General features: G+C 34.8%; 2 protein-coding genes across 3 annotated transcripts; both read left to right on the top strand.

The window, feature by feature from the left end:
* Nucleotides 1-36707: 36707 nt before the first annotated feature.
* LOC106647059 (uncharacterized) lies at nt 36708-38313 on the top strand. Its single transcript, XM_014363313.2, has 6 exons — nt 36708-36901; nt 36970-37130; nt 37200-37398; nt 37467-37622; nt 37692-37881; nt 37983-38313. Exons 1-6 carry the CDS (start codon nt 36878-36880, stop codon nt 38258-38260), a joined length of 1008 nt encoding a protein of 335 aa, XP_014218799.2. The 5' UTR covers nt 36708-36877; the 3' UTR covers nt 38261-38313.
* Nucleotides 38314-47355: 9042 nt separating this feature from the next.
* Nucleotides 47356-60671, top strand: LOC111643776 (uncharacterized). 2 transcript variants are annotated; one of them, XM_089591527.1, is made up of 3 exons: nt 47356-47672; nt 50382-50617; nt 60388-60671. In XM_089591527.1, exons 2-3 carry the CDS (start codon nt 50388-50390, stop codon nt 60584-60586), a joined length of 429 nt encoding a protein of 142 aa, XP_089447653.1. In that variant the 5' UTR covers nt 47356-47672; nt 50382-50387; the 3' UTR covers nt 60587-60671. The 2 variants fall into 2 exon arrangements, with proteins under 2 accessions (XP_089447653.1, XP_089447654.1); XM_089591528.1 differs by having other exon boundaries at nt 47670-47682.
* The last annotated feature ends 11418 nt before the right edge of the window (nt 60672-72089 follow it).

The raw sequence follows: 72089 nt of genomic DNA, 5'->3' as shown, positions 1-72089 counted from the left end.
GCAAGTGGGATCAGCGATTGTAGATATTTTGAGAATAGTTGAGACTCACCCTTTTCTTAACCTGTCCATGCTGTAGTTTGGCAATTAATGGTGGAACCTAGTGTGTGATGTAGCAATATACGCCTGCTGGTATACGTATGAAAGTGTGAAGTTTACGAACAAAGACTAAAGTTAGAAAAAAAGTTTTTTGAAATTGCCTTAAAACCACGATTTCATTGGTACAGGTATAGGTGGTCACAAGATTGAAGATAAATAAAAAGTTCTAATCAGAGTTGAATTTGCTTTGACCAAAGGCATTGACCCTAAAATTGAAGATGTGCATGTAGAGTCAATTGCATATGGGTAGCGATAGAGTGAAAAATCCTTCAAGAAAGACAAAAAAAAGAAAACTAGTTATAACTATTGTAGAAAATGAAAACAGCCATTGAAAAAGAATCATTAACATAGATTGAGACTTTAAGCCACAGTAGCAACATGTCAGATATTTATATTTACGAATAAAACTATAATAAAAAAAACAGCAAGTAAAAGATACTGAAACTTGGATGCGTCGATGAAGAAACTAGAGAGTGAAATAGACAAAACAGAGTTGAAGAAGTTAAGTAAATGAAAAATAAAAAAAAGACACACAATGGAGTAATTTAAAAAAGTGTAATTTTTATGTTTTTGTTGCAGAGACACATAAGAATGTAAAGTAATAGAGTCACGTACGGAAAAATACATAAAAATTTATAAAATTAATGATCTAAAATTAGAAATACACAGAAGTAGTCAAGAAAACTTTAAAACCATATATTTTACATACACAAAAAATTAATATAGAATGATAGATATTCAGAGATGAAAAAAAAGCATACATAAATTCTATAAAAATAATCATGTCACTTTCATTTTAAAAAAAAACGTCACAAATCAATTTTATCGTACTAATAATGTGATACAAAAAGAAAATGGCTCGAAATAACCGATCATTCACTAAGCCAACAATGTCAAATTTTTAGTTAAAATTCGTTAATAATTAAAACACTATTCTCACTAAAGTAGTATTTATTAGCAGCTATATCAGTAAATTTGAAAAAATTGTTGTTAAAAATTCTAATATAATCGATTTCAATCCAACAGTAATTTCAATTTCAACAACATACAACGTTATAAACACTTTTGAAATATCTAAACATATTTTTATATTACTGAAATGGATCGACAGATTGAATGTCTTGGCTATGGTCAATTAACGAAGAGTGGAAATTGAGCAAGAACAAGCTGACGAGAGTCAACGACATAAATCATATCTTCGTTCCGCACGTGAATTTTTTACTTCTACAGCTTCGAATAGTCAAGTTAAACCTGCTGCCCTGAGCTTTAGATGTCCCGAATTCTATGAAAAGAGTCACTCAAGAATAGACTTTCAAAATAGATTTTTATACTTTTGTATTAAAGTGTGCCACCAAGAAACATAAATGGAAAGGTATGCATGTATATTATATCAGAGAGACGCTCATAGATTATTCAAACTAAGATGTTATGGCATGCACAGGTCACATAGAGTACGGAGGTACGCATTATCGTTGCTTGATTCTCATAAAAATTAAGTACGATGGCAGCGTGTGTAAAAAATTTACTTGCATCGATTGCACGACCCGACATTCGAGCTTCTTTTTTAATGTTGAACTTCTAGATTCGTTGCACAATGCGAGAAAATTCTTATGATGTATGTATTGATTCGAAATTTACGCAAAATTACGGGAATGTGAAGAAAACAGCCAATTTGGTTAATGTATTGTTAAAAAATAGCTTGCATCCACAATCTAGAAATTTGTTTCAATTTAAAATTAATTTTCACGTAATTGCGTGGGCTTTTGGTGATCAATAAACTGGCGTATAATCAAGAAAAGAGGTATTGAATGAAATACAAAATAAAAAGTGTGTAATAGCCCCTGTCTATAAAATATGCGAGAGAAAAAAAGCCTATATGTTTGAGACATCGATCAACAATAAGTACTTCTATAAATAGAACAAAAACTCAAGTTTGCGTACTTATTTTTCTCTTATTGAAAGCAGCACGCTTTCAATGATTTCCATACGTACAGCGAAATTATCTAGAAATCGTTTGAATTTTTTAAAATCCTCTGTGTCTTCTCTGCTTCAAAAATTTAGAGTTGAAAATGATCAGTTGTACTCATCTCAATCCAGTAGACCTCAAACCATATCTTTACTTTAAAAATCAACCCCAAATACACGAAACACCCCTACGCACAATCCAGAGCCTCGAGACTCATCTTCGAAGATCTCGTAACTTCTCGGACAGCAGTACCAGCTGCTTGTTCGCATACCTCCAAACTCTCTCATAAAAGTTTCACGAGACCTAAGCGGAAGGAAGAAAAAAAGGTATACGCGCAGAAGTGGAGTGAAGTTGCAGCAGCACAGTCTTTGGGATATTTCGGTGTAGAACGAGAGAAAGAGAGAGAGAAAGAGGCCCGGGCACGTGTCGACCGGCTGAAAAACTTCCGGCTGGCTACAGTAGCCTTGAGATCGCGTCCGCGTACATTTCTACCACCGGCAAATAATTATTATATATATATACCATCAGCGGTACAAATGGCAGCAGGTGCGTGGGTTGCACCTGCGCGCCCACGAGCGTATATTAGCCAGCGGGGCTCTTTCGCGGTTTAATTTCGCCGAAATTCTCTTTAGCGCCCGGTACATTGCCGATACTCGCTTCGGAGAGCGAGGCGCCCCCATTAAATCGCACCCGGTCGCGCTTCTAGTTAATACATCCTTACACATGTGTGTGCTTCCGATGCGTGATCTAGTTTTTTGTTGGCTACTTCCTCCTTCCACCTATATTTCTAACCCCGTTTTCGGAGCTCACGTGTTTCGCTCTAACTTTCCTCTCTCGGGCCTTTGTCCTTATTTTATTATTATTATTTTTTTTTTCTAACTAAATTTACGGCTCACCCTCTTCCCCAAAGTTTTAAGCTTCCGTTTTCAATGGGCGATCGATCGGTGACCCCCGAGTGCCTTTATACTCGTTTACGCATCAATTTCAGGAACGCGTGCACTGACCAAAAGTAAATGATGATTAATTCGGTGCTCTCACTTGCTTACCTCCAATTTTAATCCATCGTGCTAATGTATAAGTGCACGAGGTGAGGCTTTTCGTTATTTCCCATTTCTTTGTTACCATCAATTTTACATGAAGATTTGATGGCTCGTGTTGATAAAGTAAGTAAGGTACGTTCTCATGCATACGAGCACATGATATTAATAGTAGATCGTAAACATGACTCGGGGCTGATTGTAAAGACTGTAGGGAAAATTGAGGCGTAAGGTCGGTAGTTATGCGATATCAAATTAAATGCCTCGAACAAAATAATGACTGTATCAAAGGGTGGAAGTATCAATTTTGTTTTCAATGAATAATCGTAAAATTTAACCGTCGCCCTGAAACCTCGAAATAAAGAAGTCAGTGGCAATATCAAAGCGAAAAGTGACGGAATTGGGCGACAATGGTATCCACACGTACAAAGCCAAGTAACTAAAATGACAAGACAAAGCTCAAACCCTCTCTAAACATTGCGGTCGAAAATCTCCGCAGCTCCACCACGGTTATATACATGTAGTTAAATCGCATCAGCTTGCAATATCCCGGCGAACCTCGTTGTGGGGGCTTATTTACGAAAATTAAAGTGTACTTACAAGCGCAACGACTCGCCAGACGACACGGCAAACTTTGTATCGGGTCCCCCGCTCTCTCTGTATATACATATCCCTTATTAAAGCGCATATACGCTGGACTTCATTACCTCGGCGAAGCTTTCGATGGCAAACTGGATAATGGCACGCTGTTAAACTGTTAATTACGTAACTCAAGGGAAAGAGAGAGAGAGAGAGAGGATGTCACGCGTAGCTTACGCGTGCAGGTGATTAAGTCGTCCGCGGTGTATACATGCAAAGTGCATCGATATGCAAGGATAAGGGAGGGCCGATAAGTCGTCCTTTGTTTCGTAGATGAATGGGACAGTTCTTTTCGAGGTGAGCAGGGGGCTGGGGAAAATTATTATTATTATATGCAGCTGCGCGAACTCATTGTCTGGGCTTTCAATAGCTGTGTATGTGCTGCTTGAGGTGATACGCCGTACTTTTCTAGCACGCCTGGGCAGTTATCAATAATTAAGATCAGGGCTGTGCGATATGTATACGCTGGGTTTTCTCAGTGACGTCGAAGAGCTCAAGGGAAATGAAATAAAGGAAGTAACAATATTCGTGTTAAAAAGAAAGGGAAAAGTAAAAAAAAAAAACTCAACAAAATTTTATGATAAAAATTAACGAGGTGCATATGAAGAAAAACATGATCAGAATCAAGTGTTTTTGAAATCTGATGTTTTCTGGGACTAGCACCGTTGGCTCTGAGGCAGACTCAGGGTTAAAGTTGCAGAACATCTGGCATTATAAATATTTCTTAGCCCCATCATAGGCATGTATTCAGGATTACAGTAAGTTAATAAAATCGCATCTTTGAGATACATTGAGGCAATCTAATGATTGGGCAAAGTGTTGATAAAATGACCTCCTTAGATAATTAGTGCCATCCGTGCACTATTTATTCTTTGAGCGTTGATGTATCGAAACTAAGACAATGGACGTCAACTATGTATCGAAAACCATGTTATTTCACGTGGAGAATAATCTTTTGGTATAAAATCTTTAGTAGATCTTAGACCGATCCAATAATCCTTTGGCAGAATTGCATTATAAAGGCTCTGCAAACTATTTGTACATACTAGTGAACCCCCGGATAATGCATTTTCCAACATCTACAGAATATATTTATTTATAAGTTTGGAATGTGGGATTGGATTTCAACTCGATGGCGTCACATCTTACCATACAAAAATTCTTAAAGATCATTTAAATCAACCCTTTGCTCAATGTTTGATTGGTCAAGGTGGTGTAATCTGCTAGGCATGGCCTACGAGTTTACCTATTTTAATAACATCAAATTTATAGTCATATCTCAAGAATGCACTTTATCGAAAATAATCTTTGTGGAGACATTGTTAACAGGATCAGAAACATCTCTGATACCACTACATGAGATGTTTTGTTACGCACTGTCAAACACTTTCAGCTATATTGGATCTACACTTAACACTATTGTAGATCCAAATAAACTAAGTACATCATCTCACTTTTTCAATCTTTCTTATGGACTCTTAATCGTTAATTGTGATTTTATAGTCTCTCGGTCTTACCCATAGCATTTTTATCCTTTTTTTTAAGTTTAACGATTTTTCTAAGCTCACCATTTTTTCACCCCCTGTGATCTCATAATAACATTATCTTTAATAAACTCATTTCTTAAAACTGAATTGGAAAAATTAATTATTCGATCAGAAGCGACAACCGCAGTAAATCAAAAGGGTAACATTATTTTGTTTTTTTATTTTTTCATCCTCAATGGATTTGTATGATCTTAAAAAATATTTACTCAATGAGTCGAAACCATTAAAAGCAGCGGATGTAACATTTTTAAGGCCCGATACGAAGAAAGAAAGGAAGAAAAAAGAGCATAGCCAAAAGACCTTGGACTAATTTGCGTTCCACCCTTCATGACGATACATCGCAATCACCAAGTATAGTGTTGTGTACGCGCGAGTGTGTATTATACGGGAAAAAAAAGAGGGGAGAGAGAGAGAGAAAAAAAGGAAATAAGGAACCGAAAGGCAGAGAGTATATATTATGGGCTAGTTCAGCCGCGATTACCTGACGAAGAGTAATAAAAACGTCAATCGACGAACACACACGCGTCCAAGGATGAAAGCCAACGCCTAAAATGCACGCATGCCCAATGCCGAAGATTCGGCGGATAGAGGGTCAAGGGAGAAGGAGAAGAGAATTCCCGCAAGCTACGCCCGCGCGTGGGATAATTAATGGCCATTCGTATATAGGTACACGCGCGCGTCCCCTAAATTGCGCGAGGAGTTGTGCACGCCATACCCATGTGGTATATATATATGCACACACGTCTTTTCCAGAGGCAGGTTTTACAACCTCCAGGAGAACGCCCTCCCGTGAGGCTTTCCTCGATCCCTCCCCGCCCCGATCGGACTCGGCGACACTTTTTGTATACACGCGCAACCCCTCGCTAATACTCTCTTCCGTATACCTTTGTACAACTTTACGCTTTTCCTAGCGCCCCACTCTTATTCTCTTGCGCTATCCAGCACGTATACGGCTTTTTCTTTTACGCTGATCTACGACCTCGTTCAACATTTATTGTTGTAAGAATCACCAATAGGTGACTATCTTGGTGCGCGGGCGTGTCAGCGTTGAGATGTTTGGGCTGCTTAACTACAAATTGATACGTTTCTTCGGGGATTGACGGTCCTGATTTACGGTGGGCCCCATACGTGTGCCTATTCGTATCAATAAACGTGCGGCACTTTTTTTTTCTTTCTTTTTTTTTTTTTTTTTTTACTGCTCCGGTAATAAATGGCCCACGTAAATCGTACTAATGTGTTTGAAAAATTAAGATTAGAGTATGGACGTGCCGAAGGCTTAGCAAAGTGTGGTGTAGTTTGATGCCAGAAAAATTGTAGATTAGGAGAATATATATACATTGTGAGTCACTTCCTGATGTATGAATTTACTCATGTCTACGGTGATCGATCAGAGTCACGATTCCTCGCACAACCGTAAGACAGTAGTTTTAATACGATCTCATCATAATTTACTTAAGATGTCATACTTTTTTTTTCAGCCCAAAACTGATGACATGCTTTAGTTAGACCCAAATTTGCTCAATTGGTTACTTCTCATCAAAAGTTACAGTGATTTAAATAAAACATTATAATTTAGGTTCTATAACATTAATTAGTGGCTTTTAAGTATCTATGACTGTAATTATACGTATCCAAATCATTTTTACTAGATACTTTATTTTATATTTCTGTACTTACTTGTCTTTATGTACATTTTCGTATTTTTTATAAATGTATGCCTTTATACCTTTGCAACAAAAATACAATGTTAAACACCTTCCTCCCTTTCTCTCAATTTTTTTTTTTTGCATTCTTTTCCTTTTTATTATAACTTTTTGTTTTTACTTCGCAGTATATGATTGGTCCCGTTTCTATTCAATTATTTGCAACAAAACTTAGCACAAGGCTCAAGGTTATTGGGGGCTGCTTAAAGATTGGGATGTTTTTTTACCAAGTTGAAATAAGGGAACAATCAAAGGATTTCATGTTTTTTTGTGAGAAGAGGGTATTGGTATTATTATTACTATTATTATTTATTGTAAAGATTTGTAATGCAGTGGACTGTCGATGACCGAATTTTGTAGTTACAACTATATAATTATACAGTGGCTTTATGTGAATGGAAATACGATTGAAAAAAATTTAGAGATGCTAATAGAAACCGATCAACTACTGGGATATCTCTAGTACATGTAGATGAGGATATTTAATTAAGTGGAATATTGTTAGCTAATTTTATTGTTAATGAAACGCTTCAAAAAATTATATACGTCTGATGCTAGTGTGCATTACGAGTATGATATTCTATCACTGAAATTTATTTATTTACGTACTATTCCGATTTTAAATATAATCTTAAAATATTGCCATGTCTTTGTTATACTATGTTGTTCTCCTACATGTAAGTAACGAGGGTCTCTGATTATCTTTATCACATCTAACATACGTACACTTACAATAACTACATACTTATAGGTAATCGATAAGGTATAGCGGACATTGTTAAATAATAAAATAAAATTCAAAAATAGACCCATTCAGATTGTTCAATAGCCATCCCATAGTCAATTGACTATAAGTACACACATGTTTTATTACTAAAGAAGTTGAAGCTATCGATATTTCGTCTTGCGACATCAGCTACCCTAGCGAATGCGGTAGAAATTTACATATGCCTTTCGACTAGAGGGTAAATGATGTAAGCTTTACCTCGAGCTTTACCTCCTCAGGGTCCACATGCAATAGCATTAATCTGCACAAAAAATGCTGCACACCATTGGACTGTTAATTCAGCCTGTGTTGCTACATTCATAAAAGAATATCTTTATGACCCCCGTAGTTGATAAGGCTCCACTTTTTCCCATTTATTTCGATGAACAAGCTTCGAAATATGAAGTTTATAATACTTCTCTTTTTCTTTGCTTACTACGCGATAAAAGTGTCGGCGTGGACTTTAACGTTTGTACGCTGCACTGCGCCAGAGTAAGAAAAAAGGAGAGAGAGCTGCCACTACGTTATCGTTCACCTTTTCTGTGCCATGTGCTTTTCCTCTGTATCCCTGCCGTTGCGGCTTTTCCTTTCCATTTTTTATTACCCTTCAATAAATTCTATCGCTTGCAACCCACAGCAGAGTCGAGCCGTGTGAGGGAATTTTATTTGTAAATTGAAAAATATTTGACTTAAAAATTATCTCCGGCACTCGTGCTGTCTTTTATTTTACGGAGGTTTTCCTCTTTATGTACTTATCAAAATATGATGACAAATTCTACTATTTCTATACGCATAAGGTGAAAAGTTGTGAGCCATGTTTGTGATTAGATCGAAGGAGAGAAGGCTTCAAAAGCTACAGATGTAGGGATTTCCCCAAATTTTATTTTTTTTTCCTTTTTCTTACTGTGGTATTGTACATGACACTTACACATTGAAAAAGTACGAAAATTTGTCAGTCTTCAAGGTAGGCACGGTAATGATTAGGGGAGTATTTTTGTCCATTTAACCCAATTTTGTAAAATTTAATTTGATTACACTTCGAGTAATCGAGCATGAATGAAATCAATAACTTTATATTAAAATTCAACGTATATATATCCAGGCACAACATAATACATTAAAGGATCCCAACGATTTTTTTTCCAAAACGATTCTTCATAAAAATAATTAATCTGAAAATCCCAACAATTGAAATCAACCCCCCGAAGTTATATTCAATTACAAAAAAAAAAAGAAAAAAAAGGCTTTAACTCCCCACGAGAGTTCCGGGCACCAATAATTTACAATCTTAACCAGAAATCCCTTTTTCGAGCGCAACGAGATAGGGCGAGCAAGTATTTTGAAAGCGCGTGCAAAATTTATTCGAAAGATACAGTTGCCGGGGGGCGCCAAGCGCTCACATTGTGCGCCAAAAATATTTACACGCACAATGCCGATTTATGCAACGACACCCATACATACACATATATAATACATATATATATATATATACACACGTCGTGGTGGCAGCAGCGCTTTAATCAAACGAACGACGCCGTCGGCCTATATATGCGTATAAATCCGAATTTACCGTATAATACCCTGAATTATCATTCGCAGGCAAGCGGGTCCCCGAAACCGTGCATCACAACTCGGTTAATTCGCGCGAATTCTTCCGTTGCCTCCTTCGTTTTATTGTATTTTTTCTTTTTTTTAATTTTTTTTTTTTTTTTTTTTTCACTCGGCACCGCTTACATGGCCACGCGTGTGCGTAACACCGGGTGCTCGTAAAAATCCTCGGCCAGTAACCCGGTTTCGCGCGTACCATTCGTATATATAGGCACGACTAAGCCTCCGAGAGGCGCCAGGGTGCCACGGAGGAGAGAGAGAGAGAGTCAAGGCCCCCCTAAGATGTCCGAAAATAGAGACAAAAAAAAAAGAAGAGAAAGTAGGACACCCGTGCGCGAGTGTGTGCGGGTATATAATAAAGGACAAACAAATCCGTAATCGCTAATGGCGATTTTATTAGCGGCCGCGCGATGAGCTTAACGACCGACTCCGTGGCTTCTTTTACGTTTTGTTTTTTCTCGCCTTCCTCGTTCCGTGTTTTCCTTTTTTTTTTTCCTTCGAGGCTCATATCGAGGACGCCGCGAGAGTTTTTCGCTCTGGAGGAAGCGCGATGACCTTCCCTCCCACTCGTCGCGTGTTTGATCTCTGCTGGCTCGAGAGGTATATATATACATCCTTCCGTTAGAGTAAACTTCGTGTATACTGTGCGCGTATGGTATACGTATATAGTGATGGGAAGGTCGACTGCTGTGGTACATATGTATGGACAGCTCTTTGGTGTCTCTGGTTAATTAAATGAGGGTATGTGTGCTAATGCACGATATTTTCGGTGTTTTTACGTCTTTTTGGTGTTTTCGTTTACGCTCGAAGGAAAATGGGTGATTCAGCTTCCGCTGTTTTTTCATTTCGACCCAAAATAAAAAGAGCGTGTACATTTTTGCGATGTTTGTTCGTTTCGTGTTTCTTTGAGTTGGAAACGAAAATATGGTATCAATAAAATCTAACGGAATTGGGTGATCTAACAATCCCCCGGTTGTACCGTGAGTCCAGAGTATTAACACGATTATCACACTTTTTTTTTATTCCTACTAATTTTAGATCGTATAGTGCAGCGAAATTTCGTATTTTGTTGTATTCACAGAAAAACAGTGCTTAATTTTTCGGTTACAAAAAAATTATCGTAAAGCTACGGTAAAAGTTATAGTTAAGATTCGTTGGTCACAACTTGATTATTATATTTTTTATGGTAAAAATCCATGTAACTTTTTTCTCTGTGTCCCAAATAAAATTTGTTGCATTGTATTAATCAACCAAACCAATTGTATTATTTTATCAATGCCTTTCGATTCTTTTTTTTCCTGAGAGTTTTGTCTTCTATCTTATTTACAATTGTGCACGGTAAATTTATCTATATTCATAGATACATTATGATAAACATACACTGTAAATTTAAGTATGTTAAGTACACGTTTAAAGTGTGTAGTTAAAATTTTGGTTTTTCATAAAACACATCATAATGGCGTGCATGAGAATTGGAATAACAATAACCAAATCAACGATGCACCAAATTGTTTACCAGTTCTATTGAATTAGACACATTTGAATGGAAAAAATGAATGTAGGAAAGCTGTGGAGTAAAAAAAACTTGTCTATCACTGATTTAACGTGCTCACAAGCAAGTAAAATCTGGGATAGAGAAATGTTTTACTCCCCTACAGCCTTTTTATGTCAATCGTCAATGGAAAAAACAGTTTAGTTTAATATGATAGGTAAAATAGTTCACGAAGCATCGATTTGGTTGTTCTTGAAACGTTTATCAAGACTACTATAATGCTTTTTGTAAAAACAAAAATTCCGAAGATACGCTTCAAATGTGTACCTTAACATACACTTGGATTTTTCAATATAGTACGAATCATTGACGAATCAACCGTTTCATTTATTGTTGTATCCAACTTTAAGCTACCTCCATATCGTACATTTTTTGTGCATTCCTCGTTCGACGACTCATGAATAAACTCACTATTTGTACCTAATAATGCAGTTTGTACACGATACTCACTATCTATCGTTAATTATTTCTTACTTTTGTAGAAAAGAAAAAAAAATCATAACACACCATCCTATGCGACTCCTGTAGCCATCGGATGGATGCATTAAATAGACAAGCTGTCACTTTGATTGATCTCTCAACACTGAATGTTCCCATAAAAGCATCGGAGTCAATGATATTAAATTCTCCTAAAATCATTATTTCTAATACTCTTCAAGGATGGCTCCGAACGTGTAAAACAGCCCAGTCACCGTAACAACAGCCTAGAACGACGAGAGGAGCCGGACGAGCGTATACATCCCTCGAGCCGCACGAGAGCAGTGAAGTAGAGATAACCGAACTAAGCCAACAAAAACACGTCGTGCTCATACCCTCGAGTCCTCGAAAACACCCGTATCTCATCTAGCGTTACGATGCACGCATCAGGCATAATCAGCCGCGAGGCAAAGAGCACTGCTATTCAAAGGCTCTCGACGAGGACTCTGCAGAAACGCGCGAGCAAGCCGATACGCCGGTGCGGGTGCCCCGATGCTCCGGTCCTCTACGCCCGAGGAGAGGGAGCTGAGGAGGACCTTGGAATGTGTGGTGGGGAAAAAAAAAAAAAAAAAAAAATCAACACCGAAAAAAAAAGAGAGACACAAGTGTGTGTACAGAGGCGCAGAGCGAGTGGTGTATGTTTGATCTGCGGGCTTATTTGAATGGAAAAAGGTTCACGCTGGCCGCGATCTGTCGTTTAACAGCTCGGTGTACCTTTGAGCGAGCGCCCGCGGAGCTAAACACCGGCGCAAACTAATCAGCTCGCCCTGGCTTCCCCCCCCTCAGGGGTGTGTATCAGATACCACGTGTGTTTCACCTCCTCTTTCTTCTAGACCGTGTATGAGTAAACTTTTATATCTTTAATGCGCGACCTCGCCGGGCGAGACATCGTGTTTTTTTTTTTCTCTCCCTCCACCTCCTCGATGAAAAAAAAAAAAAAAAAAAAAAAGTCCTTAACCCCGAGGTGCATTATTATTTTTATCGGTTAGTATGATCTGTCACGAAGACGTGCATGAGCACCGAGTGTGAAGATAAAACTGCACTTTGCCATTAAGCGCTGCTTCGAGCGGCGGTGTCGAGGGTGCCTATATACTTAGGCGGCGAGGCCGGAAATTTTCGGAACGAGAAGCCCTGGATGCATTATGTGCTCGACGGCGAGAGAGACACTCGTTTTTACTTCGTGTGGGTCTCATGGGTGTAATATACGTAGGCGTGACTGGGCGATGTGTCGCGTATGCTATTAATAATGCCTTTTTAATCATCGAGACTCGCGTTTTTACCATTACCCGCTTCGGGCTGGGTGTTACTCTTTGATGTGCGTGTGTCTTTTTTTTTTATTCGTGCTTCTCGCCGGTAGTTACAATCTTTGAGGATGTCGTCGCTATTTCCAAATGATATGTAATTTTCTCGAAGCGATGAAACCCGGGACATTAAGAGCTGATACGACCGCTCGGCAGGTGTAAGGTTGATGGGAGCTTGGTTATTGCGATGCTTTTGAAATTTACACGGTTTTTTTTTCTTTTATTTTTTGTGGTAAGAACGCGAGTCTTCTCTAATTCACTGTTTTTGCAGTACATTTTAAGTTGTATCAAAAGTTATTTTGAATCTTTAAGTATATGTGTCAAAAGGGACTGTATGCATGTGGTACAAAAAAGTTTGGGGAAACCCCTGATTAAATTACGGTTTTAATAATTTATTAAAAACTACTTTTATCATTTATGTGAATAACTAACGCTTCATTGAATATATATCTTTGAAGAGCACAAGTAAGAAATTTGAGAGTATCCTAGCTGTGCTGCTTTTGTAAAATAATATATCAAAGTGAACTCGGGGATAAGGAAAAGCTTCAAGTCCTAAGCGAAAAATTTATCTTTCATGAGCTTTGGAAGAATGTAACTATTTTTTATCTTTGACCCGTATATTTTAACTTGAGTACAGGTCTGTAATTAATTTTTCGTGATTAAAAATTCATAAAGTATAAGAATCTTGTTTTGCGTGAAGCTGTTGGAGTTTTTCACTCAAAAAGCTACAAAATTATAAGCAGGAAAATAATAATTTTTTGTTAAAATAATTTAAAATATCTTTTTAAAAAATTAACCCGTTTCATAATTAAATAGAAACAGAAAAACATGGTAAAAAGTGTTACATGTCGCTCAATCGATGGTCACATATTTTTCTTGTTTCCGTCTTCATTAAAAGTATCAAATGTCATTCCCAAAGTTGTGCTTCAAAAGGAAATTACGTTAAAACCCTGTATAGTCTCCACAGAACTGCACATGTGCTTTTGAAATCAGCTTCTAAAAAGTACAACAACGTATATACAATCGACCTACGCGCAAATAACAGCGCAGATAGTAAAAGCTTTGCGCTACACGTATCCCCCCCCCCCCAGACTTTCCATCAATTACCATCAAGACAATAACCCTGCACCAGCTCAACGCGGCTTAAATTAAAGCTGCCAAATCAAAATGGCACAAAAACACGGGGGGATCAACCATGTCACCCGATATCCGCGCAATGCACACATGTATGTATGCACAAAGTGTTGCGGAAAGCTCAGCACTCTAATCAGTGGACGCACAAAAAAAAGCGTAGGTCCCACTGAAAGAAAGAAATGAGCTCGAGTCGCACGCGATCGCGAAATTAATCATCGGTTCGTAAAGATCGCCTTGGACAAGTATATGGAGAGCCTCCAGCTCGTTGACCAGTGCCGACGAACCAGCTACGTCTGTATAGGCGCGTCATCATGACTAACGTAGCGGGTGAGTCAGTCGTATTATATAGTTACTTATAATCTGTTGGTACATGCTCTTCTCCCTCTATGCACCTACCTGTAATGGCCTTAGAAATGGATGCACACCTTTGCGTGGTCACTCCACCGAATAGATCATACATATTGGTGTATAGATACTGCGGACGTATACGTACCTGCGCTCGATTCGTGGGCTTCTCATCTATACAGCCCGCATCGCGTTGTCCGAGGTCATCAATGACGAGATCAGGCAGGCGTAGCGAGGAAACGAAGACCCGTTGCTACTTTTTTTTATTTTTTTATTTTTTTTTTTTTTTTGTTTGTTTACCATTGTATATGCTTTTAATGATGCACACCTGAATCTCGCTGGTGAGCACAATCGCTGCTTTGTTTTCCAACGACGTTTATTTCAAACGCGATCGTTGTCGAGCTCTTTTCGGTTGTACTTGTACGGTGTTAATTCTAAACCATTGGGGAAAAAAAAAAACATGAAAATGGTACATCACATACGCCTGGTTTCGAGTCGTAATACCGCGTACACCCTGAAACAGAAGAAAATTCATTTCGATCCGCAATCGACGAACCATTACGTGTATGATAATTTCTAAAACATGTAGATACGCATATAAGTATAGTCACGAGTTCTCGACTCTCGTGAAATTGCGTGTACTTATGATTCTTACAATTTGTATGTACAAAACGGCAATCCTCGGAGACATTGCGGTAAGTTGGAATACAGGTTCGGAGAACAATTCCAGCTTATTTTTGTATGTTAATAAATGTATGAAAATTGGAATGTCGATGTAAAGGCGTAAGTTTACAAATGCACCTTACTAAATAAGAATATAAATCGTGAAATCGCAATCTACTGCCTATTCGTCATTCACACTAAAAACTTCTGTACGTATGCTTACACTTTTTGAGACATAGAAGTATAAAATCACATACTCAGAGATGACGTATAGTCAACGCATCATGGGGTAAAAGGAATGAAACTTAAATAATGACATGTCAAAATATTAATGGTATCTCTATGAATGAGTCTCTTTACCTTCGTGCTAATATTTCTTATGTGACTTTGTCTCTTCACTTTTCAGACCAGATATCTCCGAATCAACCGATATGAGTTGTTCCCATACTCTGTAGTTAATGAACGTTTATCTTTGTCTCTTATTTTTGTTATATTGTACCTCTTTGTGTCACTGTTTCTAAAGCTTTTACTATGTCACAATTTATATGCCTTACTTTTTTTTTAATCTAATTTTATTTTTTATTTTTTACCATTACATGTCTGAATTACAACACCTTCTTTGTGTAACAATTTCATTCAAATCGTCTTTAAATGTTCAATACTATGCGCACAACTTTGCTCCTATCTTTAAGTCTCTGTCCTTGCAATTCTAATTTCCACTGTCTTGAAAGATTTTATGAGTAATTTTTCAAAATCCTGTATACTCGTTACATCGAAAGGCCAACATATAGTCCCACACTAACTAATATATTAACATGTCTCGTGTGTATGGTCTTTATCACGAAAAAACTAGTGGTCTGTAGTAAGGGGGTTGCGGGGGTACCACTCAAAATTTAGTGTAAAGTGCAGGAGGGCAGTTCAAAGATGAATACATAACTTGCTGGATAAAAATAACGAAGAAAATGCAAGGGCCTTGCATGATTTTTTTTGGGGAAGACTCGAAAATTATTTGGAAATTTTACGGTGGCTGTGGGAGAGCGTTCGCAGTTACAACTGTAAGATTAGGAGCCACTGTATCTGTTGATATATTCGTCAGTATCTACATTTTCACTCAGACTTTGACCTTCTTTTCCAAACATTACAGCATCGTTTTTCACATCCGTAGACATTGTTAAATAATTGCCTCAATTTTCTTGTGACTTCTTCTCTAAATTTATTTTAAAAACACTTGTAAATAAATGATTAATTTCTGATCTCACGCATTTTAAACGCTTCTAAATAGGAGGGTTGAAATATAAAACTTATCCGTAGATTTATTTTGTCATCAGATTAATACGTCAAGGATTCAAAGGGAAAAGAGGTGTGATCATGAGGTGTGTTATCATTTGGTCGTCTTGGATCTGATTTTTTGGAATCGACGTACTGTTAAAATATGTAGTGCCAGCTGTAGGGGTAAAGGGTATAGTTATTGACACCTTAAGGTAGTGATTGATATATCTATATGTAAAGACTCCATTTAAAAATGCATGTGGCGGTCAATCACTATCGGGGGGTCAACCACTGTACCCTTTACTTCTAGTTTTGTAGGGTGAATGGTTTTTTTAATACATTGAATTTGTTTATTTAATAATATAATGTAGCTATTTCAGGAATGGAAAATCAAAAATTCAATACTGATTAATTATGCGAAAGATGCTCGAGATAGTCGATCGTACTTTTTGTTGTATCTTTATTGTGTAATTAATGTACTTGATAAGAACTGCTGACGTGGGATTAAAAGAGACCATAAATAAATCAGCGGCATTTAAATCAAACGAAATGCTATAACATACACACGCGCACGTATACGAATACATTTTAATTTCTCGATTTCCCTCTAGTCTTGCGCGCGTGATTTACGATGAAATATTCATGAGACGAGCGCACGCGTGACTTTGTTAATCACGTGGGCTGCTCTCGGGTTGAGAAAGTGAGGAGCGATTTTTACGATTGCCCTTAGAGCGTCCTTAATTCGAGCAAGGCTTTCTTTTTTTTTTTTTTTTTTTTTTTTTCATGGAGATACATTAGATTTCCACGGGGTCAATGTGCGACAAAATTTCAATATAATTTGTTTCTCTTCTACATCGTTAGATCTTCTTGATTTTTTTGGCTCATTGTTCGGTGCACAGTATTAATTGTTCGTCGATTGGAGGTCACGTTTAACTATTCATATAATACTTACTGACTGTGAAAACTCTTCTTTTTTTTTTTAATTTCGTGATTTTAAATTATATAGATAATAGTTACTTGATATAAATAAGCTACTGTTTTTCGTAATAAAAAATATGTATGGCATCATTTTGTAGATGTAGTCAATGTGACCTTTTTTCTGTATGCCATTTTATCATTAATGTATCAATTTAAATCAGTTTGTGGTTATACGATTATTTTAAAAATAGTCCATTTATGTATGTCCATGCATGTAATATGAAGTGTTGTTTTTGTTAATTCTCTTGAACCTCTGTTTTGTGATTATATTCATCAATCTCTCCTCTTTCTATTCCTTGTCCCGTTGTCCATCAATTTTCGAGCTGAAGAAAATTTCAAGAAAATTGTATGCATGCAAAAGGAGTCAAAATTATTTCAAAACTACAACCAAACAGTCTAAAAAGTTTAAACCTGTTGGAATGGTATTTTTGTAGTTTTTCTCAATTTTTATGTTTTTACATCATTCTGTATGATTCTACTTTACAAAAAAATATCAACACTGTTCCTGTATCTCTATCTGTTTATCATTATATTTATTATTTTATTCCAATGACTGACTCTCCATATCTAGATCCATACTTTTTATCTGTCTCTACGAGTTTCTCTGAATTAACAATAATACACATACGATTGTATTTTTAAGTCACTGACTTTGTGTTCATGTATTCACTGATATCTCTTTTTTTTTTGTTGTAGATTTCTGTTTTTACCTATCCTCTTTTCAATTTACATCTCAATTTTTTAACTATTGATACTTGAATGGCTCTCGAGATGGCTCTACCTATGATTTTTATATAAATATACATACATAATATTCCGTAACTCTATCTCTATGTTAAAAATGAATTCACACAGAGACTCTTACCCCACTGTAAAAGTCTTAATTTTGTCTAGTAGTTTTGTCTACTAGTTTGTATAGTATAACTTTTTTTCTTTTCCGTGATATCTTTTGTTATTTTTTAAAATTATTTTCCATTTGTTTGTAATAAAACTTGTTTGCGCCGTACAAATTATCGTATCAAGTGAATAACATCGCAGTGGCACACGTCCAATTGGCGAATCACAAAATCCATATATACGTTTAACTGCTCCACATTTAGGCATCACAAATAATCCCCAATGAGTTCCGAAAAAGAAAAGAAAACCTAGCATCGACACCACTGAATCCTCCAACAGCCGTTTCTCAAGCAAACACAGACTCCCTATTACCATCCTGTCCCTATTGTACACACGAGAACGACATTGCGCGAGAAGCGTTCGGGCGTCCATCTCGGGCTATCTTCGTCCCTCGCTCGATCTGCTTACAAATCGTCCGGCCAAACCAGAAGAGGAGTACACGGTACAGTGGCACTTGATAAACACACACGCACACGCTCCCGAAGAGCAATATATGGACAGTAGTGTCTTCTTCTTCTACTCCTCTTATTTGAAGGCTCGGCACAGCTACCTCTCGAAAATCCCATTCCTCGTACCTGCGCGTATAGTGTCCTCCCCAAGAAAAATACAAAAAAACGCCCAAAGACGCGTCCATGAAAAACGACGTTGGACACACCTGTGTGCACCTGTATACATAAGTACGTTCCTATACAGGACTCGGTTTTTTTTTTTTTTTTTTTTAAGGATAATAACATCAGCCAACACGCTGTGCTCGCATTTGGAGCGCGACCTGTCCGAGGCTGGAGGTCGGACGAGATGAAAGCACGGGGGGCGCGCGCGCCCGTTTGCGGCGAAAGTTATCCCGATGCGAGATCTCGTAAATTTGAGGAATAGAAAGCCCCTCGACGCTCGTTATACTTTTATTTTTGCTTTGAAGTGCCGGTTCTGCTGAAATTTTCCCAACCCCCCCCCTCTCTCTTCGAAGGGACAAGGGGGCGGGGGTGAATTTATTCGAGATCGAAAACCAAGATGCGGGTAAAAGACGCTCGGATCTCTGTTAAGTATTTGCCGCACAATTGCATAAGCCCTTTGGACTAGAAGAGTTTGGATTGTAAAGGAGCTACTGCAACTGAAATAAATCGATGTGAATGGAGAAAATGGAAAAAAGTGTAATTTTGTCGATGCCGGTGTCTTGGCGACGAATCACCGAGGCTGTTGGTACAGAGAAAGAAGAAAAGAATATTCAGTCTACCTGAAAAAAGGAAAAAAAAATTTCCAGCAATATAACATGCGTGGTATCGTACAAGGGATGCATCTACGATGAAAACCAACCCGCAACAAAGTCAGGTATTTCATAAATATTAAGCAACACACGGACATCCCAAAATCTTTCGTGAGTCTGCAGGCGATGCATAAGCTCCTACCTACGTAAGTACCCATACCATAGTCATACAAATGTAGCTCTCTCCGAAGAGCGTGGCACACCCGAACGAGTTTGTCATAGCGTTATCGGACACTACACTCGCGCAATGTGGGTACACATGCAACTTAAGCTCGCGTGCAGCACGTATTACAGTGTGTTTTCATTTGGCTCCTTCGAATGCACGACAGGTGTAGGTGTGTGTATATATACATCGTATGGTATAAGCCCGTCGACTTGTCACGCGCACGGCTCGTCATTACTCCCTTGTACATACTTACACCAGAAAACAAAAAAAAAAAAAAAGAAAAGAAGATGACCATGCGAGCGTTAAACATTCATGCGAGCATGTGCACGCTCATTGGAGTGAGCGCGAGTTGATGTGGATACAGTACCTATATGTGCGAGCTCGTAAAGTTGGGGTCGACGATCCGGCTGGACTGTGTATCAAAGTCGAGAGAAATGAATGTCTTACGGTTTTGTTGAATCCTGTCGAATCGATACAATAATTATGCTCTTAAATTAAGGTACTACTTATTCATGGTTGAAACTCAACTCAGTCGCACTGGTTGGAGATATTTGTTTTCCAAGTTCAACTTCGGATGCCAAAAGTGTGAGGAAAAGCCCTTAATGAAGTTACAGTTGTACCAATGCATATTAAAAACTACTTTTACAACTTGCTTGAGTTTGTTTTTGCACTAGTGTGATTTTTCCTTTCATAGTTTGAAATATTTGTGTCTTTGGTATTAACCGTCCGCAATTCCTACGTGGGTGTTAATTTTATTGGTTCTGGGTCCAGTAACACTTTTTTTTACACTTTTAGGCATTTTTAGTGAAAAGATACACTTTTATGTTATTCCATGCATAAGAAATTATGATGATAACATAAATACTATTGTTGTAGTATTATGATTCAGTGTTTTGTTTGACATTTTTTTTTTCAATTCAGTAAAAAAAAATTCAACCATGTTTTTGATGCACTCCAACATAACAACAAAACGATAAAACTTTTTTTGTCATCATTAAAAGACAAAATCTTAAGATAACAAATACACCATCATCCAAATTCACAATGATAGGAAGTTTGAATACGTTTAGGTTTCACCTGTTCATTCTGTTCACCTTATAAAAAAACCAATGAAACATGATGTTTTCCGTAGGTATGGGATTTCATAATCGATTAGACGCAAAAACTGCGAAAAATCTTCCAACCTTCAATTCAAATATGTGGTAAAACTAAATTAATAAAAAATAAATTTCGCAAAATACCGCATAATACGTTTTTATTCAAGATCGACATGATTATCTGATTATTATGGTTGATCAAACATGAGCAACAAGCGTAGTGTGCATCGTAGACAATCTTTCTTACAAGTCGTATGATACGATAAATTACTTGTGGCTGTTGTCGCAGTTAGTACATCTTGATCCGACGTAAAGACACAATGTATGCATGGAAATACATCACAACCAAAACGTGTATGAAATGGTAAATGGAAGGTGGAGTGGTGGTACGACCAACATCTCAATCGTCGTCTGCGATGCTGATTAACAAATTAGATTTTAAAACCAAGCGTCATAGTTGTGTGATTTCCTAGGAAAATCTCAAGATTATTAGATCAAAGAGACAATACCACTTCAATCTTGATCTTCTCACGTCGTCTTTCAAATCACATGAATCATGCGTATATATACAAACTAAGTAGATTATCTTCCCATTGGTATTAGAAACATTAACAATTATACTTGTACCTTCAACGAATGGTATAGAACATTTCTCCCTCACATCAATGAAGAGTCATAGTACACAAATGTGTCTTGATAGCACGACAGTTTCGCCGCATCATACATCCCAATAGATAGTACGACAGTTCGACCACAGCCATGCCATTTTCTCTTACATTTATATCGAAATCTGCAAAAAAATTTGAGGTCCGAATTGTGGAAACAAAAGTTGGACACTTACATTTCCTTAGCGTCTTCACATTGGCCTGGTTTACTCGGTTTACTTTTTGGAGTACACGTTTCATTTTAATCCTGGAAAAATACACGCCAAGAAGAACCATTGGATGGACGCATATAACACTCGGTTGTAATCCATTTATGTATACCACCGGTTTTCTTGGACTATCTCCCTGCACTGATGGAAAATGAAGTTGTTCTTTCAAGCCATTGTCTTACGATTTTCCGCAGATTTCGACGTGTATATATACATACATACCCATCCGCGCGCGTCACTGCAACCGTGGGTGGGCGCTCCTTCTTCATCCAAATTTGCATTCCCGCGGCAAAATCCTTCCCCTCCACCTTCGCATTGATGCACGTGTACGTGTATTACGGGGACATTCGAGGAATTCGCGAGCATATATCCACTGATTAAAAAGCTCGCGTGGCCTCGTATATATGTATACGTACACAGCGCGGGAATATAAAGCACCGTGTAATTGAACGTTGCTTTTTGTCAGCGCGAACATGCGTGTGTATACGTTCGTACACTCGAGTGAAAATTGTTGTACATATCGCCGAGTGTGGGTGGTGGCGGTTGGGCGCTTTGGGGGGAGGAATATACACGGGATACTCCTCTCGACGCGCTGAATTTTAATGAGAAGCTTTTTGATCATTGCCACACGCTGCCGCTTCCGCTGATGTATATTTATGAGGTGGCGACTTTTACAAATGTCGCGGGGGGGGGGATGATGTTTATTTACGACTTGACCCGCGTTTATTCCCAGGTATTGGAATGACTGTGGGTTATCATCGTCCCGTGGATTTTTAACTCGGCGTGTGTGCGATCGGATAATACGAGCCGGGCTCGATTTTGTTCATTGAAACTAAAGTTTACCGGGAAATGAAAAAAAAAAACTGCTTTCCAACCCGCTGTTGGACTGAATTTTCCCAGGCTGCCGAAATTGCCTGGGTTAAATCGATGCTTCCGCACGAGAAGCTGAATTAAGAGTGGATGGACAGACAGCTCGAGAGCGAAGAGTGCCTAGGAATATAATCAGGAGCGGCCTTTTATAATGTACCAGACGAGCGTGGGCTTAAGGAAGACGAAGGCTCGGGTCCATCACGGCGTTTTTCATTCACGAGCGTTAGACGAGAAAATCACGCGCCCATCCTCCTCATTGTACTCGTGTCTCTCGTCCTTTTTTAGGGTGTCTCGTGCAACTGCCGCTGCACATACGTATACAGCGTCAAGGAGTTGCGATCATTTTTCACGGCCCAGCATACACACACACACACACGCACCTTGGACGCGTGGAATCATTTTTCACTTCCAAAGGCAAAATCGTCTTGCTCCTGCACGCGAGATTATCACCAGCTGGTGCCGGTCTACGTCTTCGAGGGACGTGCTTGTGCATTTTGATCTGCTTCGCGTAGCTTCGGTTACGTACATACACCATGCACATCTGGGCATGCTTGTTAGCGATTGTCCACGATACTTTGGCTTTTCTTGCTGGTGCATATGTAGTATTGAATGGAAAAGCACTAATTTATGCGACTTTTTTTGGTACAGGTGAGTCGAACCAAGTCTCTTGGCATTGATGACAACCATTGTTTTTATTGGAGTACGTGGTTGTTGTCATAATACCCTATAGATGCACGACTGGAAACAACACATTTTACTTTGAAATAATTTTTTCTAATTTTTTGTTTAAAAACTTATAAGCGATAGTTACTATGCATCATTTGCTCCATAACACTTAAATCATTGTATTTTGTCTATGTGGCTGTTGAGAAAAACGTTTTTTCCATTTATCTTTCACGTGTATCACGTAAGAAGAAGTGAAATGCTCATAACAATGCTTTTTCAAAAGTGAAAGGTTTGACAATTACAGCTTTCGATGGAAAAAGTTACAAGTGTTTGAAAAAAAAAAAAAAGTTTAATTAATGACTTCGAAAAAATGTTGTCAACCAATTAAACTGTCATTTCAAAAGTGCAAGTAAACAAGTCATGTGTCAGTAAGCAGACATACCCACATGATGAAACTTTTCTTTTTTAAAAAACGCCCAAGACCAAAAATACTGCGTAGCTCTATATTATATTGCTCAGAGCTCAGTTGAAAAGAATCATAGAAAAGCGCGGTACTACGTACTCGTAGGAGTAATCGTTGAGCTCAATATGTACATGCGCACGCGGGATGTGTCACCTCCACATGGATTTGCATGAAAGATTAAGTTTTTCGACATCCACCTTTACGTCTATCTTTTCACCTTCACCCTCGCTCTCTTGTAACACCCAAAACGAATCCCCAGTGAATGACACCTCGCGATTCGAGTGACCCTTAACGCGAGGTCTCATTACAGGACTTATTATTCAAATGGCTTTTCCCGCGTTGGCCTTTTTCGGACATTAATCAAGCGGATGGTAAGGGAAGGGTATATACTGTGTGGCTGTCGGGAAGCGAGAGAGGAGGTATACGCGCGTTCTGCCCCCGGGATTCCATTTGTGCGGGTGACTAAGAGAAGCTCGAGCCTCCACCCGCTCTCACTGCACAGCTATATATTATGCTTGCTGACTGACGATTCGCGTAAGGCGCTTGCAAATTACACGCCATTTTTCACGGGCTCCGATGTGCACGGTTGATGGTGAAAAACCGAGATGGTGCCGTGTGTTTGGTTTACTCTGTTTTTGCTCCCCACGTGGCTTCTCATAATATTGGTTTTCTAAATTCTTTCAAAATTTCGTTAAACGTCCCTAAAAGATACCTGTCGGCAACACAGCTCCAATGGTGCTTAATTTTAAGGTGGCTGCCCGCCACTACGGAGCACACAATTTGTATGAATTTATAAAGTTGTTGCCTAATTTAATACAATATAGTAAAGAGATAGTGTGACATTGAAATGGAGTACTTGATAAGATTTACTACATTGCATTTGAGTGTGAACCTTAATTTTAGAACAAAAGACAAAAATCATTTTGATTTTTTTTTCATCCGGTTTCAATTTATTAAAGCTTCTTTTACTCTTTGGACAATTTAACGTAAGGTCACCATGGAAAATTAATGAAAATATTTGCTGTGCTATAAATAGTTTATAAGGAGATATCGGCTCTTTGCGATTTCAAGAATTCTTGCAGTAAACGATTGCATCTATGTCATTACGCATCAAATATTTTAAAAAATTTTCAAAGCGTACAACAAGCTTTTAAACATTGGATGAAAAATAAAAAAGATTCCTATCTTTTTCAAGTGTGATTTTCAAATTTAGAATCATACACGCAAATGGAAAATAGTAAATCACTACAATCTTTTTTATCCCATTAAGTACCCCTTTCTCGTACGATATGATACTGTCTATTTATTACTGTCGAGATTATTGTATCCAACAGCCAGTTATATTGGTAATTACAAATTTCATACTATATAGTGGTACGGAGCTACCTCAATACGGGATGGTACAATCCAACGGGTCGAAAGCACTTTTGGCTTTGAAAAGAATGAAGCTCCATTTTCATCGCTTTTTTAATTTTTTCAAAGATATACCAAATATAATCATCAAAAACCTTGATGTGATGCTGCCACAAGAAACAACACCCCGAAAGTTTTGCACGTTGCACAAAACGAAGCTTCAGTGAAACACAAAAAACCTGAAGTAAAAGAAAAAAAAAACAAAAAAAAAAAAAAATGACAGTATGATTTAAGAGGTGCAAAAACCAGAGAAAACGAGGCAAAGGGAACGAGAAGAAAACGAAGGAAAGAGGACGGGTTAAAGCACGTGCTAACGACGCCGTGCCCGACAAAAAGGGCGTTAATTAATTCGCACCTCGCTCGATCCTCGATCGTACTCATATATATATATGTACGTATTACAATGCCATTGCATATAGTGACTGATGCGCGTACGTAATATATACGTGTAAGACCGACCTGTCAGTGTTGGCCCGCGCTCTCCATGCACTCGTGCATCCAATTCGTTAAAGATGGTCGGCCAACCGTCAAGTCGGCTCGGCTTGACTCTCTTCGAGTCTCGTGTAGTACGCTTATATACACCCATATAATGTATACATACAGGGCGTGTACATTATACCCGATGCCGGTTTGTAATACTCTCACCTCGCACCCCGTGTGGGTACAAGTTTTTGTACACCATATAGGTGCGTGTACACACAACACGCGAGGCGTCGTCTTTTGTGCATTATTTATCGCGGGCACATTACGCGTATGACGGGAGACTCCATTTATAGGTACACCAACTCCACTTTTTTTTTTTTTTTTTCATTCGTGCTCTCTATCTCCATGCAAAACTCGATTCTCCTTGCCCCACGGGTCTTTGCTTGTTTGTTGTTGTATGCCTGTGCGTGCGACGTTGTATGAATATTTTACAATGCGCGCACACCTCCGTATACAAAACTCGACTTCTGAGTCGCCCTGTGTATGTGCAAGCTCCTATACGTTTTACTGGTATGGCGAGTCTTTGCACATCTCGTGCTTTGTGGGTGTGTATAAATATATGTAGGTACGGTCGTGGACACGCGACGAGGAGGAGCTTCTCGGATTCCTGATCGATGAATCACGAGAGGTACTCCATAAATATAGGTCGCGCGACCAAAGACCGAGATAAGGAACGAAATCTGGTGGCGAGGAAGCGGAGGGGACTCGCTTCTTTCGTGCATACGAACAATTCTGTGAAAAAATATTGCTCGTCACCATGGAAATTCATGAATTTACTTAAAATTTGTCGGACTTGGTTCGCAAATGGGGCTTCAAATGATGTCCATAGTCGCGTTTTTTGTTTAACTATATACGCTTCCCAAATAAAATACAAAATCATTGTTTTACATGAAAAAGCTTTCGATGATCAAGCAATTGATTCAGGCTCTGGGTTATTTTGTTTTTCAACGATTCAAGACTTACTTACTCCCTCATTTAACGGTTTCCAGCTTAGACATAAAGTCTCTATACAAATTACTACTGAGAAAGTTGCATTACCCGAGCCATCCGTTACATTTGTTCCAGCCTTATTACAGATGCAACAAGTTTAATTTGAAAGCTCAGTTGCCACATAAATTCACACGTCGATCCAAAAGTTTCTGCAAAAGCTGTACCACTTAAAAAAAATGGCACTTCGAGTTTTCAAGCTTCACGTGGTTGCGCAGATCGCGATTTTTCGCGGAATCGGTCTCACGTAATATTTTCTCCCCGTAACTCGAGAGCTTTCGCGAAAATCACGGGCTTGCATGTATGTGTATACGTCGAGGTATACGTACGCGCGCAGTGCAATATATTTCAAAGCACACACGCACACGGAAACTCGATAAGGTAGTATAATTGTGCCAAAAATCTTTGTCACCCGCGATAGCGACAGTTCACGCGATGCGCGCGTGTTGGGTAAGCGATTTTTTTTTTTTAATTTATTTTTCCCCCTCCGTCCTTTTTTTCGCTGGAAGGTCTTGGGGTGCACGTTTGGGTGCCTATACGTTTTATCGTCACGGAAATTCGAATATGATGTTATTTCGAAGGAATTCACGCTCACGCACGGATGCACACTCAACGATAGATGTTATCTTTGAAAACAGCGCGTAAATTGCTCTCGGCAGTGGTATGCGCAAACTATGTATGTACAATGTCCAAGTTTAATCACGCAACAGCGTGTATGTATATTATGTGCCGCGCAGTGTAAACGAAACGCTTCGCAGGATATGCTCAACATGTGTCGAGAAGAGTAATAACATTGTAGTCATTTTCTAAATGTTATCGAGTAAAAACAAGACTACTTTGTGTTAAAAGAAAAATGAAGATTTACTTCGAAGGAATCACAAAAGTAACAGTGATTACTCGTCAATAATGAATTTAAAAACTTTTAATTTATACTTTGCAGACATTTTTTTTACGTAAAATACAGTCAAGTCTCACGTCGGTTGTTTTTAACAATCATAGCTTTTTAGATGATTTATCGCTCTACAGAAAAATGTTTTTTTTTCATCCCGTTAGGAATATCGCAGAAGTACCATTGTGATACTGTAATCATTAAATATTCACGGTGTATTAATCTGCATGAAAAATCATCAGATGACGTATTTATCAATAATGTAACTTAATATTAAAATGTGGGTTTTATGTACAGTCTTTATTATCTTACGCTCTTTGCAACGACAAATCTCTGATATGTTGGTGGCAAAAAAAATATTTCATTCAAAATGCCAATTGAGAAAATAAGTTATTGTACCTTGACTAAACACTTAAGGTTCTGCCTGTTATGAAAAAAAGGTCGATACAGAATGATCATGACTGTAAGGTTGTCGACCCAGACAATGCAATGTAGTTTTCTCGAATTTCTTCAGATTTCAAGTGTTTGCATTTGAAAAGTGTTGATATAGCCACTCTGATTTGTGCAATGAAATTTACTATATACCTTCGTATTTCTTATCTATTAGTTTATAAATATAGGTTTGCTCTGTAGACTATGTACCTACAAGCTGAAATAAAGGAACAGTACACTGGAAAGCCTTTGGGTATACATAGTGCCACAAAAATGTTAGACGTCCGTATTATAGTGTAAAAAATAAAAAACTCACTGTTGAATCTCTAACAGTAACACATTATTTTATTATGACTATAAATATAGTGGAATAACTTTAAATTCGGGGTTGTGCATTCAACGCAGTTGAAACATTGCGTTTTAGCAGCACAATAATAGGTATTTTAAGCGTTGCGTACCTTGAATAGTTAAAAATAAAGCCTCTTTCATCCATTACTTATGAAGGCATTAGCAGCATCTATAAACAACTCATCGAAATATACCGAAGAACAAAGCGTAAGTGTATACCAAAAACCCCTTAAATTATATCGAGGGATGTGTTAATTTTTACGAAACCGTCTTTATTGCACCTACGTTACTGCAGGATTCAAAGATCATCTTATAATATATTGTCAAACGACTCACGTTAATTGTCAGTGTTACCATTCTCAGCGATGCTTACGAGCGATTACTTCTATGGTGATCGATAGTAACATCCATGTTTGCATGTGCACCGCATACAGAATCTTGCAGACAACATGCAGCATTATATTTTCGCACTGCCAATTTTACGGTGACTATTATGAAAAAAGCTCGACTTTCATCGTCGCACACTCTCCCAAGATCACGCGATACGCCAAGCTTCCCCTTTCCTCCGAAAAAAAAAAAAAAAAAAAAAGTAAAAATAAATGGAAGAATGAATTTCAATAAAAATGAAGTAACGCCACACGCGAAGGAAACAGGATCTCAGCAGCTGATCCTCGTGCATGTGCAAAGAGGACGGGAACAAGAAGTGCGTGAAAAAAAGGAATTGCGAAATCGTATCGTTATACTCGTGCATATTGTATTTATGTTGTGCTACATACTGTTACGTGTGTATATATATAGGTGCCCTTTGCCGAGGTGGGTGTACGTGTCTCTTTGTGTACGTTCCACCAGTGCATTAAGTACCTATACGCAGGTAAGCATAACCGTGCCGTTGTTGTTTGTAACACACGCGTCTCCGTTTCCTCCGTTCCGGCGCGCGTTTCGTGAATTTTCGCATCCGCCCCGCTCGAGCCCAACTGCGTGATGTGTATGTATGGAGTCCACCATGACACGCAAAAGCGAAAAAAAAAAAAAAAAAAAAAAAAAAGAAAAAAAACAGCACAAGCCCTTGAATTACCAGCGGAAGTTGTGTTGCAGATAATACACGCCGCGCCTCGAATTATGCGTACACGTATATCTTGGTTTTCGGCGCCTCTCTCTCTCGTACATATTGTACACGTATATATTACGTGCTTGGGTGTTACATAATTATGTATGTATTGTATACAAGTGTACAGTTATTCGCTATGCGTGTGAAATGACTGAAACTCGCACTTTGTGACCGATGCGTTTTTTAAAGGGTTTTTTTAAGGGTCAACTGCTCCCTGGGAGCGCCGTGTGTTTTTGAAAAAACTTTTTGTATAGGACGAATACACTTTTTAACAGAATTCTTATTGTTACAAAACCATGTTTCGCAGACCAAGTTCGATGTAGGATTATGTTAATCGTCTTATTTTATGGTATAATCGTTAAATTATCTCATTTTGTACTCCTATGAGGAAAAAGGCAATCTACTATTTTGTATCAGCTATACCAGCATGGATGTTAAATAACGTCACTCTGCAGCTTAGGATATTTTACTTGACAATTTTTCTTGTATTCATACTGTATTCCACTTGTAAACCCTTTAATTCAATACCCATATCAAAGGGGGTTGTAAAGAAAAACGCAAGCCATCTATTTTTATCGGTAAATGTCACGTAAGGTAGTGTATTCCACTTGTCATACTTTTTTCATTTGATGTACCTTTTGTGACGACCATCATTATATTGATTATAGCATTTGCGATGTTTTCAGAACAAATGATCGATGTGAACGAAATTCCAGCGTGTTTGGATACTAGAAAGTGATCGAAAATTTTTGCAAAAAAACATCTTTTTACTAAGATAGTCAGAATAATATTACATGGATTTGAAAATTACAAAAATTTTGTAAATTTTTCTTAAGAAAATAAACATTTTAAATTGCTAAAGTTAACTAAAAAGTGGAAAAAGATAATCCCTGAATATTTGGTGGCATCATAATAAAAAAAATTATATGAAAGATTATACACTAGCAAAGACAAAAAAAAATGTGAGAAAAATTTTTTTCTCGTTGAGCAATGTCGTCGTAGTGTTCTTATTAAATAATAAAATGTAAAAATATTTATTCAATAATCACAAACCATTCAAATTGCACAAAATGTGTCAAACACAACTAGTTGGAAAACAAAAAAAAAAAAAAATACGTGCACTGGCTTGCTTATTAAATATTCTGAGCCACTTCGTAAAAACAAATTTTAACGCGAGTATTTTGCTCGTATCGAAAAAACACGAAAGTCACACTCGCGCAGCTGCGTGTGGTTGAAAATTCTTATGAATTTTTTCATCGCTTCAATACGTACGAGTCGACCACAATGAATTCAAACTTCTGACGAGTACTCGGAACTTGTTATACTTCTATACTGGGGCTTACCATTAACCACGGTAATGGCACCGTATTATACTTCCAACTTTTTTTTTTTTTTTTTTTTTTTTTTTTATTTACTGCCTCTAACCTACACGCCCGTGCGATGATTTTCCCCTAACGAGCAGAGGAAACGTAACTGCGGTACACCGGTATGGCATGTAAAATCGTTTCCGCAACAAACGCGCTTTTGATCAGTGGAAATATTTTTTCCTTTTTTTTTTAATTGTCCATTTACACCTTTCAAACGTTCATTACGCTAACAAAAGTCATTGCGGTTCACCTACATACACCAAACTTCTGAAAAAAAAAATTACACTCAAAATTAACTAGATGATCATCGAATTGTGACATGGTAACAGACATGGTAACAGAACGACACTTTTTTACACAATTATTCAATTTTACTTGCTAATTAATGAAAACAAAGGTACTTTATAGATAAGCTAAATAAATTACTTTTGTCAATCATATTTTATTTTTGCACGGTAAAAAACTTGGATTTGAGAAAAAGTGGGTGAACCGATAAAATAAACGAGATCTTGCACCCAATGATTATATAAAAAAGCCTCATACAGTAGCCAACTCCATTTCGCTGATTATTTCCACGAAAGCTTTTACAAGTAACGCACGTGCGAAAAATTTACTTAAGAAAACCCGGCGAGGAAGTCGGTTTTTCGCGAAAGACGCGCTTGGCCGATTGCTCGTAACGAAAACCATCACACATGGAAACGGGTGAAAAAAAAAAGAAAAAAAAAAAAAAGGATCCTCCAACGTTTTCCGTTGCGATTCTTTTCCCCGAGCTGATGTAGGTCGCGCGATGATTTATCGCCACCCCGACTCTTCATCTGCATTACAATGCCTCTGGATGTAAAGTGCCTGTTATATGACCGTATACGTGTATGCGCGACGATTCGTCAAAGTTGAAGCGGGAGAGGTACGAGTGTTTCGAGGCCCGATTGTGAAATAGTCGGGAGATAGCGGATAATGCAATTGGGAAAGGCGACGCGCACTAGCTGCGGGTTATTACCAAACATCGAGATCATCTCGGCCGATTAGGGCCTTTGTCGATACGGAAATTAATGACCCCTGACTTAATGGGTTTGAGGTGCAAATGATGAGGGAGCCCGGCTCTCGGTGTTTCGCAGCTCGACTTTTGTGGCGCCGATTGTGGCTGAGGTAATTATACCGTGTGGCCGTGGCGTGAAATTCATCGATGGAGGAGTTTGAAAAATGGGAGAAAAAAAAAAATAACAACAATCGGGAGAACAATGCCTGTACGCGCGGTCAATTGAAAATCACCGCGAGAGGAAAGGACACACTTTTTACGATATTTGATGGTTGTCACACGCTGTGATGTTTACACTTTTTTGATAGAGTAATTGATATCGTGATGACTGAATTGAACTTATGCGTGAGTATACATTTTTTTTTTATTGTAGAACAGAAGGTTAAATTACGTACTTCTAACGTATCGCTTGTAGTAAACAAACGAGGTTGATTTTAACTCTCAGATAAGAGTAATTATATCTAAAATTTGAAATGACCCAACTGCTTTGAATACGGATTTTGAATCTATACGCGATTCAGTCGTTACATTGGCACCGTTTTTTTCGTCGAAACGAATTTTGTGTTCATTTTTAATTGAATAAGATTTCACATATTCAAAATAACATGAACTTTTTAGCTGATGAAGCAAATATTTGGTTTAAACCTAGTGGAGTCGATTCGTATTTTGTTTAGAGTCTCGAATAATCTTACATAATGATTACCAGAATTTTTTTTCCTGAGAATGAATCATAGAATATTCACAGGGCTTACAGTGGCAAGTTCAACCTCAAAATTTTGTTTTGGATGCAAATTTTTTCAAAATATTGTTACAGTATTTCAAGTACGAAAAAACGAAACATGAATACCTTAAAATAAAATTTATAACATCTAGTTACACAATTTATTTTTCGAAAAATCACGCAATTAGCTTCACTAAGAATTTCAATATGTTATCGAGAAGATGACAAAGAACGAATGGATTTTTTAAATAAATATATGTCGAAACATTTTTTTTTTGCTCTAACCCCCATCAGAAAGTACGATCATGTTGTACATTTAGTTGGCATGTTGGATTAAATTTTCTATAAAAATACCAACATATTTGTGAAACTTCGGCAAAGTTGGGACACTATCCAAAAAACAAAAATCACCTCGAAGATTGCAGTAAAATACGATAAAAAAAAAGTTATACGTTATTTCGACACATGCACAAATCTACAGCTCCGAGTGCACGCACTCACCAAAACGGAACTGCTCTGGACGAAAAAAAAAAAAAAAATCAAACATCCAAATGATAGTATCAGCATCAGGTGCATACACACGTGGGAACGTGAAAAAAAAAGAAAAAAAAATAAGAGCACACAATACACGCATATATATATAATACCCAGCACGCCATCGCGTGTTCATTCATATTCAAAGTAGCAGCGGCAGGGTCACCCTTCCATGTCCCAGCAAACATTGCAATGCACCACACAGCCTCGAAATCATCTGTTCCGCGGAAGGTATAAGCCCGAAAATTTTCGCCCCCGTTGGACGTGTATAAACGAGTGAGAGGTACACACAGGAAGGGGATGATCACGTGAAACTGATATCGAAGGGCCTCGGAGACACTGTCGACAAGTGTTATTAATACATGTGGCAGAATTTTCTTATCCACGTTTGTAACGAGACGCAAGATCGCGTGCGCAGCGATGCCCCCGCGAGAGATTGCCCACATTTTCGCAGATAATAAAGTACCGTTTCGCTGTTGTTGCCGTATGGCCGCTCTTTCTCTCGCACCCCCCCCCCCCCCGACTCCTTTACACTTCCGGACGCGTAAATGAGAGAGAGACTGTACAACACTCATTTGTGTGTAAGGACGTACACGAGCGCGCGTTTGTACGCAGTGGTTTTTCGAAGCGAGCGAGGGAGATGTCATTATCAAAAAGTAATAATAACAATATAAGTGACCAGGAAGTTTGAATATTCATTAATTGGCTCGGTGCAACTCTCGCCTTTCGCACTCGATTCGCGTGTCGTTAAAAAAAAAAAAAAAAAAAAAAAAAAAAAAAAAAAAAAAAAAAAAAAAAAAAACCAATAGTGGGTGTGTGTGCATGAAAAAAGCTATTATATATTTGCACGATAATCTATATAATACTTAGTTGTGCTGTTTATTGACGAATCGAACGAGCGAGCATTTGATACGCGCGATATTGCAGCTCTCGTCTTTCCCAGCAACAACTTTCAAATTAGGTTGTAATCTGTAATAAAGCACAATACAACTCGTGATTGTTTATTAGCAGTGAAAAAACTTGCACGTTATTTTTGTGGTCCTTGTGCATAGGTAACAAACACGAATTAACTGTCATTAATGTGATTATTTTATCAAAAAGTAAAAGAATTATTGCACAGTTTTAACATTTTACGTATTTAATCGAGCCTGAACTTGGTGAAATGAGCGGAAATTACTTAGTTTGAATTTGTTGACTACTACAAAGTTTAATGTTATGAGTTATGAATATCATGAAAAATGTATATGCTGCGCTAGAAAAAAAAAAAAAAAGAACATGATTTTCTGTAGATTTGGATATCGTAACTTTGGCCAATGATTGATTTTAAAGAAAACATTTTATTTTTATTGAATAAAAAAGCTTCAGAAATAAAAAAAAAAATTTAATTTAACATATCAAAATTACCTGACCTTTGATTTTTGTTAAAAGGTAAACTTTATGATGATTATTATTTACATCGAAGACTTGTCATTAAAACTTCAGAAATGACAAAACTTCACCACCTCCTTTTATCTAGGTAATTATTTAAATAATTGAAAAGACACAGCGATGATTTCTTGATGATTGACAATTTATTTTTCGATTACGAGTATTTTTCAGTGCACTTTTCAAAACATTTTGTCTACCTAATTTTTAGTTAATACAAAATAAATAATTTATCTATTGCTAATACCTTATAATATGCTTAATACAAAAAGTGGATGAATAGTTAATATTGTTTATCCAGTTTTTTTTCATTTAAGAAATGTATTTCAACTTTTCTGCACTTGCCTATCTTTTTTACTTTATAGATGTACCTAACGGTTCATATGTACAGTAAAAAATCTTCAATCTCAAAAACTATAGCTTACTGAAACCTTCTTATTAAAATAGTACATTTTTTTATTAGTAATTTCCAAAGATTTTACGAGTACCGTTTATTTCTATGAATTAGCACAATAAACGAAAATTCTTAAAAATGAAGCACGACTGTTTTCATGTGCATTACTCATTACAGTTAATAATAAAATATTTCAATGACCGTCTGTCACCCACATTAGAAAATTACAGTACAGTAAATACTTAGATAATACCCCACATGGCTATAATGGTATATCATAACATCTATGAATAAAATACTATTCGACCGCAATGGCATGTGGGGTATTCTCTAAATACTCACTGTACTATAATTTTCTGATGACAGAAGGTGACAGAAGGTCATTGAAATAAAATTATAAATGTAACGAGTAATTAAAGTAGTCATTCATTGTTTTTACTGTTAAGGCATACAAATAATATTTTATGCTAATGAAATCCATTGAAATAATTATTGTTTCGCACAAAACATATGAGAAACCCTTATTTTTAAGAAATCTACAACTTTTTTGACTTAATATAGAGCTTAGCCTAAGAATGAACCTAAATTATACGTAAAAACTAATACTAAGTTCGTTCAATTTGGGAAAAACTTTTGCATATGAGTTTTGTGATTTTTAGCAGAGTATATAGTAGGTATAATGTAAAAGAGTATTTCCACTTTGTTTGCTTTTGAAGCATCACTGAAAAATCATCATCTATTGAAGTCAATTAATGTGATGTACTTTTACAGTCGATAAGTTTTATTCTCACAACTACATAGAAAAAAAATCAAGTTGTTTCTATAGGGAGTAAAAACTACGTTTCTCTATGCTTCTTGAGTTTTAGACCACCATGATTGTATCTAAAGACAAAAGCATGAAACTACTAAAAAAGCATGATCGATTTTTTCAGCATTTAAGGTAGAAAATTTTAGTAAAATTTTCGATCGATTTGAGGTGTATAAACCAAAGGTAAATAAACTATTGTTAAATAATTATTATTCAAATTTCTATATCGTAGAGTGACCAGTTGATTACAATTCGTGAAGATGAAACCATCATAGAAGTAACAAAAACAACTTTTTTTGTTAATGTACTTGAAATGTCCAATAACTTTTAATTTTGAAAATTTTGTAAACAGTTAATATTTATAATACAAAGTATCAAAAACATTGTACAAAGTTACTTATAATTAGAGATAAGCGATTTACTTTTTGTTGTTTTGGTGATGAATGCATCAATTTGTACTCAACTTTTATCTGCCAGATCCTGTAAACTTGTAAAATCATGAATTAAAAAATGACAAAATCTCCAAAGAAATTTTTTACTTACGAATTTGAGAAACTAATATAATTCAAATTCGCAGTTAGTATGAGTCAGTGCCCAAAAGAAATTTAGCTATATATTAAAAGAAAATAATTGTTTACCTTTTTAATACCAACATAAAAAATAATTAACTTTGAAAATTCGATTTAAAGGATCAATCATTTCTTCTTGTACTTAATTTTATATTTACTTGAAAATCATTAATTATTTTAAACTTTGAAATAATTATTAATTCCTTTAGCGTCTTGGATTTTGAATTTTGAATTAAAATTATAACAATAAAAGTATGAAATACAATTGTTTTACGTGATTTTTAAGGATACAAATGGCATCTAATCGATTCATTGTGAATCAAGTTATTGCAATGTGCGCTCACTCTAAGTTTTGTATTTGTTTTTGTTGTCACCAATTAATGAATGTTATAACTATTGACTCATACGTCAAAAATTGAAGCATTGCAAGCTTTGAATCAGTTAATATTTGCATATATTTCTAAATAAAACAATGAACTATTATTCACATTTATAACGCAAATTAGACCACGACGAGACATCTATCGGACTAAATTCAAAACCATATGCTTAATTGTATTTTCAATGCGATGACCAGATGTCAATCCTGATGTACAATGTGATAGTAACTCTCATGATAATGTACCACTACCGATCAGTGGCAAGAAAGCACACTGTAATTTGGCCCTTACTGACGTGAGATACAATTGTGTGCGATTGGCGAGTGAGCAGACTTTGTTTACATTTTCAAAAAACATGTGTGTATACATTGAACCTAAAAAAAGGTTATGTTTTCTTCAAGTAATAGTTTAGTTTTAACAATTTCAAGTACCAAAACAAATAATGTGCACAGTGTTTGTTATTTGAATCGAAAATTCGTTTAAAGCTCTTAAGTTTCAACAAAAAGGTTTTATCAGTGAATCTCGTTCTCTCAGTTGATCTAAATTTTTATTCATCATGCTCATTGGTGTTTAATTGTATTGTTCAGCCATTGCATTATCAAAAAACAATGTTCCACTTAGGCAAATCAACTGTAACATTTTTAAATATTATCCTACATCAATTTCGTTTTTCATGGCTAATGTGTCAAATTGCACTTAGGTCTTCCAAAGTTTTAATATTCAAAAAAGTGTTGTTCGCTTGTGCACCACTGCAACCGATGGTTTGACAGAGTGGAGTAAACTGAAGACAAAATATTCAGAAATTGAGCAGACGTCGACGTTGAAGATATTAAAAAAATGCAGTACCAAAGAAATGAACAGGTAGGGTTGATCCGCTCCCTGTGTTTTACCAATTTACTTGAGACTTGATTGTTTATTTTATCACATTAGATATGGGATCTCAGAAGACTTGACTAATTCATTAAAATCTTCATCCAGTCACACAAAATTTGATACGCTGGATGATTACATTTTATCTGATTTGTTAAAAGTCGACGAGCTGGATAAAATTTGCACAGCTATTTCAGCAAAAAAGACAAAAAAGAAGACCAATGTAGTCTCGCCTCCAATAAGAAAGCACAAGCTCAATGTGAGATGACTTTTTTATTATCTTACGTAAAAACGACAACACTTTAAAGTTTTAAAATGATCCTACAGCACTTGAATACCGCAGTAGGCCTGCGAATAGGCATCAATTGCGTAAGCTGGTGCAAACTAAGTGTGACTGGAACTCATTGTGATGTGGAAAATTGGCAGTACCGAGACATAACAGACGTATCTTTGAATGCAAGCCCAATCGAAGTTATCGACACAGTCAGTATGACAATGAAAGTTAATCTAAAGTTTATGATTCTATGATGTCAAAACTTTGTTCCTACACAGGCATTGAAGATTTCTAGTGATGTTCCAGATGCTTATGCTTATGTTATGGAAAAAGAGCCCTTTAAATCCACAGCAAAATTAAATGCTACTTTAGTCAAATTAAATATGAGAAAACTGCAAGTCATGACTGCGATTTTAACTACATTATCCATGAGGACCAACGAAAGGGAAAAAGGGAAAATTACACCAGGTAGGGAGTAATATTGAAATTTAAAATACGAGACCTTTAGTTTGAAAACATTAAAGTAGCATTTATAATTCTCTTGGTAAATGCAACAAAATTGTTTCCAGCTTGTTCCCTATCTGATTTGGTTTATACAATGAAACTGCATGTTCCATCAAGACATTTTGGAGTATTCTTTGGTCACGAGGCTGTATCAGCAGATCAAGTTATTGAAAATCTTATTTACCAGCGAGATTGCAATCTGAATAATATTACGTGTGTTAATATGGGTGATGAAATTCAACAATATCATGCATCCATGGACCATTGTTCAAAGGAGGAACTAAATAGGTGTTTGATGCTGGTATTAACTTTTTTTGATTTAGCAGTCCTACAAAATCGATGATACAAAATAAAAAGACTAGTTGTTACACAATCAATTAATTGTATGTAAATAGTAGAGCAATTTTATAATACTAATTATATTTATATTCTACACACAAAGTATAATAAATGCAAAGTTGAATGTAACAAAGTCAATAAAAAGGATTTTCATTAATAAAACAAATTTCCCTGTCAATCCATTAGAAAGTTTAGTCTACTGACTTTCTACTTGAAGCTAAAAAAGTAGGATCTAGTGTTATCTTTTCAAAATCTATGACATAATATTTTACGGCAGCAAAACCGTACACGTCAATTCAAATGATCTCGTATGGATCATGGGAAATCAAATTTTTCATTCAACAGTACGAACAGGTTTGCGGATGGGATACCTTCCTCATTGAGATAATTAAGTGATTGATGGCAATCGACGAAAATTACGCTTGGATTGGTCGAGGACCGCCGCTGAGGCAGCTTCGAGTGACACGCCCCTCCGAACAAACCATCATTGTAGTTTTACGCTACGATGTCGGGATGGTGATTTTTTCCAACGTTCTTAAACATCAGTACGCAAACCTAGAAATAAATGTATTATTTACTTGTTGGGCTGGATCAACCTTTCTCGGTCATTGTATGCCCGTTTCTTTTTTAATGTGACATACATCTGCTCTGCGAAATTTAGGCCTGACTTACCCAGACTTGAGTGGATTTTTTGTACTTAAAAAAACATGGGGTTCAATTTTTAATTCTGACGAAAGACTCGGGCTCAGCAAGCATAAATACACATAAAATAATTATAATCTCGTCCACTGGAATGATAATAATTTTTTTTTGTGGGGTTGTTTTATTTAATTGAATGTTTTAATTTCAAACGCTTTTTGGTTTATTTGAAATGTTGATGGCTTTTTCTTAAATATGTTCGACAATATCACAATTTTACTCCAAAAACCATAATATTGTTTCGTTGTTTTTGACAAAAGCAAATTCGATAAAAATAAATAATTATATATTTTTCCCAACTAAAATTAATTTATTAAGATTCCTTGCAACGCGATGATAGACAAAACTTGTTTTAACCAAAAATAATGCAAAATGTTTCACATAATATAATTATTCTGTCTACTATCTTATTAAGCAGTAACGTAATAAAAATTTCGGCACAAATTATGAAAAATTGCAACGCAACGTATTTAAAAAAGTATCTGGCAGATGGTAACGGATAGTAAACAACAGCAGTGACAAAGTACCTTTGACGGCGCCGTATGCATTTTCCCTTGGCGTTCCAAAACAGTAATAAGCGTAATAAATCACTAAGTAGGTGTTTGTCACTCCTACGCAGTTTCCGTAAAAGTCACATGTTTTGACTATTATTCTTACGAATATTAAAATTTTTCCTTGTATCTTTTCATTTATATTTAGAAGTATAATAAAACTCGAGAACTTATTGTGCATACGGATAATTTGGGGTCTAATAAAAATGTAAATCATTCACTAACGGCTGTTGTACGTGCCTTAACTTTTTTATGGGATTTGAGAAATGTTTATGCAATGTTATCCAAACGTTGAATAAAATTTTATTAATAAAAAAAAAATTCTGATATGGTAAATTTTATGAATTTATCATGAAGGATGACATTTTCGACGGTTCAGCCATAATATTGGAACTACTTTTCTCGATACCATCGTATGTATTATAATCGACTGTACACGTGATGAGGCCTAACTAAATAACTTGAAGCTAAAAATTTTAAATTATTATAAAAATGCCATCAATAAAACTTAGATGGTAAATGTTTTTCAAATTTCTTCACAGCTTTGAAGTTGGTGCACATGTTTAAGCTGATAACAAGATGAAAGCCTGCATTAAAAATTAATAACTAGGTCGCTTAAAAAAAACTTGAGTTTCAAAAAATTATTGGGGTAGTTTTTCCTTGGTTATTGTATAACTATAAAATCTACGAGGTATATAATACCTGGTAAAAGCTTTTTTTACAGGTGCAAGACTAGTAACTATTGATACATGAAATGAAAAACAATTTATTGTGAATGATAATAAGAAAAAATAAATAAAAATTATAATACGAAAAGAAGAAAGCAGAAATAATGTAGAAACAATTCTTGTTTTCAATAATTCATCAATATAACTTTATCTTTTATGAAATAAATAAATTAATAATACAAACTATTAGGTCATTTATTCAAGTTTGTTTAAACAATAAATCGATAAAAAATCATGCAAGTAGTCAGAAGGAAAAATAAATTTGTTTAATCCTTCCAGGGTGTATTTTTCTGTAAGATATAGATCATTTTTTTATCATCATTATTTTGAATATACTGGAATTTTTATTCCATCCCTAACCATCCCCGCTGTTTTCTAAGCTGGGAAGGCTTAGAAAATAAAAATAATAATCGTATTACAAGGGAATCTTATTCTTCGTTTCGAGTTGGATGCATACTACTTCTTTTTTTTTTTTTTTTTTGTGATGGCATATTGACAAAAAAAAAGTTTTCAACTTAATCTTTTACCTTGATTGAAATATCTCCAATATACCAAATTTTTGTTGTTTATTTAAAAAAAGATAAACATGTGGTGACTCACTTGTATTAGACAAAAAGTTTCAGTTCGCATTTAAATCGTCAAATAAAGAAAGGAAACTACTTATGCAAATATTCATTTTATTAATATTGGTACAGAAAAAGCTACATTCCTGCGTAGGAGTGTAAAATACGTCAAAGTGTTGTTTCTGCATATGAAATGCTTTATTAAGAATAATCAAATTACTTTAATTATAAATAATTTACATAAATACGTATAGCTTTATTTCCGCCAGATTCACGATAGAATTTGCAGTAATAACAACGCAGGTGAGAAACAGGGGATAAGAGAGAAATTCTTACCACTGATTTAATTTAAAGCTTCAAGATAGCAGAACTCACGAATCTAAGGCTTGGTAAACACGCAACTAAAATTCATGACATGTTTGATGAAACCATGAAATATCTGAAACAATTTTTTACAAAAAGCAAAAACCACATGAAAAATGGCATCTTAAATTTAAAGTGATTGATCATGTTATCAATTATAAGAGACATTTTCGAAAAAAATTATCCATAGAAAATAACAAGGCTCGGGTTGGGTACCAAGTCGTTTTTAGTGTTCAAAATCAAGAAAATAAATTGATTAGACAACAGTTAATCAAGACTCAAGCGCAAGTTACAATAGAGTTATTAAAAATTATCTGCATATGAAAAATGGTAGTATAGTGTCCCTTGTCTTATAATCAGCTGAAAATGTGTTGCAAAAATACGGTACATCTTAAGATCAGTACATGTCAACATTTTCTTCCAAGATTTTTTTCTATATCTTCTTTATAAATGATTTTTCGATGTATTTAATTGCTCGTACATGCTATAGTTAGCTGGAATTTAAAACAATTTTTGACTTTGAGGTGATTGTCTTGTGTATAAGAGAAAATGGGTAAAAAAATAAAACACTTTTTTTCAGGAGCACACTGTCAGATTTTTTCACTCTACTGTAGTGGTCTTACCGGATATGATTCGTTAACACACAATTCTCTCGAGATAGATACGGGATATCTTTTTGGAGCTCTAAAGGTGAAGTATGTGAGAAATTGGCTGAAAATTTGTTTACGAGTTGGACGTTTACGAGAAATAGACTTCCTTCTATACTGCAGCTATTTTCAAAAGGGTCCCATACGAGATGAAAAAACAGAGTACGCGATGAGAGCTTTCAGATGAAATTGTTTGAGTCAAGAATGGCCCTTTTTTTTTAACGAATGTATACTTTTTTCTAATAAATTAGGTAATTATATTCTATTGCTAAAAACTACACTAAAATACATTACAATTAGTTCATTACTCAAAAAGTAATGTAGTATGTTGGAAACTTTTAGGCTCTTACCGCGTCGATTTGCTTGTAGGCCAATTTGGAGTTAAAATCTGTATGACAACACTGTAAGGAGTTTCATGCGTAAAAAAATCCTCAATTTAAGAAATTTCTTTTAGTTTTTAGATAAAATTGTATAAAAAATTAGTCATGCCATACGAAACAAGAGTGTACTACGTGTTTGAAAAAGAAAAAAAAACATTAAATATACAATATTTCATACAAGTGCACACTGTCAATTATTTAAAAATTCCTTCAAATTATCACCCGATTTAAATCTTCCTAAGCATATTTCAGTGTTCTAATGCATGTGTATACATCTTTTATTAGCTCCTTTTTTTTAAAACTTTTTTTGCCGTTAGGATGGATTCTAACAAAAAACTGCAGCAACAATAAGTCCTTTTTGAAATGCTTTAGAAAAATCAGCTGCTAAATAAATAATTAACCACCATCAGGTTGATCCAAAACAATCTGTTTTATTATTCATTTGTTCCATCTTAGGTGTTCCGAAAAGGTACGTCTATTGCATTATTTCCAATATAAATACTTTTTTCACATTCGGTATAATCCACATAGGCGGTAAAATATCTAGTACTACCGAACAAAATTTTTTTTCAGCTGTGAAAATTGTGGTTTTTCACGCGTGTTGTGATACCCTCACTCGCTCTATCCTCTTTAAAGCTCTTGTTATTTCAAGGGTGGGCTCAATTTTCAAAATGACGTTTTCGAGAATAATCTCTTTATCAATTAAATCACGTCCATCGTGCTTTATGTCAATTTTTTAATAATCACCTGGTATCGATACGTCATTGACGATTCCTTTATTTTTCAACCCCTATACGGAAAACTTTATGCTCGTCGTTTTTCGAAGACACAAGTCGAAACAATCGAAATCGAAAAAGTTAGCGAAGCCGATTCCACGATGCATATCACGCGAAAATTTATACAACAATTTCAAACCTCATTCTTATGAAAAAAAGCGTAACTCAGCTACAACAATTTCCCCGCTCTGTTCTGCTTGCGCATAGAGAAAACACGAAACATATGTACATACATTTGAATTTGCATTTCAAAAATCTCATTAGAAAAAAAAGATCCAGTCTGGATTTCGTTCTGCGCGCAGCGATGTGTCATTACAATGCGAAATATATACGTCACGAGAGTTGCACGTTACGTCACGTCTGGCGTATCCACAACATTCGATAAATTGTACCGGAGAGAGTGTGATCCAAATGGAAATAGATACAAATATCACGTCGAGAAGGATACAGGGGCAAAAAACAAATTTTAAATCTTGCGTAAAAATAAGTTATTCTTTTTTCAGATTTTTTTCTATATAGTTAAGTTGTTCGAGTGTTACACTTAAAAAAAAAATATTTTTGGCAACCCTAGTAAACGTTAAGAATTTCTCTATCACGTAATATTTAATAGATTCAACTAAATATATTTATTTTATTCAGATAAATATTTTTTTGTCTGCATTCAAAATTTTTTTTTGTACAGTTTTTTATTACATTTTTTTTTAGCACGCAAAAAAACTCGTAATATATTTTGATTTAAAGAAATATTAGCTCTGTTCCACCCTTAGTAAACGAATAAATTAGTACAGTACTTTTTTTATTTATCTGTTTTTTTATTTTCTAATAAATAAATTTGTTGGTTTAATTTTTTATCAATTGTAGTATTTACTTTTTCAATTTATTAGATGAAATTTTATATTTTTTTCCTTAGAGATATTTAAAAAAACAATTATTATTCTACTTGATACGGTCCTCCGTAGATACATATCTATAAAAATCAAATATAACACAACTGACCGTAAAATTCAACCAATTTCTTGAAAAATGCTAGCTATCTCTTATTGTAAACAATTCTTCAACTCAAGGGCGTACGATTCGATAGTTTATTGTATGGTACAAAATATGACGTCACTAATTTTACTGATGGCGTCAATTGTTGATACTCGGAAAAACAATTAAGAGGTAATGGTCCAATCTTCTCATTAGTATAAATAATCAACCAGCAATATATCTCGGCACATCACGTTGGATGCGCTACAACTTGTCTGCAGCAATAAACTAAGAGTAAAATATTAATCATCCCTGCTAAACATCTAGTTTCATGTGATGGTTTGCCTGAAATTTCTCAAGACTCGCGCGTGAAAAATTTTTTATACAAGAGTCGAGGTAAATTTTTATTTTCGAATAAAATCCACAAAAACTGCCTCGTATCATGACATCGCCCTCCCCACGATGGGAGCAAACGCGCAACGCTATCAATCCTCAGAAAAAAAAAAACCCCTCGTGAGGATGGATTTCACGCGATGTGTCTTTGAATGATCATGTCGCTTAAGCCTCGAATAATGATAGCTTGCTCGTTCGCAGATTCTCTCACCTTATCAAGACACGTAGCGTTTAATTTGCCCACGAAATGTGGCAGGTATTTCACTTTAATCATTTTCTCGCATGTATTGTTACGCGATATATCCTCATTTTTTTCTTTTTCATTTTTTTTTCTTTCTTGTACGTACACCTCACGATGAAATTTTCTTTCTTTCGTTCCCACACACGTGAAGCTTATGCCTAATTATTTCTTCGAATACTTTTGCTTGGCGAAAAAAAATTGGAAGGGTGTCGAGGAAGATGAGAGAAAAATTAAGTTTCATTATTATAAACAAATCTCTCTGCCTGACGCTCACGAATCAGCGTAATCCGTCTCGTTGTAAATACCACGCCCACTATTAGAGTTTGACGTCACGTAGGTTGTTTTTTTTTTTTTTTTTTTCTCTCTTTGAGAAAAATAAAGTTTCCGGCATTTGTGTTTCGCAGTAAACCTTATTGAGCTATCAGTTGCTATATTATAGCGAAGTACTGCACTTTGTTATTCCCTTACCTCGAAACACTTCTCATTTAGTAAGGCATGATGTTTACCGTGCCATCGGAACGGTAAGAAAAACAGTGCTTCGACGTTCTAAAAATGTTCACGAATGTAATTATATATTCGTAGATGTATTGTACCACATCAAAGTGACAACCATAAGTGATTCAAAGCCAATACTGTTGGATCAACAAGTCACGGTAATTCTGATAACTAATGTTTATTTTAAAAATGTTGAGTCTCTCACGCGTAAGTAATTCATAAACCTTCTAACAACTCATCCTCATAATATCACTATACGTTGAAGTTAACACCCCAAAAGTTGATTCAATATTTTTTTATTTTATCCTTGCCAAAAAAATGTACTTTTCTTTTCTGATTTTAGGGACGAAAGTATCACATTTCTCTCACAAGTAAAAAACTGCTCATAGAAACAGTATTTAATCGTTCTTCGTGTGGTTGCTACTCTTTATTTCATATAAGAAAGTAATTTCGACCGAAATATAACGACGAAAGACGTTGGCTGACCATTGCCATACGAAAGGGAACCGTCTTTTTTTATGGCGTTAAATAGTAGTATGACAAGAAAACTAAAGATGGGATGACCATAATTTTCGCGAAATGAGTCATTCTGCTGTTATATGCACTATTGACGGCTTATTCTATAGATACCTAAGTACGTACAGTATTGATAACCAATTAGAACATGGTATGAATGTAGATTCAAATGGATACCCTTTGATGTAAGGATCAATGTAGGATTGAAATGTCAGTTTCGTAGCATATGTCCAATTTCACTAGAAGACGTGATGGTGAGCAATACTAACTATTTTCATAATACCGAAAATCACTTGGTTTGAGAATTTGGTCAATTCTGTAAACACACAGAGCCCATATATTTTTTAACTTTCATCGCGTCGATTTTTCTTAAACAACATAATTACAAGAGTTACGTCTGCGAAGAAGCCATTATGGCCAATTGTTGAAAAAACGAGAGAGTTTGAGGGACGAAATATTAAACCTGTAACAATTACTCCTGATGTATAAAAAACGATTCTCCAAAAGCATTGTTTGTGTTCTGCACTGTGCTAAACGCTTCGACGCGCCATGGAACATACAACACAATGGAGCATCTGCGTGGCCATACAAGCAAGTCACGGGAATCGCAGGTATGGAATTCTATAAATTTCTCCTGTGTCGCAAAGACATTTTAAAATGTTTAATGAAAGTATAATCAAAAAAATTGTATCCCTGATAAGTGCAGATTGGACGTTAATCAGGACCTACTTTTAACTTGTAATGATGGTATAAACAAGAAACAAAAATCTTTTTTTTTTTGCTAACGAACAACCTTTTTTACTCAAATAGTGCAAGTTACGACGAAATCATTCATATATTCATAAAAAAATATTTCATAAAATATTCATTTTTGATACGAACATGTAGTGATACACCGGCTCTTGGTAGATTCGTGAAACTGCATGACTCTAACAGAGGCTTTTCCTATACATCCTATGTAAAAAAAAAAAAAAAAACTTTGGATACAATCATCTCGTAACTGGACCTCTGAAACGTTTAATCATTCGTAGACGGCGCTCTTAAACAATAAATATTTAATATTGTAAAAAAAAAGAAAAAAAATTCTAAGGAAATAATCAAACCACCCCGTGACCTTGAAAACTCACGATTCACGGATCCCATGTAAGTAACGCACGTTTACAAAACCCCGCGCGCCTAAAAGACACAATTTACATAAGTGTATATATAGCATCCCCTCACACCTATATACTTATATACATATACTGCAACCATCAACGCCACTCACTCGTACACCGTTCCAAGCGCGAGCAAGCAAATACAATCATACCCCGGTCACGCTCACCGCCAACAAATCCATCGAATTGCGCAACGCGTCCCCGCGATTAACGCGATCATCCAAAAAAAAAAAAAAAAACTCGCACGTACCGAGCACTCCTGGAAATTAACTTCGTTCGCGATTCCGAACCGATCATAGCGAGTCCTCGTCCGAACAATGCACCCACGCGCTCGAGAGTGAGCAATCTCCTCGAGTAGGTGCTACCGCGTGAATCGGCCCTCGATAGGTGCAACTCCCATTATGAGGCTCTCCTCGGATGTGCATTACCCTAATCAGTCCCGAACGCCAAGGGGGAGAAAACGCCATTGGTGGGCGCGCGATGTCACGTGCGTGATAAAGACAAGCGTTCCGAGGGGCTGCGGCGGCGCCTGCACGCACGTAGAGCCGCCCGCCGCTCTTGGGCGCCTACAAAAGGACAGGACGATCGGATCGGTAGCTCAGTCGTGTCGAGGGTTGTTTTTTGAGGACTTTAATTGCACTGCGTTTATATATACAAGTGGCAAGGACATACATATAAGTACACTTTGCTCGAGAGCACGCGCGTCGTTTTTCTAACGAGGACTTGGACTCGGTTGCTTGATTTTTGGGGGAACATGCCGAATCGACTTATCAGCGAATCGAAGGTGATGGGCAGACCTGAAGAGTAACCGGGTTGATGATCAGTGACCAATCTTTCAGAGGAATAAAAAGGAGTACGATCACTGACGACGATCGGAGGATTTGAACAACCGCATTGGTGTACCCGTTGGCAGGATCATCGCACTTTTTTTTCTCCTGGTACATCTTGGTGTGTTTTTCATTACTCTAGAGATTTAGTGTCGCGGATGGTGTGTGTGTGTTTTTTCTGGATCTCTGATGTTGTTGAAGATGAGTCGTTTTGGTGGAATCGTTGAGTAATAAAGATTTAGAGGGAGAGAGAGATGGCACCAGTTTTTTTTTTTTTTTTTACCAATTGCTTCCCTCGTTGAAAATTGATAAATTAATTTATATAAGAACAGTGTTTGGTACTGTGAATTTTTTAAAATTTTGTTACAACGTCGAGGTAATTCGCTTTTAAGTGGCAAATCATCTATAATTTTATTAAGTGTTTTCTTAGACGGCAAAAAAACGAGGGTGTTATTTTCGCTCGTGGTAATAAGAGCTTTTTTTCCTATGGTAGAGATTCAGTATGGAGATAACAGAAACATAATTAGTTTAATGCGTTACGGTTCATTGCAGTATACGGTGTTGTATTATGATAAAAAATTGCGTTGGCTTAGGGTGATAATAATACAAGGCTCTCACCAAGAAATTTTAATTAATCATGATTAAGTTGCCGAAATGCTACTGCTGTGTACATTTGCGCTTCTTTCGACAGTGTTTTTTCCGATACGCTTTATGTTTTACAAAAAAGGGGGATGAGTTTCTTTGTCTGAGATGGATTTTTTTTTTTTTTTTAAATTGAGATTGTTCGTAGAATCTTATTACGGAGACATAGAAATATTACCGTAGCTTTTTAGTACTAATGCTTTCAAGCGGTACAATGAAAGCCTCAAATCTTTGATCATCATTAAATACGCCCGACAGCTTGCGTGAACCTTACAAAAAAGTTCTCTCTTTTAAAAATTCGGGAGGAGTTTACTTTGGATACAAATTATATGAACTATGAGAAAAATATGTGGAAAGTGTTTGCAAACACACAGTTTGTACGAATAATTAATATTGAAAATCTTTCATTCATACTGCAATTTTGTTTGAATAATTTTTGAATTTTTTATAATTTTTTTTTTTAATTAACTAAACCATTGATTTTTCTCTATGTTTATAAATTGTGAGGTATAAAAATGTAATTATAAATGCACATTTACACTATCGTTACCCCTACAAACAAAAACATTTGATGCAAGTTGGCAAAAAAGGAAAGAATTATTATTTTTAATAGTAAAAATTATTGTTTTAATAGTTAAAGTTATAATTTAAATAGTAAAAATCATGGTTAGAACAGTAAAAATTACTATGCCGCAAGAGTGAACCTTAAAAGAATCAGTTAATAAATTTTACTTTCCCGCATAGTAATTTTTACTGTTCTAACCATAATTTTAACTGTTAAAATAATATTTTTTGTTGTTAAAAATGATAACTTTTCCCTATTTTTCCAACTTGCATCCGATTTAATGTGCAGAATGATAATTTTTCCTAGAGTTTTTCTATAATTTTTATTATTTTTTTCTTTCTGCGTATCACTTGATTTCCTCGCTCATTTTCATTAACAATACGTGATACTCTTTTATTTATTATAACTTGTTTTAAGAAATACTTTTATTCATCCACTGTTTTTGACTCATACAATTTTTATATCTTTAACAAATGTGAAAAACTCCTGTTCCGAACAGTTACAAGTGTGTGGAAATAGTAGTTTTCTTACGAGTTTGAAAAGTCTTTGTTTGCGAACCGAGAGGTTTGCGGCCCAAGCCGAAGGCGAGGTCCGTAACGAGGTTCGTAAATGAGACTTTTCGAACGAGTATCGGAAAACTGCTTTTTTGCCCGAGGAAGTACCAGCCTCCCAAAACCACCCGAGGGCAGAAAACAACTTTTTCTACTGTAAACGTTTATTTTAACATTTGAACGTTTACTGCAATCTCGATACGAAAAATAGCATTCTCCACTGATGCGTCTCCAGCCAGGGCGATCACAAAGGTCCCTAGAGATCGGCAATTGCCCTGGAAAGGATGCGCACTAGTGACAAAAAAGAAAGTAGTGTTTGTCAGCATACTTTAAATAACTCAATATATTTTTGTTTTTGAAAGGTACATGTTCATTTTTTTATAGCTATTGACGTATGAACGAGCGAAGTAAAAACCTTTTCCCGCACGAGTAGTAATAGATTCATGCGATGAGTGACTAGAGTTACCGACCACCACTTGTGCACAACTTTTTTTGTACTAGGGTGTGGAAAGTCGATATTTTCCGCACTGTCTTAATCACTCCTAATAAACTGCACCATAATATTAATACAAAAACTCACAAGAATGCCATAACTGAGGAGGACTCCAAGATATGTGTATAAAATTTCTAGTAGCTCCATGTGCCGTATACATTTCAACCTTATCAAAATTAGATCTCGTTGTTAACACAAAAACTGCACTGGCAAAAGAACAATATATAACATATTCAATCTTGTAATGGAGGTCTCGATTGTACTTACGGGTAAAATTGAGGCTCGTGTTGTATTAGAGCTCGGAATCTCTGAAAAATTGAACATTTTCGCCCCTCGGTACATCCTCGAACATCAGCATAAAATAACCCACTCCCCCCTTACTCTCGACAACCGTGATACATAAAAATTAATCATTCCGCGAATCGTGGGCACTCAATTTTTCAACGCTTTCACCAACATCTCGTGACCACAGCCCATTTTCCATGAAATACCAACTCCCCCCCCCCATAACCAAACAACCCAATCTAATTTCGTGTTTCTCCGTCGCCGGCCCTCACCGACGATTGCAGATTACCATGCAGCTCAGCGTGTTCGTGTGCCTAGTGCTCATAGGCCTGTTGCTGGCCGAGGGCACGAGTTCGGGCAACTGCGGCTACGTGAGCCAACCGCGGGACAAGCCCCGCGAGATTCGCGGCTTCCAGCCAGAGTACGTGTCGACGGCCATCGGCTTCGGGAAGCGCGAGGCCGCCGGCAAACAGGACCAGCGCCAGAGGATCGTACGCGTCTTGCAGGAGTATCCACAGAGGTAAACTTTTTTTTCTCCCACCCTAGATCTGCAAACATTTGTTTTTTTTTTTTTTTTTTTTTTTTTTTTTTTTTTCAGTCGTTATTCTTGGGCATGATTCATCGTAGAGGGTGAGCGCGGCTCGAGTGCTTTATTTCTGAGGTTTATTGGGGCTGGTGTTTGCTTGGCGTTCTTGGTCGGCGTGAATTTCGGGGTATCGTAAATTTTTACTCGTGAGCTGGGAGTTTTACAACGCACAGTTTTAAAGGGATGGTAATGGCCGATCGGTACAAGCGTTCGTCAATTAGAACTCCAATAATTATGATTTCCGGTTTAATGGCGTGCGCGCACGGCTAAAAGCTTACTGTCGTGAAAATTTGGAGTGACGCTGGTGTAATGTGTTTTCAAAATTACATTAGAATGCAAAAAGGATTAGTGAGAAACGGTAGTGCGGATGTTTGCTTGGCTGCCGTGATATTATTTTTAGACTTGAGAAAACATTGGGGTTGATCAGTGATAAAAAAAAATTTTTTGGGGAGTACTATTTGTCCTGTTCGATATTTTTGGTTAAAAAAATATATATATTGAAAAAATTTATAATAAGATATATTAAAAAGAACTAATTTTACCCTGAATTAATTTTTTACAATAGTTTTCACGTGGAAACTTCGATTTTTAGCTTTAAGAATCAACTGTCTGCGAAATTAAGTAGAAACAGTTGAATGAGGTAAGACAAGCCAATGACGAGCAGAGAAATCTAAGTGACCTACATACCCCCATAACCTAATTTTAATTTAGAAAAAGTACTTTTAAATGTTTGGAAATGTTGGAAATTATTGTATTGTCCCCAGATTATACGGTATATTAGTCATGACAACTTGAACTTTCATCAATACGTTTTTAACAATGGTATATGCTGGGTCGTAGATTTACGTCAAAGTATCCATATGTGGGTGCATGCAATTAATGCTCAGCGTAAATCGCATTCTTTGGAAAATTATTGTCAATATTTCTGTCACTTTGAAGTAATCCAATTAATTTTGCCGTATTACTGCTACAAAATAACTGAAATATCGACTGTAATTTACTCGTTAAAAATTTTCCCATCTTTATTTGATACGTGTACAATTAACAGTTGAAAATTTATACTTACAATTGCGTTCACAAATACATGTTTTTCAACAAGAAAACTTGAGAAAAAAATTAATTGTTTCAGAAATTTCATTTTATTGCAATTAAGATAAGTGTACGTTAAATAATACGTCATTAATTAAAATTAAAGTTCATTAAAATGCAAATAGAATGTACTACCAAATCACGCATGAAATAGTTTAAAATTTGCGAAATTAGAAAGTTTTGGATTTTTTTCAATTAAAAATTTACAATTTTTTAAAATTTTGCATGATTCTAACTTGTAGAATAACTTGTCGAATTTTTTGGAAAATTTTTTTATCGTAATAAATACGTATTGTTGTTGTACAAATGTTACCTATTTTCATTAAACAACACACATGCAACAAGTTCTTTATGATTTTTCTCCTCAGTGTTTACCAGATTTATGTTTTGCTGAGATACAGAAGTGTAACAGATGTATACAACATTTTATGCTTAACTAATGATATTTTTACAACTCTTTATTCATCATAGAGTTCATCATTGAAGTAATCGTACGTCCACGGATGATACTTTAATTTTTGATTTTCCATAATTTTGTTTTGTTTCCTAAAAATGCATTTTTGTTAATTTACGAATGCCTCAAGTGATAAGACTGCTCTGCTATTGATTTTTAATAAATAAGTGTATACTTAAATCAAATATCCAGTGAACAAATATGTAAGCTCATAAAAGAGATGTTATGAAAATTAGAAAAAAAAATTTTTTTAACGTATTACTAATATTACTGTTATGGAGGAGCGTCAAAGGATTAAAAGACTTGCTATCAAATTGACATTTTTCTCCGTAAAATAGGACTTTATTTTAACTTTTGTTCATGTACGTCTTAAACATTTTTTTGTTCGATTTAACTGACCTGCGAATGTACATGTGTTCAGTTTCTGTTTCATGGCTCAGTACAAGAAACATTATAAAATTTTCATTCAATTCGTAAATCAAACTTAAAAAATACTATTCGTTATATGGTATTTTAAAAACAAACATAAACAATCTGTATGGATTGACAATCTATTTTTGTCCTCTTCTCTTTCGTCATATTGTACGGCTCTACCCATTTTACCGTTATTTTACAAGCCGTACACAGACAATCAAAATCAAGGCTCTCTAATAGGATTTTGCAAAAACGGTTGATGGTGATTCGAAGATTCTGTTGCATGCATACAAAACAAGTTAGTCTACTAAATGAACCTATAGTTCGGCTTTTACGCAAAACCATGTGTACCTTTGGAAGCGATCGTACGCTATGTACGCAAGCTTGTACTCGCCCACGCAAATACGTCCACTATATGACAAGTGTATTGAGTAAATGCAGACATCCTACCAGAATTCGGATAGCCAAAAACAGAGTCCATGATTTCTTTTTACCTAAAAATTTTGTATGGGCTATCAGAGTTTTTGTCGTGTTTCAATTGATGTTGTTTGAATTATGTTTAGAGCAAATCTTATTCGTATCACTAAAATAAGCTGACATTATCAGAAGATATTCAATCGCATAAATATTATTATTACGAAATCAGAGAATATTAAAAATGATTGTATGGATTTTTAATATTTCGTAATCTTACGAAATCAACAAATGATAGTTGCAAAGAACGTTAGAACAATTCCATCAAGCTGTGTAAACATAATGTTGTTTGCACGTTTTGATATTTGACAATTTCTTTTTTACTTTTAATTTAGTTTACTTAACCATTCATTCTTAGATTAGGAAAAATGTTAGTTATTTTTTAAAAACTATACACGTTAGAAAATGCAGCACTGGCAATTAAATTTATTTAAAAGAAAATTTTTAATCAACCACTCTGATATATGATCATAAAGCGTTTCTAGTTATCATAGTTGTGATGGAAAAAAACAATGTAATAAAATCTGAGTATTTTGTTATAAAGAACTTTTTTATGAACTATCATTTCTACGTTGTTCATAAAGATGCTAAATCTTATTACATCATAAGAGAGTTCTTATCATTGATGGTTATGAAATCCATTTTTTTTCGAATACTCAGTTTTGATAATTTAATAACACTTAATTTTTTCATTTAATAATCGTACCACAGTACAAAAAGAGAACAGAATTTTACTTAGATTTTTTCACTCATTTCTTGGTCTTTGTAAACGTATGCATACATGTGCACTAAATCTTATCCTTGCAACATTTATGTTACGACCAATTGCATGAATCTTTTTTTTTTAAGACAACTTTTCGTTTAAATATCATACCATCTAATTCATTAGTAAGAAATGACTTAAAATCTTTTTTCTTGTAAGAATTTATGCAATAAAGTATCAGTACTGTTCAAAGGATATTTAAAAATTACATGTAATATTATTTCCACATTGTTGTAATAAGAAAAAGTTTTGGGTCTTAATACTTTTTTTTATTTTTTATTTTAGAGTAAATTAGAGGTACTGCATATTATATTTATATGATTAACTTATGCCATTTTAATTTTGTTTCCAATTCAATGTAATCGATCTTTAAAAAATCCCATCAAACAATACACTCGATCGGTCTCAACTAACCACACGACGAATGAAAAGGCTTCAGTCACGTGACACCCAATCGTTTAAGATGGGAATAAACACCTTAACTCTCAGAGCATTAATACCCATGTATCAACTTTCAAATCAATTCGTAACACTTTAAAATATCAACACAACTGTATTTATGTAAAACCATGCATAAAAAAAGGTATTAATTTCCCTAAAGAGTTAGGACGAAAAATATTATAAATATTTATCTATTAGATTTTCTAATAACACACACACACACACCCACAGAGAGAGAGAGAGAGAGAAAGAGAGACTGTACCGTAGTGCATTTAATCGTTCACCCCATTCTGTCCGCTTCATTGTGCAATAAGGTGATAATAAGGTGTGATGTCTACTTACCTGTTGGAAAATGGATTAATTTCTCCTCAAGCGTGTTAATCTCGCAAATGACCTCGAATTAATCATTCTAAATGTCGAGTTCGAGACAAGCGTTGACGTTCGCGTGTTATTTATTGTTCGTTGCACTCAAGACAATCAACTTTCAAATTGACCGTAGGAAATGACCATTGGATACAGATATATGTATACTAACTGCGTGCCAGACTACAGGATGGGTCTCACAGGAGTCGTATCTTCTCGTATCAAAAAATCTCCTTTAAAAACATTTTTCACTGGTATTTGAAAATAATCTTGGTACATCAAACATTCCTGAATATTTTGAATGATATGTCAAAACTTTTTGGATTCTCAAAAGCGTGGGAGAGCATTTTTACCGATTCGAGTGCTTTTCAACACTGGTCGTTTAATACGCTCTCATGAGAAAACATGTACAGTTCAAACTGGTGCGACATCTCCATTAACGGGGTATAAGCAAATGACCCGGGGGTGCTGCAAAACGGAGCCTATGTATATCCTTGGTGATTATTATCCACATAACCCCCTTTGAATAAAGTAACTTTGTATGTTATTTTGCAATATTTTCTCAAGCTGTTAATAGCTACAAGTAAAACGTTATGTTTTTCAAGATTTGCCAAATCACGAAAAACTTGACTGTTAACAACAGAAAATTTCAAGACCTTATATGTTTTTTACTCCTATTAGCCAACTATCTACACGTACGTACAGCTCTTAACTTTAAAATTAAGAAAAAAAAGAAAACTAATGAAAAATAAAGGAAATCTGAAATTAAAAGCTTTGACATTTTTCATCACTTAAGTTATATCTTTAAATCAATCTAATACCTAATGATACAGTTTAGGTTGGTTGGAATTCGGCATATGGTTCCAATTATAGTTGACCCCAACATACTTGATTTTCGGGCGATTTAAAAAAAAATCTGGGTCTAAAGTAAAAATTCACTGTCTAATGCCTTACCTTCTAACTAAAAGTTCTCATACAAGCATAAAAACTAGCAGTTTAATTTCCTAAAAACTACACTTCTAGGTTTCTAAAATTTAAAATTATTTTTATTAAAATAAGTAGCTACAGTTTTATCGATATTTTTTCGTTTTGAAAAATATAAAATTCCACAACATCTCTTATTTTCTAAAAGTATAATTAATACACAGAAAACTGGATACATATAAACGTGGGTTCAAGTTGTAAAACCATCTTCGAATTTAGTTTAATTGGTCACAGGTTTATTAGAACTGGCTCTAAAAAAAAAATTCACCGTGTATTTTATTTTTACACTACACTTCGCAAAAAGTGAAATGTATCTCCGAATCAATCAACCAACCCATAACATACCCCAAGAATCCCTAACAACATACTTTTTCACGTCATTGTAATTCAGTTATTTGATGTTGAAGTAAACATCAGGCTACACAAGTTACGAACAATTATTCAAAGTCATGCAAAACCTCATTTAAAAGACTGTAACAAACTTACAAGTTACCTGGAAGTTGAAAGCTTTTGATAACTTTAGAGTCTCTAATAGTGTTTGAAAGACTCTGAGAGCCATTTAGCCATTAAGAGTACTTGATAGATTTCAAAACCATCTACCAGTATTTGAAGCTTCTAAGTCTTTGAAGACCTTTCAAGGTTATCAAAAGCCTTAAAAACACTTTGTAATTTTCACAGGAAACTTCGGAATACATTTTCTCTTGACTACAACGAACAAGCATAAGTGAATCGAGAAATTCTTGAAAAGACCGCGCGTGTCTTCCTTACCGAACAATCGACGGAAAATGCCAGATTCACGCAAGCTCGATAAATGTCACCTTCAGTCCTCCCCTCGAACGAGCAAGTAAGAACTTGGCGCACGCAACGGTGCATCCACCGACCGCAGAAAGGCATACCTCTCGGACAGCGAACTTTCGATCACCGTGCACGCACCTGTCGGATAATGCGGGCCTATCTTCCCCAAACGCCGAATTATATGCGGCGCTGACTCTGGACTGTCGTCCCTATATACGCGTGCGGCCTAATGTATCACACATCTCGTTAGCTATGTTTAATGGAATATCGAAATTTCATTTGCTCTTCTCCCTCGCTCTGCGTACTATAGATTAATTGATTGTTTCGGCGCATACGCGGGTTTTAGTACTTTCACCTAATGGCTGCGTTTAAACTCGCGTATCACTAGCTGTGTGCATATTTTCAAGCAACTTGCGCGCAATTACGTTTATACGGGCCTTTTTTTGGTACTTTCGTGCATCCAGTATACGCACCTACGCACCATTATTGGTTGTAATTTCGTTACGTTACATTATGCGTAGGTACGGTACCCAAATTTTCGCCTTGAATTATGAATTTATTTTGCCTTGTGAAACGTCTCGATCACTTTTTGAAAACGTTGAAGGTGTCGGCTGTTTTTTTTTTATTAATTAAAAATCACATTATTCAAAGTGGGGTTCAAGTTGTTTCATTTTACATTTTTATTATAATTTAAGTACTTTATCATTACTAAAATCAAAAGTAAAATAACGTAGAATCCCATCTTAGGGTTCACATTAAGAAATTTAAATGTAGTATATATATACACTTTTTTTAAAAAAGTAAAATTTAAAATTATGCCCCTTAAAAGTGGTATTTTCGATGGTTACTAGTTTCATAAGAGGATCTCACTTTCAAGATTCGCACTTTTGAAAAGTATTATTTTATATTATATTTGAAAAATATTACTTTCATCCACAGAAATAGTTATTAGAAGATATTGCAATAATTCAATTACCCTCTGTTGACATTTACCGCGAGTGTATGCTCATATGTGCTCATTATGAGGCTCTTTTACCGTCAAGCTTGAATCAGATGGCGCCAGGGCACGTCGCGGCTGTCATGGCCGTCTCACTCACACAACATTACTTTTCAGTATTGTATGTACATAGGAAATTAAAGTGTAGTGGTAAAGCGCAATATTTGAAATTTTGAAATGAATAAGGAAGACAAGAAAGAATATTATGGGAGCTTAAAAGTTTCAGAATTGAAAAAGCTTTTAAAAGGGAAAGGAGCAAGAGTCAGTGAAAGAAAAGCAGAACTCGTGGACAGGTAAGCCATGACTTGGGAGCGGCAAAAATGTTGGTCTCCCAATTGCTTCGAGCCACTTTTTTTTATCACACTATCAGAAGGAAATTTAAATTTCACTTTCTTATCACAGGATATTACACTGCACTTCATTTTTCCTACTATCTTTAAACGTAAATGCAAACAAAAATTGTCTGCAAACAACAGCAATCATTTACAAAGGTTATGTCTTCTGCTTTGCTCATTACACAGATAGGCTCACGAACGCAATACACAACTGTAAATTTGACGGTGTGTAAGTATGACAGCCGCGACGTGCCCTGGCGCCATCTGATTCAAGCTTGACGGTAAAAGAGCCTCATATAAACATGTACATGTACTAGCAACAGAGAAAAGATATGCAAGGTCTACCTAAACCTGCAGTAAATGGGCTTTTACAAAAAATGAGCCTTCAGAATGCAACAAACAATTTTATTTTATTTAAAATATTTGCCCAAAAGCAAGTAGGCATGTACGTTGTTAACTTTTCGTAATTTCGTTAGTATAATCCTTAACTGCTGATGAGTGCTGTAGTTTCGAGAGGCACTGATTAGTAAACAAACAAATTTAGCTGAAAAAGTAAAACTACAAAAAAAAAAAAAAAAAAAAAAAATCATGTCAAAGGTTATTAATAATAATGTACTAATTGTACATTTATTAAAGTATTACGTACATTTATTGCATGCATAAACATAACTTCTCGGTGAATTGAAACGTGATTGGGGTTAATTAAGATAATTTAATGTTAACTAATAACTACTTCTGGTGAAATACATATAACAATACTTTTTTGAAGTTTATTACTAGCTTAAAAAGAGTATTTTGGCTTTTCCTGTTTTGAAAGTAGTGAATTCACATTTTTTCTTATTTAAAAAGAGGTAAATAGACAAAACTACCATAATCAAATAATGGTTATTAGATTTTACTCATAACTATTGTTGAGAAATTACTCTTTTTATTTTTAATTTTGACACTTTTTACTTTTGCGTATAATTTATTTTTCCAAAGATATACTTACGGACGTAAATCATAATCAACCCGGAGATTCACGATACACAATTACACTCGACTACGCGAGAATAGTATATACTAGGGCTTTGCCATGATGTGCAATGCATCAAAAACTTGGTGAGGTATCGTCTACCGTGAAGTGGAAAAAAGGGAAGCCCAAAAAAAGCTAGATCATTAAAAAGGAAGAAGAAATTAATACGATCCTCTTTCTTTACCATCCAAATTTCCAAATATAAATGTAGAGTGGATGAAAAAAAATAGGGTGGATAGGTCAGTTATTTTATTTTCCTCCCCCCCCCCCCTAAAGTAAAATATGCTCGAGCTCGTGTACATATATACGGTTGTATACGTCTTCATTTCGAGGAGGCATTCCGTCAGACAGGCAACACGGCGCGCTCCGCATATCCACGCATTAGACGAAACATTTAGCGCTCGCGCATGTACGCACGCACGTCCTAAATAACATATCGTATATTACGCGCGGTGCAGGTGCGTAGTACGTATACATTACGGGGGGAGGAGAGGGTATATACACGTGCGTGGCGCTTACGTAGGAGTAATTAGACAAGGGACAAGTGGGGTAGGGAGGAACACACAGCGGCCTCGGCAAATCGAGAGCGAGAGAAGATAGTGCAAGGGAGTGCTCGTGTGTGCGTATTATGTATATGAAGACCGTTGAGCGTGACACAAGCGCTTCGGGGGTGTACGTGTGGCGTGCCCAGGGTGTATTTTAGAAAATTAGCGGCGATGCTCTCGGGGTGGCTTGAAATTTTCATGGTGCTGTACTTTTGTGACAGCACGTGAGTGCACGCTTCGAGCGGACCGTGCGTTTACTTGATTTGTGGGAAAAACGTTTCGAAGAGGGAGGGACAATTTTTTCTTTTTCTTTTTCTTTTCACTTGATGTACGACTGTTTTAGTGGAATTTCGATTCCAGGGAGCTTTGGGCTTTCTTGCGGCAGGAGATCAGATGGCTTTCGTTAATTGGATAAAGGTAGAACTTGAATTACAATTTCAACGATATGCGTTCGGGGAACAGTTATCGTGGGTTTTTTGGCGCCTATCAGGATATTTTAGACAAATTGAATGTTTTGGGGGGCTGGTTTGTTCTTCGAGCATAAAAAAATGACTAATCTTACAATACGCTTAGAATTAATTCGAAATAAGTATTATTTTTACTATAACAATAAATTACGTTTCTGCATTCGATTTCAAAATAAAAAAAATTAAAAAATACGAATATAGAAACAAAAAACGAATTTCATAATATCATAACCACTTTCAAATCAACTTTCCTGAACTGCATGAGATGTTTTTCTCGTGCAGATCCCTTTGGCGATGTACAAACTTTGCGATGATCAATTGATATTACAAAAACTACATGTACTGCCACTCCGTCTAAAAACAGCTTTAATGTTTATTGTTTCCACAGCTCAATATGTACCCCGAATTTCATTTTTATCAAAGCAATCTGACGCATTCTATCGAACCAGAACTAAACAAAACGGATCTCTCAGACATAAAAATTTTCTCCATAAAAGCCAAAAAAAAAAAAAAAAAAAAAAAATGTGCACTCAACCATGTTCTAATCAATTTATCGTTAAAATTTTAGTCTCTTCGCAAACTGGATGCTGCAGGAGCTCAGTAAAAATCCCGAGCTAGCAAAGCGAGTGGCGCGAACGATCGTGGGCGAAGCCATAAGCAGAGCAGCGGCTGACGGTGGTAGCAGAGGCAGTAGCAGCGAGGAAAACCCGGACGAGCTTTCGACGTCAGAGCTTTTCCGGTCCGAGCGAACGATAGCGTTTCTGTAGGCCACCTGAAATTTCGTTTGCTCTTGCACATCTCTTATTCCCTTTCTCTTCTCTCCCCTCTCACCCTACATTTGATAAAAAAAAAAAAAAAAATTTCCACAGCAGCCCAAATTCACCCATCGTCGTCCTTTCTCCTATGAATCCATATCTACCCGTGTAAGCTTACAATACTGCACGGCAATGTGCAACCTTCACTATTGAAAGTAAATACATACATTGGTCGGAAGCTTTGACTCATGGGTTACTGTTACGTATGCATACATACGTACATATACATATATATGTACATGTCTCGTATAAAAAATGAAGTATGATAAAGTGTCTCTTTGGCCGTTCAAAAGTTTGCTCGTAAGAAAATGGAAAACAATAAGTACTACTTTGTTGGTTATTTATGTGATATGTATCATTTTATATGGAGTCAATACTATGCATGTGATCGAAACAGTAAATTTGAATCATATATATAATAAGCTTGTAAAATTAATTATTTTTGATTAATATTTTAAATTCTTGTCGAGTCTCTTGCAGCGTACTAAAACATCTAAATTACAATACACACAAACTGATCGATATTGTAACGGCATATGTGCTTAAATTATGTTTGTGTCTCAGTGATAAATTATCCTAGTACTGCAGCACGATAACCACGTCATCTATTTTGTTATTGGAAATTGTTTTTCAAACCTTTTTTATTTATTTAAGTAATAATAAAATTGTTATCAACTCATTTGAGTCACGTTCATTATCTTCAGAACCTGTTACTAACTACCACAATTACTTTTTAACTAGCTTAATTAATAGATATAAGCTTAAAAATTATGTAAAATGTTTAAATAATTTTATTATTATATTTTATTTTATTTGACGCTGTTTTTTGTCCATAATGCGAAAAGAAACTGTCCACGACATTTTTTCTCTAGGAAATAATGATTATGTTGCTGATTTAAATATTTCTTGTACTTCAACAATAGAATCGGACAAAACAAGGTTTAATAAAGTTGCTCAGAAGCAAAAATAACGATTCGTAAGAATGAAGGATAAGACCATATTATTTGATGCTGCAGTTAAATTTGCGACTCAAGTCTGGATAAAAGTTTTAGAGTCTGTGTCTCGCATAAAAACTGAAAATATAACAGGAAATATAACAAATTATTTATTGAAATTTTTATGGTGTATTGCTTAAAACTTGTTTATTAACATTTTTATACGTTCCAATCAATATTATAAGTTTTGTCAATGATAAAAATGATAGACTATCTAATTCTATTTGATCATAGAGTCAACATATTACACAACTCATTAATAAATATTTATTAAGTGTTCTACATATTTTTTTGAATAGTTAATTAAAAATTTTTCAGTATTAAAATGTAATTTTTTGAAAATTCATAATCATCAGCATACTTGGCTAACAATATTAAATTAAATACTGATACTGCAATAATATATAAAATAAAAAAAATAGGTAAAATATACTGTGCTACATCCATTTAATAGATGGAATCGTTTTGACAGCGTCATTTATTCATAGATTGTAGTTTAATCATACATAAAAATTTTTTGTAATTTAGTTCTTTTCCTCTTCTAATCGTCACTTCCAGCGGAAAAAAATATGGTCAAATTAAACCATCTCCCTCTGTTGTATTTTTGAAATTACGCAGGCGATGTTAAGATGAGCTCAAAGTCGTTGTTTTATGAATAATGGAATAAAAAGTTTAATTTTATTTTTCAGTATTTTAGGCTTTACACAGAGAATAATTAATAACATGTATAAATGTTTTAAAAGGAAATATTTTTTCAGTAAGAACAATTTTTATCCGTTTGCTATAGCAAAAAAATTTGTATGTATAAATTTGAAATTTGATATTGCTAATGCTATAAAAAATTTCTTTCTCTTAACAAATAAAAAAATGATTTTTTTTGACCGAGTAAAAAGTTAACAAGTGAGTATACACGTATAAATTATTTTTCTATTAAATAAATAAATTAAAGTTTTGTTAAGTACTCGTTTTAAAATAAGAAAGAAGAATTAATAGATAATTGTAATACATAATTTAGACATTTTTTTAAACTTTAGAAATGTTATTGGAAAGTAACATTAGTTAAAAACGAGTTTCTCACATTATTCTGACGTATTAAAAATATTACAAGCTAATAAGAATGTAAAAACTCGGAGTCGACTACATACGATTTTGAGTGTGTGAGCATGTGTACATCGTATTTCTGATTTGAATTTTGACTCATCAGAAATTTTTAGCATGAATTATTGTAATTACTGTAATTATTATTATAATTATTAGTACTGTATCAATTATTATTAATTCTTGTGATTATTATGATTATTACTACTGTATTTATTATTATTCTTATCATTACTATAATTATTATTACTGTATTATTACTATTCTTATTATTATAATAATTATTACTGTATTTGTTATTATTATTTTTATTATTATTATAGTTATTGTTATGGTTTTTATCATTATTAAAAAAAGCACCATAACACCCAACGCATTTGGTTTGCAAGGAATAATCACATTTGCAAATTAATTACTAAGGAGGGTAGAGCTGGCAGTGCTGAATCAAATTAATGGCATATAATACCACTGCAGGATGAAATTTTATATCCATCATGTCTAAGGCGCAGTGGTTGATCAAATCATCATCAAATAATTTAAAGTTATTTATGAAGGCATGTAGTTCCCGTTATTTTTTGACAAAACTCTGTAAATGTATCCTTTATTTTAGGAAAATTTTAACTTATAAGTGTACAACACAATTGCTTTAAGTGACTAAAGTCTGTTATAAACTTCTGGAAAAAAATTATTTTGCACAGTATTGTTCGAGTACTTCTCGTAAACATCCACAAAATATTTGAGGTCTAAATATTCAGTATACTGTTTTTTTTTAGAAAACATGATAAATTTCGGGGATGACAGTAAAATAATAAGCAGAACTTGAACAAACAATTAATTTTAATATCTAAGTTATATAGTTAATAGACAGTCGACTATTTGTGTTGTAGATTAAAATTGATACAGGAAATCCTGAGAAATGGTTATTTATGTTTTAACACTTTTTTTAACACGTAATACTTCTCGTAAAGAGGCTGGGTGATCTTTTCGTAGCAAAGTTACCTACTGCTCCACTACCCCCTTTCTGTAATAGGAGGACTCTCATTTCTGTTCCAAAACGTTCACACATACATACAGCAACAAACATTATTTTTTCAGTTTGACAATTTGTAGAAAATTTTCCGATCTCATATTTTTGCTTACCTATAATGTACTGAAATATTGATAAATGACTGAAAATATTAAAAAAATAAAAATAAAAAATGCGGATTACCAAAAATCAATTCAATAAGAAAAAAAATCGTTTTCATATACACTCTTTTTAAGGTGAAATTGTAAAAAAAGCCTCTCGTGTTTAAAATGAGACAACGGTTTTCTCGAGTATGATCCTTACGTTAGATAAAAAATAACAAGATATGCAGGTAAGTGTATGGAAGTATATTAAAATATAATGCACAAATATGTATTTACAAAAACCCACACACTTATTTATTTTTTAATTTAAGTAAGTTACTTTGTGGAAAACTTACTTATCTTCTCGATTGTTTCACTCATAATATTATAAAACACAGACAAAATTATAGAACTGAAAAAAAAGTCAATTGTCAGAGTAGTGTGACATCAAGGCTGCACTTTAAGTATCTTTTTTATTCTTTTTCCTCCTCTTCTCTGTCTTTCTCCAAGTTCGCGTTTTACATGAACCTAAACACCATATACGAACATATACATGTGAAGAGAGACGGTAGAGGATAGTAACGCAAGTGTTGGTATTTCTCTCCATCTTTTTTTATGCGTTAATAATTTTATCCATACATCGTTCGGTGAAATTTAATAATCACTTTCTATTTTATTATTTCCTAACTTAACTATTCATAAAAAGTGGACCTCGAAGTGGACGCTAAGTCAATGTTTCTGTTTATACATTCACTCAAGGGTCGATTAATGAAATTTGGCAGCAGCATTTTTTGCATCTCCATCCGCTTCTTTTTTTTAAACTAATATAATATCAAGGGCCGTCAAGCTTAAACATTGGGCGAACTATAATACTACTTTTTTTTAATTGCAATGATATGACAAACGAGCGAATGATAAGACTAGTATTTCTTCCATATGTTTCCAAAAATAACGGCAATATATGTGAAGGAAGTTAGAGTAGAAATAAAAATCTTTCCCACTTTCGGCCACAAAATGATGCAGACTAATTCAAAAAAAAACTTATGTACTTCTCATTGTCTCTGGCAATTGTGGTGACGATAGCAAGGCAAGATTTTAGGCTGCTTAACCTCACGGTGTGCTTTTCGAGTGGTTAATTCCATGGCCAGACCAGCTTGAGTGATGTACCTATAGCGTAGTAACGAGACTCAGTACGTGGCCTAGAGAACCTGGTCCAGTTTTGCTGACTAATACTTAATTTTAATGTGGACATCTGGATCTTGTCTTGAGTCACAAATGCAACTACTTAAGTTGATAATAGTTAAAAGAGATACTCTGAAGTTTAAATTTAGAGTAAAATTAAACCGTATGAGACCCTTTTTTTTTATTGCATAAATTATCTCATTATGTGCCACTTAATTCGGATATTATTTGCCAAACAGGAGCTGAAATCAGTGTGCTTTCTAAGCCCTTAAGGTTTATCGTACAGTTTATTTATTTATCAACAATTATTAATTAACTCATTAAGAAAAGACTTTACACAAAATAAAACATAAATAAGTCGAATTAATTTTGCTATAGTTTATTAAAGGTGCTCATAACGTACATTTCTCTACTTTTTAATTGATTGTGATACATTAACGAATAAAATAAGTAGTACTAACATGCTTTTACCATGACAGTTACACAATTCAAATAATTTACTTTATGTAATTAACTTAATCAGCTGTATGTGACAGATGTAAGACATTTGCAATAAAAAAAACAAAATAACTCTCATTTCTGGTCATTTATTTACGTGGATATATACCCAGTAGATTTTTTTCATTCAAATACACAGCATAATACATGAGCTTTTCTGTACTACATAATAATAACAAATAATCATATATAATATAAGTACTTAAAAAATGTCTTTACCCAATAGTTATACAGATTAAATATATTATTCTATGTATGGAAAGGGGGCCTGTAAAGCCACTTTGGTTAGTTTGGAAATACTCTCATTCGAACTTTGATTCTCTATTGATTGCAATAACTGTAACACCTGAAAATATAGTGATCATTTTTTATCTACAAGGAACAACGACTCAAAGAATATTATAAAACTGTATACAGGCTGTATATTAATTGTCAGTCAAAAAGTAACTAGTGATGGAATGAGAAAATTTCTGATACAATGACACCTTACATAAATTGAACCCAAAAATGAAAAAACAATTTCTTAAATGTTAAGGTTTAATAAAAGAGTTTATGATAACAGAAACTCTGATAACATTATCGCTTCTTTATTTGTAGGTTAACAAACGTCTAAACGCTTTATCTACTTAAAGGATCTCCCGAAAATGTTTTTCAAACAAACGTTGCTATGTCAAAAATGCTTAGCATCAACAACTTATCCAAACAAAAATACCGAATATGCTCTCTGACGGTTAAAAACCCAAATCCGATGAATTCGATCAAGCACTGCATGATTCCTTATTTATCTTTCTGAAAAGATAGGGTGAAAAAATCGTCTCAGAAGCAGCACTAACAAATACGTCCTTGGTCAGTTGATTAGGGCGTATATAAGAGGCGTAGGATATTAAAAAACGTTATTGAAAATTCGAATTTAACGATAATTAGCCATTAAATTACTACTTAACTATTATATAAAGGTTTAAAAAATTATTTCTGTCCTTACGCGCCTAACATTGAAACTTAAAAATCTAAATCCATTTTGTAGACACATACTGATAGTAAGCTAAATAATTGTATCAAAGTATTATATAAGGACTCTATAAACTGGGAGTTTTGTAATAATAAAAAAAAATATTCCATACAGTTTGCATTAAGTTTTATACAATTTGTTTTCTAATCTGTATAACGTCATAGTATTATTGATCATCGTATAAAATAGGGGTGCCCGATGGTAGACCGCAAATGCAATAAGTGTCTCACTATTGTCTTAGTCTTAAAAAACACATAATTATCTGAATGTAACTTCATACCTTCAAATGTTGTAGACGATCACTTTGGAGATGATGTACTTTTTGTCTGCCACGTAATTTGGCGAGCGCACGTGGTTTAACTAAAATACCTGTATTGGTTTTGCTAACGGGACGCTTTACTGTAACTTTGGTTAGTTCAAAAACATCAGTATTTGGATCTTCTTTATGCTTGGACCTCTGAAGCTTATTCCATAGCTTGCAATGCTACGAAAAAAAAAAAAAATCTAATTTTTTTCTCTGAAAATGATAATGACTAAAGAGTACTTTCGAAAATCATATCCCGTTTCAGCTCAAACTCTCAACACTATTTTGAGTGAATCAATGCGGTAATAAAATATCTCTTTTATGTAACATACTTAAAAGTTCGAAAAAAAACTTTGATTTTAAGTTAACCCTCATAATAGTGTATGGTAATGTCTGTTAGACACATTTTTCGGTCTTATAAGTACTGTGTGTACTAAAACAATCGACTAAATTTATGCATAAGACTATATCTTGCATGTACGGCACGACCAATCTACAGTGTGCCGAAGCAAAAAGTTTTATTTTAATAAATAAATTCTATTGATCCTATGGACAACGTAACCCGTTACAATATCCGGCTTAGTATTAGTATCAATGCGCTGACTATAAATTTAAACTAACAAATGCTTGTTCAGCCATTTTAAAAGAGTAAAAGTTTTCATATCAAACACTATGTCTAAAAATGTGCTGTTTAAAAGTTAGATGGTGTAAAACGAGTCTTCGGCTATCACGAAACGATTTTTGGCGATTAAATCGTTAAGATAGCACTAAAGAGAAAATCTTCTTGTGAAATTAGAATTTACTGTAACAGGCAAAAAACGATTTTTTCGTTGTTTTTTTATATATTTTTCTGTATAGAACATCATTACAGTATGGAGCAAAGTATAATAATACAGAAAATGTGTAATTCAACAAGTTTTATAACTTTTTCTTTGAAAGCCAAACAGTAAAATGTATGTAAAAAAATCTATTACTGAAAAACTGCCTTTTTTGTCTTAGAGTGCTGCACTTAAAATTTTTGGTCTAAACTTTTTTATTAAATGGAACTTGTCAAAATGTCAACCATTAGCTAAGACATCCAAATCGAAAATACTAATAGAATTTTAGCCCATTGTAATCATAATTATTTTATTTAGTTAAAAAAACTAATGACGTACACACATACACTATATGACCAATTGAAATCACCCTCATACTGAATTAAATATTTGCTTTACACTAAAAATAGACAGTTGATCAGTGGTTTTACTTTTTTCCCCAACAAAACTAAAAAGAACTATCATACATTGGTCGTGCCTAAAATATTTTAGTAAAGTATTGTTAGGATATAATATAACCATTTTCTTTTTTCATTTTAATACTACAAAGAACCTTCGTAGTAGGTAATCATCGCAGTATCATGGGGATGTTTGATAGCGAAAATTTTATAGTGTCTCACTTTCATATAGGTCTTATCACACACAGTCAAGAAAAAGAAGCTTCATACCTGCAAAGGTTTTGAATCGCTACTCCGGAAGTGATGTTCTTTGCGTCTTCGCCGTGGATTAATATAGGCACGTGGTTGACGCACACGATTTGTACGGTTTTCGTGGTAACATCCATAATGAAGTTTTTCAAGCAATAGTAAAAAAAAACTTATGATGAATCCACAAATTTAAATGGCATACAGAGAAATTACATCTTGTATACCAATGGAATAAAATGCATTTTTTTATCAGGAATTTTGGTCCTGTAGTTAGTCTGTATTCTTTGCATAATGCCAGTTTCTTTGAATCTGTGAATACTAAACAAAGTTTGTTAGTATACAAATACAAGTTTTATTTATTATAGTCATCGTCATGATCAGTATTATCATTAGTATTGTTTCCATGACTGTTAGTATTAGGGTTATTTTTATTGTTGTCATTATCATAAGTGTTATGTGAAACGTACTAGTGATTAAAGAATTTTGTAATTGGATGATATTTCTGCAAACTCAAACTCCCATACGTCGTACTGCCCAGAGGAATGCTTGCTAGTTTGCAAGGTGGCTCCTTGTCTATTTTATCTAACATTGATGAGAGGGAAAATAAAGCTACTTTTCTGGAGCAGACCTGAAAAAAAGTACATTTTATAACAGTGACTACAAATTTTTATACGTGATAGGCGAAGAAGATGTGTAGATCTTTAGGATTAAATATAAGTTAAAATATTTCAAAAATTATTTCTACACGTTTTTTATATCCTACTATTTATATGAAATTCGCTTCCCACAATCTTTATCACCACTCAACAATAGAACAAGAAATTGTATGGGCATTAAAAAATTTCTTGAGTAAGAATGACTTAATATCGCGTCTAATATGTATACTTAAACAAAACTTATAAAATGTACCTGCTCGAGAGCTGCATCTAAATTTGGCAATAAGCTGTCTGAATTTTCAATCATTTGGTTTATTTTTTTATAAACGGGATCTTTTGATGATGCCTTGAATATTACAGAAAAAATGTATGAAATAAAACTTTAAATTTATTGTTAGATTATTATCCTCTTGTTTTACCAAAATTAATTCGTAGGAGCCGGAGCAATTTACAGCAATGGGTTGGTAACTACCATCTTCCATGAACTCTGATACATCATTAAATGGCATTAAAGGTAGTCTAACTGTCAAGTAACTTATTAAAGATCTACAATAAACGGCATAGATGACTAATGCACAAAATAGCGTAAATAAGTATACCAACTTCAACGACGTACGGTTAACATAAGCATCTATAAATTAAAAAATTAATGTTTCTAAGTTTTATAATTTTATTAAAATCAGTCGTAAATAGTATTAAAAATTTACCTGACAACCCCTGCTGGCAAAATATACCCCATACTTGTGTACAATTTTCCAACAAAATGGAATATCTTGAACGTGTTCTGTCTCGATATTTAATGTTAATGAAAGACAATATAATTGTCAAAACAACCACAGTAACAGCTAACTAAATCCATGCACTTTTGCTAAAAATCTAATTTCCAAACACTTTAGTTATACATTCTCCCTTTCACATTTTAGTAGTAAACGACATTTTTTTACTATCATTTTTGTAAGGGACTCAATCATGTGTAGTCCCTCAATTACAACGTACTACTAACTTTTTTTTTCTTTATGAAAATTTAAACATTTAAAACGAAAAAAAATTGAAATTACTTGCCTTTATTAATGTTCTTCTCAATAGAATAGTTTTATTTGAATAAAAAATGATTTTGAATTGCAATACCAGGTTTTTTAATTAAATTAATTATTTGTTCATTCAAGTTGATAAATTTAAAAAGGAGTTTTGTCTCTCAAGGTAAGGGTGTAAGCCTTAGATTTTTAAATTATATATTAACTAAGCAGACTAACTTTTGGCCGTCACCGATTCTGAAAAATTAACATTGTTATCGTATGTAAAAGTACGTATTATTGTAATTTTATTTATCGGCAGTTATAATTGCCTCACAGTATCTAGAATTTGAGAAAACGCTTTTAAAAGCTTAAATCATTGTATCTTCCACTGTATAAACAATTTGAACTAATAAGTTTAGAAGGTTGAAAAAAGTAAAGAAAATAAAAGATAATTGTTGATAAGAGTTTAAATTTAAAATTAAGATATGATACCGACGAAGATGGTGTTGGTGACGTCGATAATGATAATAAAATTCTTTGATACATACTTTTATATTCGAAAATAAATGTACCTGTGTTATAAAGTAAAAATATAATAATTAACGTAATTAGTAAATTTTAGCAATGAGTGCGTTAACTTTTACTCTATTAAAGAAATCTAACAAAAATCTCAGCCTTGAAAATGTTGTTATTGTAGTTTATTTTTATGCCACATATAGTGCATTGGGCACTCTCGCACTTATATAGGAAGGGAAAGTAAAGAATTTCCTGGAGAACATGCTTACTGGCAAATAGGACAAAGCCATAAGTGCCCTACATGCGGACTGACTATTCTATTTTCCCGGTTATTACCACTGAAAATTGATTTTAGTTTAAAATTATACCTTATCCTCTAACTTAGGCTTTTTTCAACATTTGAATGTTTACTGCGCAGGAACAAAAATCGACGTTTCTGTCTGTATGGTAAACGTCAAATCTACTAATGGACATTAAGCTGTAATGTCACTCGACTATTGTCAGTGCAATCATCAAAATTTTGTGCTTTATTTGTCGTTTTATAAATAGTAGTTGGTTTTATTGTAATAGTATAAAAAATACATTGACAAAAGTTTGAAATAAAAAAATGTATCCAGTGCTTACTAAGTTGTAATAACCAGATGTAAACATATCAAAATTTATATATTTTCGACTCTGTTTAAATAGTTAATACTTCCTTGTAATTAAAATATAATTTAGGTATAGTATTTCAGTCAATTTTACTATTGTCTAGTAGTACACTTATGTAAAAGTAGTAAAATTTTACTGTGAAATAGTCGATATTTACCATTTCTATTAGATCATTTTTCACTGATATAAAAAGATAACTAAATATTTGTTATTATCTGTGTAGCAAAAAAAGTTAAGTTTACTTTACAATAATGATGATTGGCTGTAACATTCTTTTCAACACGACAAAAAGTGCTTACTAAAACATTAATTAATTTTAAGAAAACAAAATTAGAGTATTTTTTTTTTTATTTTCTAGTAAGCATCTTGTTTACTCAGCAAATAAAGAGAATTTACAGTTCTTTAAATGCAGAGAAAAATAATTTCTTACCTTTAAGTATGCGCTCCAAGGTATTTATAAATTGTCTGGCATTCTGATAAACAAACAGTGCGATTGGGACTTAATGGGATTCGTAAGATCAAAATTTTTTGAAACTTCTTGGACCATAATCATCTTAATAGCAATAACATCAAAAGGCATAACTCTTAACGTATTACTAGAAAAAGAATTTCCCTCGCTTGCTGTAGTTTTTTTATTCTTGGCTCTACTACCTCGTGACAGTTGTGGGTACTTTGTAGTTATATTCATTTCTGACGTCAATTTATTCACGACTCTTGATGGTAAATCGTAATTGTAAATATAATTTGATTGTTTTGGATAAGGTAAGTCCTGATGTGTAATAAGTAAAAAAAATGCGTTAAAGAGTAAAATTATTGAAAACTCAAAATGTGTACTTTTCATACTTTTGTGGATATCACTTTTAGCGAAACATCAGTCAAATTTTTTCTCCTTTTAATCAGAACTCGTTGATCTTTGACATTGAGACGAGTCATTGGATTCCATTGAAGGTATTCG

Source organism: Copidosoma floridanum, unplaced genomic scaffold, assembly GCF_036245765.1.
Source record: "Copidosoma floridanum isolate Cflo_tuat_1 unplaced genomic scaffold, Cflo_Japanese_pri ptg000013l, whole genome shotgun sequence".
Taxonomy (NCBI): domain Eukaryota; kingdom Metazoa; phylum Arthropoda; class Insecta; order Hymenoptera; family Encyrtidae; genus Copidosoma; species Copidosoma floridanum.
This window is presented reverse-complemented; position numbering and strand designations above follow the sequence as displayed.

Bases quoted from the DNA above. Each gene is read 5' to 3' on its own strand.
- LOC106647059 (XM_014363313.2), top strand. From the start codon at position 36,878: ATGTTCCACTTAGGCAAATCAACT. The intron at 36,902-36,969 runs GTAACATTTTTA...AATTGCACTTAG, and splicing joins TCCACTTAGGCAAATCAACT to GTCTTCCAAAGTTTTAATAT. The intron at 37,131-37,199 runs GTAGGGTTGATC...TTATCACATTAG, and splicing joins AGTACCAAAGAAATGAACAG to ATATGGGATCTCAGAAGACT.
- LOC111643776 (XM_089591527.1), top strand. From the start codon at position 50,388: ATGCAGCTCAGCGTGTTCGTGTGCCTAGTGCTCATAGGCCTGTTGCTG. The intron at 50,618-60,387 runs GTAAACTTTTTT...TTAAAATTTTAG, and splicing joins TTGCAGGAGTATCCACAGAG to TCTCTTCGCAAACTGGATGC.